This window comes from Leucoraja erinacea, chromosome 23, assembly GCF_028641065.1.
Source record: "Leucoraja erinacea ecotype New England chromosome 23, Leri_hhj_1, whole genome shotgun sequence".
In the NCBI taxonomy this organism is placed as follows: Eukaryota; Metazoa; Chordata; class Chondrichthyes; order Rajiformes; family Rajidae; genus Leucoraja; species Leucoraja erinaceus.
This window is the reverse complement of record NC_073399.1, coordinates 27,093,488-27,165,576: the sequence shown is the minus strand read 5'-3', so window position 1 is coordinate 27,165,576 and position 72,089 is coordinate 27,093,488. Positions and strand designations below refer to the sequence as shown.

General features: G+C 44.4%; 2 protein-coding genes across 4 annotated transcripts in view; both read right to left on the bottom strand.

Annotated features, from left to right (window-relative positions):
* kif19 (kinesin family member 19) overlaps window positions 1–22,981 on the bottom strand; it is a 129,810-nt gene extending 106,829 nt beyond the window's left edge. For both annotated transcript variants that reach the window (XM_055654155.1, XM_055654156.1), the window contains exons 1-2: window positions 22,739–22,981; window positions 17,440–17,520 (exon numbers count right to left, since the gene is read on the bottom strand). In XM_055654155.1, the coding sequence (XP_055510130.1) occupies window positions 17,440–17,520; window positions 22,739–22,777 (120 nt within the window). In that variant the 5' untranslated portion in view covers window positions 22,778–22,981. The remainder of the gene's footprint in view (window positions 1–17,439; window positions 17,521–22,738) is intronic.
* A 9,049-nt stretch (window positions 22,982–32,030) lies between these two features.
* Window positions 32,031–71,021, bottom strand: dnai2b (dynein, axonemal, intermediate chain 2b). Of its 2 annotated transcripts, none has more exons than XM_055654154.1 (14): window positions 70,864–71,021; window positions 68,489–68,676; window positions 66,138–66,299; window positions 63,452–63,576; window positions 58,229–58,371; window positions 55,313–55,426; window positions 53,565–53,704; window positions 50,077–50,199; window positions 48,418–48,641; window positions 37,889–38,024; window positions 37,515–37,661; window positions 34,782–35,003; window positions 32,748–32,792; window positions 32,031–32,245 (listed from the first exon to the last, which is right to left on the bottom strand). In XM_055654154.1, exons 2-14 carry the CDS (start codon window positions 68,672–68,674, stop codon window positions 32,231–32,233), a joined length of 1,782 nt encoding a protein of 593 aa, XP_055510129.1. In that variant the 5' UTR covers window positions 68,675–68,676; window positions 70,864–71,021; the 3' UTR covers window positions 32,031–32,230. The 2 variants fall into 2 exon arrangements, with proteins under 2 accessions (XP_055510129.1, XP_055510128.1); XM_055654153.1 differs by lacking the exon at window positions 70,864–71,021 and adding an exon at window positions 68,821–68,930.
* Window positions 71,022–72,089: the final 1,068 nt, after the last annotated feature.

Below are 72,089 nucleotides of genomic sequence, written 5' to 3'. Positions count from 1 at the left end.
GATTGAAGGCAGGCGGAAGTTTAGCAGCTTCCTGCACTACAGAGGATTAATAATCCCATGGTGTATCAGCAGAGTAGACTTCAGAGATAAAGCATGGAGACATACCTTTCAGCTCAACAAGTCCATGCTGACCAGTGATCACCCTGTACACTAGCACTATCCTACACACTAGGGACAAATTATAATTTACAGAAGACTTACAAACCCGTATGTCTTTGAGGTGTGGGAGGAAACCGGAGCACCTGGAGAAAACCCACACGGTCACATAGAGAACGTATAAATGCCATAGAGACAGCACCCATAGTCAGGATTGAATCCAGATCTCTGGCGCTGTTATGCCCCTGTCCCACTTAGGAAACCTGAATTCCGTGCGGTTCCCAGAGGTTGCAGGTAGTGGAAGCAGGTAGGGAGACTGATGAAAACCTCCGGGAACCGCACGGAAACCTTGGGTGGGGCGCAAAGTCTCTAGAGGTTTCCCTTCAGGTTTCCTAAGTGGGACAGGGGCATAAGGCAGCAACTCTACCGCTGCACCACTGTGCCGGTCGCCCAGAGTGTAAATAATCTCACTCCTCAGTCAGAGCACGACAGATATATCACCCATCACTCTACAAATGGCCAGTAAACAAAATCCTGCCTTGATTTTTTAGCACCAAATGAGTTATTAATGAAGGACAATGACGGTTGTTTCTGATGCCTGTTCTGAAACTATTTTTTTGCAGGTGCCAAAGCTGTTCAAGCTCATCATTCGCAGTGCTATGTCTACCTTCAAATCCGACCTTCAATGGCCATTTTAGTAATGCATGAGGCAGTGACAGCCAGTGGGTCAACGTGAGTGTTGGATGATCAGTCCAGGCGCCTCTCACATTGGCCAACCTCTCACTTTACACCGATCCAACAATACACAAGGCCAAGGGCGATGCTCTGTATTAGATTCACCAGTTGTCACTGCTACTGCTGCAGTGGGTTTGTTGTGAGTCTGAAGAAGGGTTCCGACCTGAAACATAACCAATTCCTTTTCTCCAGAGACCCGCTGAGTTACTCCAGCATATTGTGTCTATCTTCGGTGTAAACCAGCATAAACTGTTCCTTCCTACACAGGGGGTTCATTGACTGTGGATACTCAGCTGAATCGCGCACAAACGTCTTTCCAAAACCTTTGGTTACAATTGCATTTCCAAGTGAACTTAATAGAATTCAAAAAGTCCCATCTTTAACCTGGGCTCCTATCCGACTGCCCCGGCAGACCCATTGATCCAGTCAGCTCCAGAGTAAACCGTCCCAGCCTATCCAACCTCATCTTAATGCAAGTCCGCCAGGGGGGCAACCGCGATGACCCCACTGTCAGAACCGCGATGACCTCACCTGTCGCAGCTTTGGCAAGTTGATGCTGTGACCATCGGGAAGGAGCTTGGAAGACGTGACCTCCAGATTCAAGAACAGCTTCTTCCAGGCAACCTTCATGCTCTTGAAAACTGCACAATACAAACCTCAGCATCTGTGATCTTCTATGGACTGTGTCTTTTCCAGCACCATGGACTACTTTCTTGCACTAGTATTACAATTATTATTTTTTAAATTTTTTTGCATTATTTTATTTACTGCGTGCATTGCAGTTTTAGACCTGCTATGTTGCTGCAGGTAGGTATTTTATTGTTCCGGTGTCGGTACATATTACAATTAAACACCATCTCTAATGGATTATGTCTGACTTTGCCGACCGCGCCTTTGCGGTTGCAGCTCCTAGACTGTGGAACAGCATCCGCCTTCCCATCAGAACTGCCCCCTCCATCGACTCCTTTAAGTCAAGACTAAAAACTTATCTATACTCCTAAGCCTTTCCTGACGTCCACTGAGCGAGGGCTATATGTATTAATTATGTATGTAGTTTGTTTGTTTATACTATTCTTATAACAAATGTAAAGCACTTTGGCCAATGAGAGTTGTGTTTTAAATGTGCTATATAAATAAAATGTGACTTGACTTGCACAATACCACAGGACCCAGTTTTACTTCATTGGACAATAAATACACTGGGTATCAAGAAAACACTGTCCTTCATGATATACATTAATCATCTCCATAGTTTTTATCTTCGTTGGTTTGTCACAAAGTTAAGATATTAAAAGGATTGAAAATATTATTATACAGGCCTCCCCCATTTAATGAAGGTTATATATTCTCATTTAGTTTTGAGACTTCAAAGTCTAATTTATTTGCTGCTATTTCTGTTCTCTGCTGCCCAACATATATTCCAAGCAATTAATATTTCATGTAAACAGTGGGAAATTGGTCATTGCCCAGAGCAACTAAGCAACGACACATTGCTCATCTTTATCATTTGCTGCATGTTGACTTTATGGTCCTGTTAACACATTTTCATCACAGCAAACATTGATGCAAATCAAAACACTGGTGGTAACAGTTACAAACCAAGTTCTGGTCTGACATAATTGTCAGGAAGGTATCTTCAAGGAGACACAGAAATACATGAGGCATAAAGCATGGAGACCCAGAGCAAAGAATTAGGCCATTCAGCCCAACATGTCCATGCTGACCAAGCTCATCTACAGTTCCCTTTGCCAATGTTTGGTGCATATTCCTCCAAACCTTTTCTATCCATATACTTGTCCAAATGTCTTTTAAATGTTATGGAGTCAGAGTTGTACAGCATGAAACAGGTCCTTCAGCCCAACTTACCCATGCGGCCAAGATGCCCCATCTTTGCTCGTCTCACCTGCCTGCGTTTGGCCCATATCTCTCTGAACCTTTCCTATCAATGTACCTGTCCAAATGTCTTTTCAATGTTGTTACTGTACCTGCCTGTGTGGTAACTGCATTTACCGCATGTTGCACCTGGCAACATATTTCTGATTGGGAAAAGACTATCCTTTGTTTAATAGTAAGATTAAACGAGTACTTACCAGTACGAAGTTTGATCTGTATTTTATGAGGAGTTACGATGAGGGATTACGTGAAGAACCCACCCAGCGCGCAGGCGCGGCATACTTCCAAGCAGCGGTGTGGAATCACAGATAGACACTAGTTGAAGTAAAGATAGTAAAGACCAACGAGACATTAGTCCGAATTTGATCTATATAATGAGGGTGGGAGCGGAGGGCACGTAATCCCTCATCGTAACTCCTCATAAAATACAGATCAAACTTCGTACTGGTAAGTACTCGTTTAATCTTACTATTTTACTTCGGAGTCACGTGAGTGACTACGTGAAGACTTCAAAGGTCTGTGATTTCAAACCGTGTAACAGTTATATCACTCACTGCCGAAAGATCATCGAGGGAGGAAGTGGTAGCTAAAGACCAACAAGTTTGTTTAGTTATAAAAGAAATGTTTATTAACTATAACAAAAAATAGCTCCCATGGGCTTTAAATCATAACTTTGCGGTTTCTAAAATGGTATCCGCAAAGACGTCCTGTTCCATCAGCGGTTTCCTGTAAAATCGTTGGAATGTCGATTCCCTTGACCATCCCGCTGCTCTGAGGATGTGGTCTAGGGGAACCTGCATCCTATCCGCCGCTGAGGTGGACGCTGCCCTGGTTGAATGGGATTTAAAAACATTTGTGTTAATCCCTGCCATGCTGAGGACCTGTTTCAACCATCTGGATAATGTCTGGCTGGTAACCCGTCCAAAAGGCTTTCTGTGGCTAACCCATAAGGCTTTCTCTCTCCCTCTAAGCGTTTGGGTTGTGTCTAGATAATGATGAAGGTGGGTCACCACACACAGCCTAGGTTCTGGAGGGTAAGCCCGGAAGATCAACGGGGAGTTTGATGTACCTGGTCTACTTTGTTTTACCAACCCCGGCATGGTGAAAGTAATGGTATCTGGGGTGGTCACCATGTGGTCCAGATTTAGCTGATGGAGCGACTGAACCCTTTGAGCTGAGACAAGCGCCATGAGCATGAGGGTCTTATAAGTGGACTGTTCCAGGCTCAGGGATCCCACCGGAGGCCAACCTCGAAGGTGTGTCAGAACTACACTCACATCCCACATGTGAGTGTATCTAGGTGTAGGGGGTTTGGTATTAAAGATCCCCTTAAGGAGTCTGATGACCAGAGGGTGGGATCCCACACTATGCTGTTCTATCGGCATGAGGTATGCGGACAGTGCGCTCCGAGCCGTATTGATGGCACTGTAGCTCATCTTGAGGTCATGGTGCAGGTGGGCCAGGAACTCCAGCACATCCGAGATCGAAGCCGTCTTGTAGGATGTCCCTGCGTCCAGACAGTACTGTTCCCATTTCCTGATGAAGGTCAGGTACTGTTTCTTGGTGGAAACTCGCAGGGATGCCGACATGGTGGTGATTGTTCTGTCTGATAACCCCAATCCCCGGTAAGGCCTGTTCAAAATCTGGAAACCAGGAGTTTCAATTTTTGGTGGCATGGATGGCTAATGCCAGTTACCGGGTGAGTCAATAATTGGGGGTGGTGTTGAAGGACCATTGGTGTCTCTACCACCATGTCGTGGAACATTGGGAACCATGGTTGGGTAGGCCAGTCGGGCACGACCAGAATGCCAGAGGCTGAGTCTGCCTGAATTTTCTGGAGTACCCGACTGATGAGGCAGAAGGGGGGGAAAGCATAGAAAAAGAAATTTCCCCAATCCAGCGTGAAGGCATCTACCGCTGCTGCCTCTGGGTCTGGTTCCCAAGCCACATACATGGGTAGTTGGTGATTTAACCTAGACGCAAACAAATCTATATCTGGCGTACCATATTGCTTGACAATTTTAGCAAATAATTTTGGGTCCAACATCCATTCGATGTTGTCGTTGAATTTTCGTGACCTGGTGTCCGCCACTAAATTTAGCTTGCCTGGTAAATAGGCAGCTGATAGCCAAATATGTCTCTCGACACACCATTGCCAGATTATAGCAGTTAATTTGTCGCATGATACTGATTTAATGCCACCAATGTGCTGGATATAAGATACTGCCGTAGTGTTGTCGATCATAATTCTAACATGCACGTGCCGCATATCAGATGCATATGCTTTTAGCCCATAAAAGGCGGCGAGCATTTCCAAAAAGTTAATGCCCAGTGATTGTAGTAGCGATGCCTCTGAGTTAGTCCATCTGCCACCTGTGCTGTCTATGGAGTTAGTAGCTCCCCAGCCTAAAGCACTGGCATCCGTTGCAATGGTTATGTTAGGATTGGTTACGGCGATAGGACTGTGACTGTGCCAAATATTGTCAACCCACCACTGAAGTTCTGATTTGGCTTCAGCGGGTAAATCCATTTTGCGATCATAATGCCCCCTATGAAGGCGTAATGCATGAGTCCTTGCTCTTTGTAGATTTTGATAATGCAAGGGCCCATGTTGGGCAGCCGGAAATGCTGCTACTATAGAGCCAATAACTCTGGCTACATGCCGTATTCTAGGTTGCGGTGTAGCAGCATTAAATAGCTACAAGCTTCAATGAGTGAAACTGGTTTGTCTCTGTGGCATAGTGACAGTCATGTGAATCGTGTCAATAGTGAAGCCTAAGTAATCCATGTTAGTAGTAGGCTCCAATATTGATTTATCTGGGTGAAGGATAAAACCCAAAGTTTCAAGGAGTTGTTTAGTGGCTAACACTCCTGCGACAGCTTGTTCCCGTGTTCTTCCTAATATGAGAACATCGTCCAGATAGGCCACAACTAAATGTTTTAGTTCTCTCAATTTCTTCATGGCCACTTTAAGAATTTTCGTAAATAGTCTGGGAGCTGTCGTTAAACCATTGGGCAAAGCTCGGTACTGCCATAGCTGGCCCCTCCAGATAAATTTCAGATATTTAAAGTAATCTTTATGAATGGGTACCAAATAGTAAGCATCTTTGATATCTATGCTTGCCATGTAGTATCCCTTGGAGATCAGTTGTCTGGCAGTGACAAATGTCTCCATTTTGAAATGTTGATACTCAACAGACTGATTAAGTGACGTCAGATCAATAATAATGCGACATCCACCATCTTTTTTGGTTTTGAGAAAAATATTTGATACAAATTCTTGCGGCTCGTGTATGGTCATTTCTATGATGCCTTTAGCCACGAGCCGATCAAGTTCAGCTTGTCCTTCTACCTTCTCAACTGCCGAGGGAAGGAACACCCTTTGGGGCATGTGCTGAACTGGCGGTTCTACGCCTGGTTTGAACTCAATTTTGTATCCACTAATACTGTTGAGTATAAACTTATTGTTAGTAAGGGAGCACCAAACATGCTTGAAGAACCTCAAACGTCCCCCTGTTAATACTACACCCTTTGTCTGTGTATGTTGACAGGAACCAGACCCACCTACCTCCATGTTCACTTGTGGGGTCGTTTTCGGTGGGTCTGACCCAAGGTTGTCCGTGTTGGTGCTGCGGTGGGGCGGCGCATCTTCCCACGGCTCCACCCTGGGCCCCGCTCTAAAAAAGAGCTCTGGGGGTAGTGGGAGGCGGTCACCAGGCTTTCACCAGCTCGGTATCTGCTGGTGGCTGCCGAGGCGTGCGGCCAACTGGGTGTCTTCACCCTGCTCGGTCCTGGCCCTGCCCTCATGAGGCCTACTGGTTTTGCCGCCTCTTCCAACTCCTTCAGCCTTTTGGCCAGATCCGCACCAAATAGCAGCGCCTGTCGTTCGGGCGCTGGAGCTTTACAGAGGCCGGCATATGTTGGGTTGAGGGCAGGCCTGATGTTGTCCCGCCGTAGGTTATTTAGCTCATACGTGGTGCTGCACATCAGTGCGAGGGCATCCTGCTGGGGTATGGTCAGGTCTTCATCCCCAACGGACCGAGCAAAGGCGGTGACGGCTGCTGAGTGGAGCTTCAGGACTCGCTGCATTTTGACTTCCTGAGCCCTGATTTGCTGCCCCAGCTGGTTCCAGATCTGCCCATTGACCGTCTTGACCCTCAGCGCCTCGCAATTTTCTGGCGCTATGTAATTGTCAAGGGCCTGCTGGACAGCCTTGTCCTGCAGCGGGTTGTTGGACAGCCTGTTTATGGTGGCCGCCATTCTGGGTGGCAACACCATCCCAGTTGTTGGGGGCGCCGCATATCGGCCCACTACACCCAGTAGCTCTTCTTCCGGCACGCCCGGCATGCTGACGGTATCCTCCGCCTGCCCTTGGGATAGGCCAGCCCAGTCCTGGCCTCCCTTACTGCCCTCGAACATAGAGGGTACAGAAGGGTGTGGAGAGGAGGAGGCCAAAGCCCGTCCTCCTGGGAGATGCCGCATCTCCTCGTTTATCATGCGCTCGAGGAGCTGCCTCATGCAGCTGATCCGAGCGTCTCCCCTTTTCGGTGGGGGAGAGTGTTCCCGTTCCTCCGATTCATCGGAGGACACCGGCCGGTCGGTTTTATGTGTCGCCTTCCTCCCTGTGCGGGGCGTTGAAATCTGCAGCACTGGGGGCGGCTCGGTGTCGGGTGAGCGGGAGCGTTGAAAAGGCTCCTCCGCTGCGAGAGGCTGCCGTCCCGCTATGGACCCGTCCTCGGGTGGAGTTGGGCAGGCAGTCCTCCTGGCTGGTCGCTTGCGAGAGGCCATATTCTCTCTAGAGCGACTCTGTAACAAAAAAGGCACTTACCTGAGGTCTTGTCTTTATGCTGCAGCTGGAGAGCCTGGCTCCAGCTGCTGCCGCTGTTGCACTGCTGACGTAATGCCGCGCCTGCGCGCTGGGTGGGTTCTTCACGTAGTCACTCACGTGACTCCGAAGTAAAATTCATGTGGCACTGGCAGGAAGCCCTCGCGTATTTTAGGAAGTCAGTCCCTGCAGAATGGAAGCGTTTAAAAGTTTTGCAGAGAGGTAATGGAGAGGTAATAGACAGTCCATAGCGTCATTCACAGCCAGTGTTTTGCTGTCTCCTATGCCTGTGCATGGCAGTGTAGTGTGTCTGTATATGGTGGGGTTTGTGTGTACAGCGGGATGTGGCTGTATACAGGGTGGTGTGTGTGTGTGTATGGCGTGGTGTGGGTGGTGTGTGTGTACAGGGGTGTGTGTGTACAGGGTGGTGTGTGTGTGTGTGTACAGGGTGGTGTGTGTGTACAGCGGGGTCTGTGTGTACAGGGTGGTGTGTGTGTACAGCGGGGTCTGTGTGTACAGGGTGGTGTGTGTGTGTACAGGGTGGTGTGTGTGTGTACAGGGTGGTGTGTGTGTACAGGGGGGTGTATCCGTATATGCAAGGGTTCCCAACCTGGGGTATATTTTGCCTACCCAGGTGGTAAATTTGTTGTTTCCGGATTTGTACATTTTTTTTCTGATTGACTGACTGTGTTTGGTTTGGGTATACTGGTATCTGTTCATCATTAGTTGTTCATAAATAAGTGAAACAACATTGTTATGTGCTATTAAAGTTGCCAGGGGTAAATGGGACAAAAAAGGTTGGGACCCCCCGGTATACGGGGTTGGGGTGTGTACGGCGTGGTGCATCTGTTCTTGACGGGGTCTGTCTGTGATCTCACTGCCCCATCGCACAGTTTAGGGGTTCTCCCTAGCTTATTGAGCAAGGGCCTGTATGCAGAAAATATTTACGAGGATGTTACCAGGACCCAAGGACCTGAGCCATAGGGAGAGATCGGGCAGGCGAGGACTATTCTTTAGAGGGCAGCTGGCTGAGGAGTGATCTTATAGAGCGTATAAAATCATGAGGGAAATAGATAGGGTAAATGCACAGTCTTTTATCCAGAGTAGGGAAATCAAGAACTTCCACACTCCAAAGACACAAGTTTGTAGGATAATTGACTTTGGTAAAAATTGTAAATTGTCCCTCGTGTGCTGGCTGATCTCTGCTTGGCACGGACTCAGGGGGTCGAAGGGCCTGTTTCTGCGCAGTATCTCTAAAGTCTAAACTATATGGAAAAAGCTGCCAGGGGAGGTAGTTGAGGCAGGTACAGCAACAACATATCGGACATTTGCACAGGTACATTGTTGTGAAAAGTTTAGAGGGATATGGGGCAAACGCAGGCAAATGAGACCAGCTTAGATGGGCCAGCTTGGTCGGCATGGAGGAGTCGAGCATCCACGAGGCATGGTCTGCTTGTTTCGGAGCTGTCTGACTCCATGATACTTCATACATACCCCTGGCTATTTACCAGGTACACCTAACACGCTTCGCCCATGCCAATGGGCTCGCTGTTTTCAAGAAAGAGTTAGATAGAGCTCTTAGGGCTAACGGAATCAAGGGATATGGGGAGAAAGCAGAAACGGGTTACTGATTTTAAATGATCAGTCATTGATCATAGTGAATGGGGGTGCTGGCTTGATGGGCCAAATGGCCTACTCCTGCACCTAATTTCTACATCTATGTTACTATGTTCTTCTTTACAAATGTGGTGGCTTTGTTTGTGCCAATTTTATATTAAATTTTGTAATCTTTTTAATGATTTAGTTAAATGTGATTCTTAGTGGATTTTATTTTAATGTTTATTCATTTTTGCACCTCAAGTTTTTTTATGGCCAGTTTCTGTGTGTCTGCTGCTAGCGACAGGCCGTTGGCGCGGAAAGATTTCAGTCACTACAAAAATTTCGGAGCCCCACGCGATCTCGCGCACAACTACATACCCCTCCGCGTTTCTAAGTGGGACCGGCCCCGCGCAGCCATACGATGCCCGTGTGCCTCAACACAACCACGAGATTGCGTAATTTGCATGCCAAGGACACGTAAGTGGTACAGGCCCTTTACACAGTGTGATCCCACCAACATGCCTACAGAGATCGGCAGGCACAGTGCGTATTTGGGTCTGAACAAGGGTCTCGACCCGAAATGTCACACATTCCTTCTCTCCAGTGATGCTGCCTGTCCCGCTGTGTTACTCCAGCATTTTGTGTGTACCGAATATTTGGACAAAGTCTCTACAGGAACAACACACGTGGACTGTGCTCTGTAGATGAGGAGAGAAATAATAATTGCATAGCAGAAAAAATATGCAATGACTTGTTGAACTAATGTTGAACTAACAAGGGTGGCATGGTGGCGCAGCGGTAGAGTTGCTGCCTTACAAGCGCCAGAGACCCGGGTTCGATCCTATTTACGGGTGCTGTCTGTAAAGAGTTTGTATGTTCTCCCCGTGACCTGCGTAGGATTTCTCCGAGATCTTCGATTTCCTCCCACACTTCAAAACACATACAGGCTTGTAGGTTAATCAGCTTGGTATAAATGTAAATTGTTCGTAGGGTGTAGATTGTTCCTAGGGTTCCTGTTTTCGTGCTGTATCTCTAAGCTAAAACTAAACTAATTCTTTACCAACAGTTTGCTCAGCACATTCACTCAGAAACCAGGAAACATCTATTAATCTGACTGGGCTCCAGTGTAACTAAACCTGATGAGTAAACGCAACTGGGACTTCAGGTGACAAATCCTTCCCATTAATGCAGCCGAGGATTGATCTCACCTCTTTCCGGTTTTCTCCCACATCCCAAGGACATGCAGGCTTCCAGGTTAATTGGCTTCTGTAAATTATCCCTCATGTATAGGATAGAACTAGTGTACAGGGATCGCTGGTCGGCACGGACTCAGTGAGCCATGCTGCATCTCTAAGTAAACTAAATTGATAGCATTCGCTCAGAATCACACCTTTTGAAACCCAACTCATAAAAGCTGGTGTTCATAATCTGCAGCTCGACGTTTAACACCATCATCTCCTCCAAACTGGTTACCAAGCTCACGGAACTGGGTCTCTGCACATCCCTCTGCAACTGGATCCTCAGCTTCCTCGTCAACAGACCACTATCTGTACGAATTGGCAGCAACACTTCCTCCTCGATAACTATCAGCTCCCTGCTCTACTCAAGACTGTGTAGCCGAATACAGTCCCAACTCCATCAACAGTTCCAACTCCATCAACAGTTCCAACTCCATCAACAACACCATCGTTGTTGGACAAATTACAGATAGACAATAGACAATAGGTGCTGGAGTAGGCCATTGGCCCTACGAGCCAGCACCGCCATTCACTGTGATCATGGCTGGTCATCCACAGTCATTACCCCGTTCCTGCCTTCTCCCCATAATCCGCTATCTTTAAGAACTCTAGCTAAAGGGCCTGTCCCACGAGCATGTGACCTGCATGCAGCAAGCGCGACCTAAAGGGCTGGTCCCACCAGCATGCGCCTGCATGCGGCAAGCGCGACCAAACCAGAAGCAGGAGCCGCGCGGAGGTCGAATGAGTGACACGGTGTCGAGGCGGCTGCGGGTCGGCAGGCCGTTGCCGTGCGGAATTTTTAAACACGGTCAGTTTTTCGGAGCCCCGCACGATGTCGGGACCAGCCCCGCACAACTCCATACGGCTCCGGCGATCGAGGTGGGACCGGCCCCGCGAGGCCGTATGGCTCAAGCGACCACGTTAGGTCGCGCTTGCCGCATGCAGGCGCATGCTGGTGGGACTGGCCCTTTAGGTCGCGCTTGCAGCACGGAGTCGCATGCTCGTGGAACAGGCCCTTAACTCTCTCTTGAAAGCATCCAGAGAATTCCACAGATTCACAACCCAAGTTTTTCCTCATCTCCGCTCTAAATGCCTTACCCCTTATTCTTAAACTGTGGCCCCTGGTTCTGGACTCCCCAACATCGGGAACATTTTTCCTGCCTCTAGCGTGTCTAAACCCTTAATAATCTTATATGTTTCAAGAAGAATCCCTCTCATCCTTCTAAATTCCAGAGCATACAAGCCAGCCGCTCCATTCTATCACCATATGACAGTCCCGCCATCCCGTGAATTAACCTGGTGAACCTACCGTGCATTCCCTCAATAGCAAGAATGTCCTTCCTCAAATTTGGAGACCAAAACTGCACACAATACTCCAGGTGTGGTCTCACTAGGGCCCTGTACAACTGTAGCAGGACTTCTTTGCTCCTATACTCAACTCTTCTTGTTATGAAAGCCAATGTACCATTTGTTTTATTCACTGCCTGCTGTACCTGCATGTTTACTTTCAGTGACTGATGAACAAGGACCCCAGATCTTGTTGTACTTCCTCTTTTCCCATACTTGACACCATTCAGATAATCTGCCTTCCTGTTCTTGCCACCAAAGTAGATAACCTCACTTTATCCACATTAAACTGCATCTGCCAAGCATCTGCCCACTCACCCAACCTGTCCAAGTCACCCTGCATCCTCATAGCATCCACCTCACCGTTCATACTACCACCATCTGCAAATTTGCTAATGTTACTTTTAATCCCTTCATCTAAAACATTAATGTATATTGTAAATAGCTGCAGTCCCAGCGGTACCCCACTAGTCACTACCTGCCATTCTGAAAGGGACCCGTTAATCCCTACTCTTTGTTTCCCGTCTTCCAACCAATTTTCTATCCATGTCAGTACCCTATCCCCAACCATGTGCTTAATTTTGCCCACTAATCTCCTATGTGGGATCTTATCAAATGATTTCTGAAAGTCCAGGTACACTCCATCCACTGGCTCTCCCTTGTCCATGTTCCTAGTTACATCCTCAAAAAATTCCAGAAGATTAGACAAGCATGATTTCCCCTTTGTAAATCCATGCTGACTCGGACCGATCCTGTTACTGCTATCCAGATGACGATGAGTCAATGTATGGCAGGGAGATTGATCAACAGATCAAATTGTGCCAGATCAACAACCTTGATCTCAACGTCAGTAAGACCAAGGAACTGATTGTGGACTTTGGAAGAGGAAGGATGAAGAGTGTTGGAGAGAGTCAAAAACTTCAAACTCCTGGGGCGTGCATATCACTGAAGATCTATCCTGGACCCAGAACATTGATGCAATTATAAAGGAAGCCCATCAATGCCTCTACTTCCATAGAAGATTGCGGAGATTCGGTATGTTAATGAACAGTCTCTTGAACTTCCACAGGTGTACAGCAGAGAGCATATTGACTGGTTACATCACGGCCTGGTTGGATAACTCAAATGCCCAGCAACAAAGAAGATTGCAAAAAGTGGTGAGCTACCCAGTCTAGCACAGGCACTGACCTCCCCACCGTTGAACGGATCTACAAGAGTAACTGCCCCAAAAAGTCAGCCAGCATCATCAAGGACCCACATCCCCCCTGGCCACGCTCTCATTTTAAGAATAAGTGGTAAGCCATTTAGAACGGAGATGAGGAAACACTTTTTTCACACAGAAAGTTGTGAGTCTGTGGAATTCTCTGCCTCAGAGGGCAGTGGAGGCCGGTTCTCTGAATTTCAAGATAGAGCTAGATAGGATTCGTAAAGATAGCGGAGTCAGGGGATGTGGGGAGAAGGCAGGGACGGGGTACTGATTGGGGATGATCAGCCATGATCACATTGAATGGCGGTGCTGGCTCGAAGGGCCGAATGGCCGACTCCTGCACCTATTGTCTATTGTCCTGCCATCGGAAATAAATTATAGGAGCTTGAAACCTGTAACGTCCAGGCTCAGGAGCAGCTTCTTCCCTACAACTATCAGACTATTAAACATGACAACATCCAAATAGGCTCCGAACTATTTCGACTTGAGGGGAATTATTTTTGACTTTATAACATATAATTTTTTTGCTGACGTTTATAATGGGTTTTACAGGGTACTGTGTTTACATATCTGTTGTGCTGCTGCATGTGTGAATTTCATTGTTCTGTTTTGGTACATATGACAATAAAACACTCTTGACTCTTAATATAAATAAATGCCTCAAGTGGATGCCGTCCTGCAAGGTTGACTGACCGATGATATAAGGTGGAATATCACAGAAGATCATAAACAGACCTATGTCACGCATAATACTAATCACTAACGGCATTATCTGAGACGTGTGGAGAGAGCCAGCACCACATCACCTCACACACGCTCTTCCTGACATCAAACTCTACACAGGCAGAGGAGAGACTCAGTCCCAGCAAGGAAAGTTCCTCAGATACTGGACCCCCATTCACCCAGCTGCAAGACAAGTTATATCCAGCAGTTAGTTTAGATAGTTTAGTTTAGAGATACCGTGCAGAAACAGGCCTTCAGCTCACTGGGTCCGCACCGACCAGCGATCCCCGCACATCAACATTATCCTACACCCACTAAGGACAATTTTTACATTTACCGAGCCAATTAGCTGACAAACCTGTACGTCTTTGGAGTGTGGGAGGAGACCGAAGATCTCGAAGAAAACCCACGCAGTCACAGGGAGATCATACCAACTCTGCACAGACAGGACCCGTAGTCAGGATCGAACCCGGGTCTCCGGCACTGCATTCGCTGTAAGGCAGCAACTCCACCGCTGCCCCTGATCTCGGTGCAGGAACCACAGAAGTACTTGATGGTAGAGACTTCCCAGTAAACCACTGAAGAGGGGCAAAGGGAATCACCGCCCTGGTCAGGAGGTGGGCGCGGAGAGGAGGGAGGGAGGTGTCACGGGGGGGAGGGGGAGCAATCTCTTCTGATGCTGAGGGGCGAGATGCGGTGATTAGTTGGCCGTGGCGTGTTCAGTGGCAGCATGTTTGCTACAGAAGGCAGTGGAGGCCAATTCACTGGATGTTTTCAAGAGAGAGTTAGATATAGCTCTTAGGGCTAACGGAATCAAAGGGATTTGGGGCGAAAGCAGGAACGGGGTGCTGATTTTGGATGATCTGGCTCGAAGGACCTATTTTCTATGTTTGCGGTTGGGTGTGTGAACGTGGCGTGCCTGGACGTGGTGTGGCCGGTGGCAGCTTGTTTGTGGTGGTATGTCTGGTAGTGGAGCGTCAGGAGTGGGGGCAGGAGGGGGGTGAGGGCAGAACGATTGGAGGTTCAAAGCTACAAAGGACAGGATCCATGGAGAGGGAAAGGGAAGGAAATGTCCCAGTGCTGCTGAGGAAGATCTCATCATCAGACAGACACAATGGAAAGGGAAACAGTGAAACTAGACAAACTAAATTTGGAGAATATGTAGTCCGGCTCCTAAAATGTAGTCTGGTTCCTTCTGCAGTTGTACAGAGCCCTGGTGAGACCACACCTGGAGTATTGTGTGCAGTTTTGGTCCCCTAATTTGAGGAAGGAAATTCTTGCTATTGAGGGAGTGCAGCGTAGGTTTACAAGGTCAATTCCCGGGATGGCGGGACTGTCATATGCTGAGAGAATGGAGCTGTTGGGCTTGTACACTCTGGAGTTTAGAAGGATGAGGGGGATCTCATTGAAACATATAAAATTGTTAAGGGCTTGGACACGCTAGAGGCAGGAAACATGTTCCCGATGTTGGGGGAGTCCAGAAACAGGGGCCACAGTTTAAGAATAAGGAGTAAGGAGACAAGGAAACCCTTTTTCTCACAGAGAGTCGTGAGTCTGTGGAATTCTCTGCCTCAGAGGGTGGTGGAGGCAGGTTCTCTGGATGCTTTCAAGAGAGAGCTAGATAGGGCTCTTAAAAATAGCGGAGTCAGGGGATATGCGGAGAAGGCAGGAACGGGGTACTGATTGGGGATGATCAGCCACGATCACATTGAATGGCGGTGCTGGCTCGAACAGCCAAATTGCTTACTCCTGCACCTATTGTCTATTGTCTAAATCATCACATCTTTAACAAAAGGAAGAGTGTAGTTGACTTGCATGTATTCAATGGATGGGCATTGCCTAGAATGAAAAGTGCAGTCCACTTGAGGGGCATTTGTAAACACACAACAACAGTGATGGCAATGTTACTCTGCGTTCCATCACAGTGAGGACATTATGCAAATTACAGTGAGGAATATGGAGGAGTCACTGTGGTGGATGTTTATGTTATAATGTATTTTGTGTGTTCCGCTGCTTTTTATGTGTATGACTCACATGGCAAATGAAATTTCCCGTATGTTGCAAAACATACTTGGCTAATAAAGTATTATTGTGATTGTGACACCAGTCACACTCCGACGCAGCAAGACGGGACTCAGATATCTGAAGAATATGAAGAAGGGTCTCGACCCGAAACGTCACCCATTCCTTCTCTCCAGAGATGCTCCCTGTCCCTGTGAGTTACACCAGCGTTTTGTGTCTATCTCAGATATCACTGACTGATATCTCAGTCAATGCAAGACGCTTCTTGAACAGCATGGTTACTACGAGGAGACAAATGAGAATTGTTTGCAAAATGAAGTCTTACTTAAAAGGATGAAATGAGATCACCCTGTGTTGGTCTGACTCATGAAACCCCGCGTGAGTCTCACACTAATCTTTAACACAAATGTACACGGTGGGTTCGCGTAGCTCTGAGATCACAAGTAACCTCCTGCGGTTCATTTTGCGGCTAATATAAATCACGTTATACCTGGGGGAAATCTAATAAAGATGTGCTGGGTTCTGTGAAGAGTTATTGCAGAATTGTTTTCCAATAATTAATTGTGTCCAGAGTTCTTGCTTTGTGTGATTAAACGTGTGATTTATGCACCATCATTAATTACACATGAGGTCATGATTTTCCACGGCAGTTCCATTACTTACAAAGTCTGTGATTTAAGTTCAGCCACAGATTCTTATTAGTCACAGAATCAAAGACTCAGACCCTTAGGCACAACCCAAAAGATGGCCCATCTAAGCTCGTCCCATTTGTCCATATCTTTCCCAGCCTTACCTATCCATGTACCTGTCCAAATGTCATTTAAATGTTGTTATTGTACCTGCCTCAACTACTCCCCTTGGCAGCTTGTTCCATAAACCTACCACCCTCTGTGTGATAACATTGCACCTCAGGTTCCCATTAAATCTTTCCCCTCTCACCTTAAACCCATGCCCCCTAGCTCTTGATTCCCTTACCCTGAAAAAAAGACTGTGTGTTCACCGTTATCTATTGCCCTTGTGATTTTATACACCTCAACCTCCTGCGCTCCAGGGTGCAACGACCTAGGCTGCCCAACCTCTCCCGAGAGCTGGCAACATCCTTGTGAATCTTCTCTGCACTCTTTCCAGCTTAATGACATCTTTTTTCCACAAGGGCGACCAAAACTGAACAAGTTCAGCCATACCAGTCTTCCTCCATATATTTCTGTTCACATTCAATCTGTCATCATGTGCATGCAATTTGTCTTCTATGTCTATTTGAACACAGGTCCAAACACTGAATGTCCTGGCTACCTATAACAGATGAACATTATGATCATTATTTTAAAGTGAACAGCGTCTACTGTTGAGAATTTAACACAAGGTTATACTTGACGAGTCCGGTGAATTGGTCAGCCCTTGCTCAGACACCAGCTCCCTCCACCTCCAGAAGTAAGTAAGTGAAAGGCCATCATTGACAGCTTTTTGTGGCTACATTTTACAGTGTCAACTGTTCAAAGGGCAAAGGGCAAAATACTGTGGGACTAAAGGGCCTGTCCCACTTGGGCGTCATTTACATGTCACGACTGTGATGCGCGCATAGTGCGTATTACACGCGCATGGTGCGTGGCGACGCAGGCAGTAACGTGCGGTTGCGCACCGCGCCTCAGGATTTTGGGATTTACAAAATTTTTGCTCGCCATCTGCGTGACGCACAAATGACGTCCAAGTGGGACAGGCCCTTAACTGCCCTGAGTTGTCAGAAACGCCCTGACCTGCTTGTCGACTTTGTGAGCGATGATCGTGGCTCCTTCCTCCACCTCGGTGTCGTTTATGGGCCGGATGCGGAGAGCCACCTGCACAAAACACAAGGACAGTCTCCCGTTGATGGATGAATGCAAAACATGCAGAAAACCCCACCCACTGATCCCGGATACAAGCAGAGGTCATGACAGCCAGTCTGAGCGTCCACACAGTGCAAAGTGTTTCTGGGACACACAGGATCTGGAGAGTTGGAGCACTTCAACATTGTTCCGTTTATTCACAGGACCACACCTAAACAACACTGATCCCCTTTGTGGAGATACAGCCTGGAAACAGGTCCTTCAGCCCACTGAGTCCACATCGACCATAGATCACTCATTCACTCTAGTTCCATGTTATCCCATTTTCTCATTATCTCTCTACACATTAGGGACAATTAATCTACAAACCCGCACGTCTTTGGGATGTGGGAGGAAACCGTAGCACCCGGGGGAAACCCACGCGATCACAGGGAGAACGTGCAAACTCCACAGAGACAGCACCCAAGGTCACGATTGAACCTGGCTCTCTGGCGCTATGAGTTTACTCATTCTGTGCCACCCCAGTGTTGTCTTTTAATGGATTCAGTGGGGTTTTTTGGTCATGGTTCACACCATTCTCTCTAAATGGTTAAAAACTAGATTTTGAATTTTACAATTTTAATTTTTACACTTCAATTTTAAACAGTTTATTAAATTATTAGTTGACATATAAAATAGATCAAAGATGAGGAAGATATGTTGATAATTGTAGGTTAATTTTTAATTGATGTGCTTATTGGCACGTTTCTGGCTACAAAAGAATACCTGCTTGTGTTTATTTGGTTGGAAGCTGCACATATTAGTTGTGGTTCAGGTCTTTAAGGGATCACCTGAACAAATTAATTCCCCAATTAGGTACTTTGTCCTGGGGGGTAACCCATGAAATGAATCCCGTACATTCATGGTTAGGTCATAGGGTCATAGGAGACAGACTTGTCCTTGCCAATGAAGATGCCCCATCTAAGCTAGTCCCATTAGCCCTGCCTGGCCCAGAGGGAGGTAAATTCTGAAATACTCTATCCAGGGTGTGTAGACCATTGGGACTATTTAAGGCGGGGACTGCACTTGGCATTTTGCTTTGGGCCCCAGCATCTGTAGTTGAAAACATAAGTCCTTATGCACACGTTGGGTTGGCAGTGGGCGAATCACAATTTAGTTTTACCTCCTCTCCAAACTTCAATGTCAATTGTGATGGTCTCCCATGAGCAGTGAGCATATTAAGCCGCCACTTTCCCTCTTGGGGAGATGTGCCAAGGGCTTTGTATGCTCGTGGACCACTAGGAACCAAGTCAGCATGTAAACAAGCCAACTTAAACAAGCTTCTAGTAAACCAGTGCCCTTCCTCTCAGGTCAAGAACAGCCTCACTCAGTGTCCAACCAGGAACGTACCAGTGTCCTAAAGGTGACCTACAAAGGACCTTCTACGTACATACAAGTGTCCTACAGTACACTGACCAAGAGGGTGCCATGGTTTGTGGGGAAAGATGTGGATGAGAAGGGTTTGTAGGCACTTGTGTTCATTCTTACTTGGAGCCCACCCTAGCGTTTCCAGATCCTCTATTTGCCATGCCGTGTGCTCCCAGTATCCCTCCTCTCTCAGGTCAAAAACGGCCGTAAATTAAAATAATGGCTTTGTATATTTGGGCAAATAATGAGAATGTGAAACAGGGCGGTGTCGAGAAGCTGCACAATTGCAGGCGGAACAGTGGCTCCATTGTGCACACTTCCTCTTATCTTTGTTTTTCATACGAAATGGATACATGCAACGCGCATGATTCCAAGAAAGGGTGCCCCTCACTGTTGGTGAGACTGTCAGATCAAGTTTACTTGGCAACGCTCTGTGGTTTGTGAAATGATTGTGTGCTGATGATGGCTGGGATCAGGGAGGGGGTGCCATGCCAGATGAGTTCCTAATAGGCTTCATGCAGGCTGTGGCTGGATCACTCACTTCACCCAACAAGGGGCTGCTGTTCTATACTTTCCCCAGCTGAATACCAAAAAATAATTAATACTCTGATTACCAGTCTGTTGAGAAAGAGTCTGGTGGTTCTTCAAACAAACCTGACATCACTTCATAGCGAGCACAAGAGAGATCAGTCTCCACCTCAGATAGAGCCAACTTCATGGGGCCTATTCTGGCAAGGGCTACCACTGGTTTTGAAGGATGCCAGTGTAGGCAGAGACAGACTAGCATTATACCATGGGCTTTGTCGATCTGTTACTGTCGAGGGCATAGCTTTGAGGTGAGAGGGGCAAAGTTTAAAGGAGATGTGTGGAGCAAGTGATTTTTTCACACAGAAGGTGGTGAGTGCCTAGAACGTAATGCCAGGGGTGGTGGTGGAGGTATATATGACCTTGGTTTTTAAGAGGCTTTTAGAAAGGCACATGGATAGGCAGGGAATGGAGGGATCATGTGTAAAGCTAATTTACCTTGGCATCATGTTTGGCATGGACATTGTGGGCTGCAGGGCCAGTTCCTGTGTTGTACTGTCCTGTCCGTTGATTGGGCAAGGAACAACAAGACTTTCCAATTCTGAGAGTTGAGGCAGCATCTTTGGGAAAGGAATGGAGCAAAAGGAGGGAGTAAAGGAGCAGTGTAGTTGTCTGGTGCGTGATATGAAGTGAAGGCTTGAAGGTGGCTTCACAGTTGCTCAAGTTGAATCCCATTTGGAAGTAGCATGTCTCGGATCTGGGAAGTGGGGCGCTGGATGAACAAGGAGACTCACTCTCTACTGAAGCCCAGGTCTATGAGCGTCCATGAAGGGTGTCTGCACAAGGAGTCCAAGTATGATCTGCACGGGGCTGCCGGTGATGTGAGGGACCATTCCGGAACAAACTGGAAGCTCTATTCCAACAACCTGATGCCAGGCGACAGTGGCAGGTTACAAGAACACCATCGCGGGCTACAAGATCAAATCTGGACAATCTCTGGAAAACAAGCCGGCTCCATCCAATCTGCTCAATGCCCTTTTTCCCGTTATTGAACTGGCAAGTAAGCTTCACTGAGGCGCATCCTCACACTCCCCACTCCCCCCCCCCCCTCCCCCCCCCCCCCCCCCCCCCCCCCCTCCCCCCCTCCCCCACCGGCCAGTTCTGTCCCACATCCCTCAGAGATAGAGGTCAGACCTGCTCTCGTGAGGGTAAACTTCAGGAGAGAGACAACCTGCATGGGCTCTGAAATCATGCAGCAATTCACTGGCCCCTGTCCTCACCCACAGCTTCACCCTCTCAACTCAACAGTCTACTGACCCCATCAGCATCACGGAAACCTCCAGCACTGCTGTCCCCATGGACTGTCGTGTGACGTGACCTGCCTCAATGCTCACCGCCCAGTAGCTGGAACACGGAAGGAGCGGGAGAGCTTTGAAAGATCAGTGTCACCCATATCTGTGCCTGTCTCCCGGACAATCTGACCCGCTACAAGTTGTGTACAGATAGTCTACAGGGGTATCCTTTTCCCTTGCACTACATTCAGGTCTGGATTATCCCGACATTAAGAACACACATCATGTCAGGATGCCATTCATTGCCGACAGCTCAACCTTCAACACTGAATAAGCTCATCCCTAAATATCTCATCCTTGGCATTGGGACCTCCATCTGTAAGTGGCTTCTGGACTTCCTGACCAGCAGACCTCAGTCAGTTAGAGTTGGCTAGACCATTTCCTCCACCCTGGCCCTCCACATTAGTGTTTCTCAGGCTTGTGTGCTCAGTCCCTGCTCTACTCCCTGTACACCCACAGCTGTGCAGCCAAGTACAACACCAACTCCATCTTTAAGCCTGCCGATGACACCACTGTTGTCAGCCAGACTTACAACAGCAGTGGGACAAAGTACAGGATAGAGATGGAGAACCTAGTGTCATGGTGTCAGGAGGATAACCTAGCCCTTAATGTTAGCAAGATGAAAGAGTTGGTTGTTGACCTCAGGAAGCGAGAGGGATGAACACACCCCTACCCTCAGCAACAGGGCTGCTGTAGAGACGGTCACAGCTGCATGTTCCTAGGCAACCACGTCACCAGCAAACAAACCTGGTCCCTTCACACTGGTGCTGTGATCAAGAAAGTGCATCCGTGTGTACATTCTGTGGAGCCCGAGAAGATTCGGCATGTCCACAAGGATTCTCCCAAAAATCTCCGGATGCACTTCAGAAAGTATTCCAATGAGAATAAAGAGTAATTTGGATGCTTCCATGTTTCTAATGCAAAATACATTTTAGAAGGTATTCTGACGGGATGCATCTCAGCCTCGGTTTGACAATTGCACACCTCTTTCCCAACTGGACCTGGTCCTTCCGTCCACTCCATCTTCACGGTGCGGTGCATCAGGAAGGCTGGAAGTGTTGAGGAAGCTGCACCCTGGCCAATCCCTTTCTTCTCTGCTACCTCCTGGGAGAAGATACCGGAGCTTGAAACCCTGGATGTCTGGACTTCGGAACAACTTCTCAACCTCGTTCCCACTTCCTCCCTTGGGGGATACTGTCACCATCTCATACCCTTCACTTTACCTCAGTAGGTTTTGCATTCCATTCTTGCACTATTCTGCAGTCTTGCACATCATTGAGCAAGGAATCTCATTGGTGCATATGACAACAAACTAACCTGAATCTGTTTACAATTTAGAAACAGGATTTTCTATCTTGCAACAGTGGTTGACAGAACCTTGAAGGAAAAACGTTAAAAACATCTTACACATAACAGCCGCCTTTAGGGGTGGACACGATTGGAATATGAATCAAAATAGGTGAATATTTAAACTCGCTCGGTGCACCAAATGTCACAAATTCACGCTGAGCCTTAAGTAAAATAACATGAAAACCGCAAGCCATCCATCCTATTGTTTTGTAAATCGCCTGCCTGCAAACTCCAAGTAGCCCAGTGTTTTCAACTTTCTGCATGTTGTGGGGCTGAGCACCACTGTCACAGTAAATGCAGGGAACACAACTCGTACATCACAAAAAGACACAAAGTGCTGGAGGAACTTGACGGCTCGGGACAGCAGGCGACTCGTCCGTCCATTCCCTCCACGGATGCTGCCCGACCCGCTGAGTTCCTCCAGTACTTTGTGTCTTTTCTGCAAACCAGTGTCTACTAACAGTTCACCAGCCGCGCCAGGAACTGCAGGTGCAGGTTTACAGCAAAAAGACACGCAGTGCCTGGGTAACTCGGCGGATCGGGAAGCCCACGGAGTGACCCCCCCCCCCGAGCGCCGGCGCCGGACGCGAACTCACGGTCAGCTGCTGGTCCTTGCTCTCGCCTCCGTCCTTCATGTTGCCGGGGCAGCACCGCACCGCACTCAGCTCCCGCCGCCGCCCCCGGCAACCACAAACCCAGCGGGTAGACCCGTCCCGTCCCGCCCGGGGGCTGGAGGAGGCTGCCCGCCGCCCCGGGAGCCGCGCTGTCCCGCAGCCGGACACGCTCTGAGCCTCCGCTGCCGCTGCAGCCGCCGGTCCCGGGCTGTCTGTCTGTCTGTCCCTCACTCACTCTGTCCCTGTCCCTGTCCCGGTCAGTGGGGCTGCTCATCGGCGCCGCCTGGCGGCCACCCGCGGGGGAACAGAACAGAACAGGCCGGTGGGGAGAAATGAAGAGGGGAGAGAATGACGGGGAGAGGGGGAGTAAGACAGAGCTCTAGGGGCTAGTGGAGTCAAGGGACATGGGGAGAAGGCAGGCACGGGTTATTGATAGGGGACGACCAGCCATGACCACAATGAAACGCTGGCTCGAAGGGCCGAATGGCCTCCTCCTGCACCTATTTTCTATGTCTATGTTTCTATGGGAGGGGGGAGAAAGAGAAAGAGGGGAGAGAAGGGGGAGGGAGAGGATGTAGAGAACGAGAGTAGAGAGGGAGAGACGGGAGTGAGGGTTGGACTGAGGAGGGGATGAGGAGTGGGTCTCGCAGGGAGGAAGGGGACAGGGAGAGGGAGTGTCCAGACACAGAGGAGATTCCAGAGACTGGGACCTCGGTCTGTGACCAGGACGCTGACACCTGCAATACAGAAACACAAGAGGCTGCAGACCCTCATGTTTACTTCATCACAAAGTGCTGGAGGAACTCAGGGGGTCAGGCAGCATCTGTGGATGGAATGGACAGACGATGTTTCGGGTCGGGACCCATTCTTCAGACTGTTGGAGGGGGGAGGGATGAGGTGGGAGCAGGATAAATCATGGTGAATCATAACCGGATACATGGAACTGCAGTTCCTGGTTTACCAAAATAAAAGAGTGCTGGAAGAACCTCCACAGATGTTGCCTGGCCTGCCGAGTTCCTTCAGCACTTTGTCTTTTGCTCAAGATTCCAGCAGCTGCAGTTCCTTGTGTCCCTTCACCTGCATTGACCGATCACTTAGGAAGACTGGAGTAATGCAGCAGGTCAGGCAGCATCTGTGGAGAGAATGGACAGACAATGTTCCAGGTCACGGCATTTCCTCAGTTTAATTCCAGCATTGGCCCCTAGACAAAACAAGTGATGATTTGCAAATTTGCTATTTTGCAAGTCAATTAACCTGCAATCCCGTCTGTCTTTGGAGTGTGGGAGGAAACCGGAGCACCCGTAGAGAATCCACGTGGTCACAGGGAGAACGTGCAAACCCCACACAGACAGGCACCCCCGCCCCGTGGTCACAATCCAACCCAGGTCTCTGGCGCTGTAAAGGACCTGTCCCACTTGGGCGACCTAATCCGCGAGTTCTGGCGAGTTTTCCCTCAACTCATACTCGCAGCATGGTTGACATGAGGTCCTAGGAGGTTTCCGTAATTCTCCTTCTTGCTCAAGAGTGGTCTCCACGTACTCGAGGCCTCAGCTAGGTCGCGGCGTTTTTTTCAATATGTTAAAAAATGCCCACGAGTAAAAAAAGGTCACGATGGTCGTAGTAGTTCGTAGTAGGTCGGAAAGTTAGTCGTAGGTAATCGACGGGTAGTCGAAGGTAGTCTTCATCATAGTCGAAGGGAGGTCGAAAGAGATCGAAGGAGGTCATCTTTACTCTCCATTATTCAATGTCCAATTTTCCCAAAGTTAGTCGTAGTTAGTCATTGCTGGTCTTAAACATAGTCGAAGGAGGTCTTCAATGTCATTTTTTTAAAACTCTTCTAAACTCGCCAATTAGGTCGCCCAAGTGGGACAGCCCCTTAAGGCAGCAAATCTACAGCTGTGCCACCGTGCCGGCTAACTGCATTAAACTGGCCTCTATCTCAGTAATAATGATCTACAAAACTCTGTGTTTTGTTGTACTATGGGGTTTGGGTTTGCATTATTATTTTGACCATGTATTACTGGTTATTCATTCATTGTATTATTAATTATTACATACTTATCTGTGTTTATTGAGTTAATGGGCCTGTTAAACTGCAACAAATAAGAATGAAATTGTTCCATTGTAAGTACATATGACAATTAAACTCTTTACACTCTTGATAAACCCACCAAGAACCTATCACTTGCCCCCACACACGCAGTACAATGTTCAGTGGCCAATGAAACAGCAGCACTGGGAAGTAAGCAGGCAAACTCCACACTGACAGCACTAGAGGTCAGTATTGGACATGCCTCTATTAACAGCCCCGAGGTTTTGTCCTAATCTTCTGGAGATTGAGCATGGTGTAAAAATATAAAACAGACAATCAACTCCTTTTCTCATGAAAGTTATCCGGAAGATGAAATCTAATCTCATCACTGTAGCTAAGCTTGATTATCATCACAGTGGCAGAGGACTTGTTGGCAGAGCCTAAAACTAGTGCACCAATGATAGACACAAAGTGCTGGAGTAACTCAGTGGGTCAGGCAGCATCTCTGGAGAAAAGTCTCGACCTGAAATGTCACATATCTCCAGAGATGCTGCTTTAATTTTTAATTGAATGTGTATCAGCACCTTTCCCATCTACACAGGACCTGTTTACAACTGCTGCATATATGTACTAAGTCCTGATGCATAGTGAGAATCACAGCCGGAGCATTTAGCCATGGGTGATTCAAAGACCACGAGGAAAATTGAAGTCAGTCAGAATTAGGGGATCCCTTCACTTCTCTTATTATTATAGAAACAAGGAACTGCAGACAGTGCTTTATACCAAAGATAGACTTTGGAAAGATTTGGTGGAAATTGACAAATATAATGTCCCTATTTAAAAACAGAGGGGGGCAGAAATGACCAGTTGGTCACTAGGTAAATGCTGGAGCAGGATATTTAGAAAATTAAAATCAAGGCAGTGTCGCTGTGGGTTTTTCACCATTGGGCTGTAGGCTTCCCAAGAGGAACACAAGGTGCTGTTTGTCCAGACTGTCGTGGTCTTGGTATCCATTCATTCATTTCCATTTCTCATATACGCTGCACTATTATTACATCTAAGACAGACACAACATGCTGGAGTAACTCAGCGGGATAGGCAGCATCTCTGGAGAAAATGCATAGGTGACGTTTCGAGTCGGAACCCTTCTGCAGACTTGACCCGACCGGAAACGTCACCCGTGCTTTTTTCTCCAGAGATGTTGCCTGACCCGCTGAGTTACTCCAGTACCATGTGCCTGTCAAGGGGAATTATTTTTGTTTGATGGAGCCAAATCCTCTCCGTGCCCAGATATTGCTCGAGGAACCCCTCAGGGCAGTGTCCTCGGCTCTGTTACACTCAGCTGCCTCATCAGCGGCATTCCCTGAAGTCACAAGTCAGAAATAGAATGTTGTGTTTTGTTTCCATAGCCTTGTCCAATTACCTGGACGTGAATGCATGCCAGAATATTCCTCCACCATGTTTTGGTCCTCAGCCAGCGTTTATCTGCTTCAAACGGTTTATTGTTCCTTTAATGATGAATGGCTTTTCATTCCCCTGCCAGGCTGGCGTGGTGGTGAGGCTGTAGTGGATAATGCGCTGCGGAATGGGTCTGATACAGGACATCCCCAGAGGACAACGAGTTCCATTTATAAACACCCATGAGCTGATTTTGTCCATAAGTCAGGTAATACACACAAAAAAATCACTCGATTTACAACACAGACCTCTAGTGCATTAGAATGAATGACATCAAAAGCACACTAGACAGATAAGAAAGGGCGCAAAAGAGGTTTGTCAGATGTTTTCTGGGCTTGCAGGCTTGGTTGGGGAGAGGTTAGATAAGCTTGGACTCTTTGCATTGGAGAGTGGAAGGCTGAGGGGTGACATTATTGAGATACAAGATCATGAGGTCCATGGATAAAGCGAATACTCACAGTCTTTATCTCAGGGTCGAGGATTCTAAAATTAGAGGGCGTAGGTTTAGGGTGAATGCAGAGAGATTTAAGAGAGACCTCAGGCAGAATTTTACACTCAGAAGATAGTCCGTATCTGGAATGAGCTGCCAAATTAAGGGACAGAAGTTTAGGGGTAACATGAGGGGGAACTTCTTTACTCAGAGAGTGGTAGCGGTGTGGAATGAGCTTCCAGTGGAAGTGGTGGAGGCAGGTTCGTTGGTATCATTTAAAAATAAATTGGATAGGCATATGGATGAAAAGGGAATGGAGGTTTATGGTATGAGTGCAGGCAGGTGGGACTAAGGGAAAAAAAGTTGTTCGGCACGGACTTGTAGGGCCGAGATGGCCTATTTCCGTGCTGTAATTGTTATATGGTTATATGGTTCAAATGAAACTATTGGAAGTGGATACAATTACAACCTTTAAAATACATTTGGACAAATATATGGACAGGATGAGTTTAGAGGGCTATGAGCCAAATGCAGGTAAATGAGACGAGCCCAATATGCCAACATGATCAGCATGGACAAGGTGCCCAAAGGGCCTGTTTCCACGTTGTACGGCTCAATGTTCCTCCACGACTCTCTGAATGCATGTACAAATGTCCGACTTTTGAATTGAATAACTTTGTGCGAGCTTGCTCCTGTGTATAGCTGTCCATTAGTCGGGCATTCCTAACCCAGGGGTAGATAACTGCACCAAGAACTGCAGATGTTGGAATTTTAAGCAAAATAGTAGGTTTTGGAGGACTCAGGCAGCATCTGTGGAGGAAATGGACGGGCGACCTTCAGGGTGAAGGGTCGGAACACTTCAGTCTGAAGAAGGGTCCTGATTTGAAATATCATCTGTCCAGTTGCTTGACCCATCATGTACCTCCAGCACTTGCATAGCTTTTGTGTATGTCAGTTGAAAATAATAAAGAATGGCTGGTGATCAAATTATAAATGTTGAGATTATCAAGAGAAAGTTAAAACTGAATTCGATATAATAACTGAACTAAGTCATAGAAAGCTGAACAACATTGCAGTTTTCACTTCATTAATTATGTCCGTAGAACATAGAACACAAGAGTACAGCAATAGGAACAGGCCCTTCGGCCCACAATGTTTGTGCCGAATCCTAGACTATCTCTTTTCTGCCTGCGTGTTATCCATGTCGGAATGGAATGGAATGCTTTATGGTCACATGTGATAAGGCACAGTGAAGTTCTTTGCTTGCATACACAAGGTATACCATATCCTTCCATTCCCTGCATATCCATGTGGTTATCCAACAGTCTCTCAAATGCCACTAATGTATATCCAGGCACCCATCATCGTCTGTGTAAAAAAACTTGTTCCGCACATCTTCTTTAAACTTTGCCCCTCTCATGCCCTCTGGTGTTTGATTTTCCACCCTAGGAAATAGGTTCTGACTGTCTACCCTATCCAAGCCCGAAATCTGCCTCTTTTTCCAGGAAAAATGTACTGTACTGAAACGCCAAAGAACCATCTCACTCCTGCACCCTCCCAGGAGTCACACACCATCCAATATTCATAGCAATCTTCATGGAAAATAATTCTGTTGATTATTTTTTTAAAAATTTTTATTTTTTAATTTTATTTTTATTAGCAGTACAGTAAATCACATTAATACATCGCATATATCTTATTACATTATGTTGTACCATTTCATTTTTTGAGCTTTAAAAAAGATAGAAATAAAAGAAGTAAGGAAAGTAAGCAAGAATCGTGAAGGTGCAGGAAAGTGTTGGGAAAAGAGAGCCCTTAGGGAAGGAATTAGAGAAGGAAGTAAAGAAAAGAAATAAGACCCTAGAAAGAAAAGAAAAAAAAAGAAGAAAGAAAAATCAATCGCTCTATTGTAACACAAAACTCCGCAAAAAAGGATATACCAACCGTGTTTTTATTAAAAATGTATTTTAAACCCCCCGTTTCCAGGTCTTGGTAGCCTTTATGTTATAACTTATTATTGCACCTTATGCTTGTAATAGTTCCATAAATGCAGACCACGTCTTTTGGAAGTGATCTGCTTTACCTGCTAGGAGGAGTCTCATCTCTTCCAAGTGTAGTGTTTCGAACATGTTTGAAATCCACATTTTTGTTGTTGGTATTGGAGCATTTTTCCAAAATTTAAGTATAAGCTTTTTTCCGATTATTAGCCCATAATTAAGTAAATTCTTTTGAAACATATTTAATTCTGGGTTACCTTCCGATATTCCAAAAATGATCCATTCTACTTTAGGTAGTAGTTTTGTTTTAAATAATTTTGTGAAGATTTCAAATATTTCGTTCCAGAATTTTTGGATTTTTATACAGAAAACAAAAGAGTGCGCTATGTTAGCTTCTTGTAACTGACATTTATCACAAATGGGTGAGACATTTGGGAAAAGTTTATTTATTTTAGTTTTTGAATAATATAGTCTATGTAATGTTTTATATTGGATTAGAGTATGTCGTACGTTGATCGAGCATTTATGCACATATAATAAGTGTTTATCCCAGCTCTCTTATGAAATTTTCAAAAAATTCAGTTGATTATGCAAAGCATATTTATTGTTTTAATTAAAGATTTGAATAATATTCTTCCCAGAATAAGTTCCCAGAATTAGTAAATGCCAGTTTGGAAGGGATCTAGAAATCAGTTCACGTATCTATCTATGGGTTCTAGCAATGTGAATGAATGAATGATAGGGAAGCTAGGTACAGTAAAAAGCTTTGTTTTTCATACAACCGAGGCAGTACACAATTGCTGCCACGTGTTGGAGCCGACAAATTTTAAAAAATAACCGAACAGTCCTATCTCCTACCAGCTGCCGTTTGTGGTGGCAACCTCCCCCCCCCCCCCCCCCCCCCCCCCCCACTTCCCCCTTTGTTCTCCCCACCCCCCCCCCCCCTGGGCCCCCCGTTCTTGCCCCCCCACAAAGTTCCTCCATTGTTCTGGCCCCCCCCCCACCCCCCCTGTTGTTCTCTGCAAGCTGGGTCCTCCCCCCATGTTCTCGGCGCCCCCCCCCCCCCCCACACTGGGTCCCCTGTTGTTCATGCCCCCTACCTTCCCCATGCTGGGTCCCCCTTTGTTCTCGGCGATCCACCTCGCTCATGGTCCCTCCTCGATCTCAGTGATCTCAGTGGCGCCGTTTCTGTCGGCGCTGGTGGCTCGGGGCCAATTCTGAGACTGTGGCCGGCGGGCGAGTGGAACCGAGCAGGCAGATCCTCCATCGTCGGCCTGTGGTGGGCAAGTCCTCATCCGACTCTGAATAACTAGCCTCAATGTGCATGGCCTCTTTTAACAGATAGTTTGCTGACAGAAATATTATTCAACAGTGTTAGTTGACAACTAGAGTGGATTTTTTTTAATACCCAGAGTACCCAAGCTTCTGCACAAGTCATTTGTTATTTTTAGTTCACAGAGATTTGGCCGCTATTTATATGGGGTTTTTTTATTGGCAACAAATGTTCATTCATCAAGAAGGAGGTCAGAGAACTTGCAGACTGGCCCTGTGCAAATACAGCTCACGTGTCAACATCTTTGAATTAAAATACTCGGACTTTATTCCTGGGAACAACCTGGCTGAGAGCTGATCCTATAGAGGTCGGTAAAATCATGAGGGTAATAGATAGGGTTTATCCCCAAGGGTGGTGGAATCAAAAACTCACGGGCATGGTTTAGTGTGAGAGAGGAAAGATTTAATTGAAATCTGAGGGACTTTTTCCACACAGGGGGCAGTGTGTATATGGAGGTAGTTGAGGCAGGTACAACATTTAAAAGAGAGTTGGACAGGCACATGGATAGGGAAGCCTTAGAAGGATATGTGCCAATAGGCCAAGTTCAGGAAGATGCCTTGGTTGGCATGGACAACTTGGGCCGAAGGGCCTGCATCTGTGCTGTACGACTAATATTACCAGCCATTCCAGTCTTCTATTACATATTTGTCGTTATTCTTTTGTTTTCTATTGGATGTTGGAATGATACAGAACAGAAAGATTCTAACCAAGACTTGCAACTAAACAAAAACTACCGCTCCTTGAATCTCTGTAATTTTGATTTTCAGTGATGCTGTGGGTCAGAAAGATATGTGCATATATTCAAAGATGAAAAGCTATTGAGATGTCTGCTAGTTAGAATTCTACAGATCAATTTGCATTCAACCCATTTGATTCACAATGGCAAGCAGGTGATTCAAATCTTGATGCCAAACAGGTGAAGTCAGGTGGATTTTAAAATGGATGTAGAGTTAGAGTTGTACAGAAGGCCCAATGCCTTCACGACGACCAAGGTACCCCATCTGAGCTAGACCATGTCCCTCTAAATCAGTGGTTCCCAACCTTTTTTTGGCCATGCCCCACCTAATCACCTCTAAAATCCTGATGCCCCCCCCTTGCTTTCCCTTTAGAGAAAACTGAGGAAATAGATATTATAAGGGTAACTTAGCAAAAGCTCTTTGAATCGCATTTCTAAATCCAATTCAATAAATAAGGTTCTCCCATGACCTCGCGCGCTTCGTGCGACGTGCATGAAGAGCGATGGTGCGGTGATTATGTAATAACTACACAATAAAGACTTTTTTACCCCAAAAAAATGATTTACTCAAAATAACATCTGAAACATAAACTACATATGTTTACCTGAAGGAAAATCCAAAAAAATAAAAATCGAAAATTTGGACCCAGACCTCCTCAGTCACGCTCAATTGCCCCCCTTAAAAAATCAAATTGCCCCCTTTGGGGCGTACGTCAAGAATATTAGGAAACTTGTTTGGCAACTGAATTCACATTGCTCTTAAATCTTTTACAATACAGGAAAAATATATCCTGTAAAATACAGAGTGAATGCCTTTATTGTACCCGCAAATAATCTGCAGAGAACAATATGGGAGCGTGGAAGATTCTGAGAGGTGAACTTATAGGTTTACAAGATAATATTTAGGGATAAGTGAATATCCAGTTGTGAGATTCCTAGGCTGGAGGATAACAAAAAACAGATCTACTAGATTTAAGACTGATAGGGGGGAGCTTTATTTTCAGATCAAAAGCGACATCCATTAAAAAAAAGATCTGAGATTTGCCAGTAAAAGATATAGAAAGATACAGGTACCAGAGTTTACAAACTCCATTTGGGCAGATAGGAAAGTTAAACCTTTGGGTGAGTGCCTGTTTCCATGATGTGCAAGCTATCGCTGTCTTGGGTGAGAGCTTAGGCACGAGACTTTACAGTTTTAGTCAAGAATATTAGGAAACTTGTTTGGCAACTGAATTCACATTGCTGCTTCACTACATTTTACAATGACAGAAAAATAGAGGCTGTAAAATACAGAGTGAATCCTTTATTTAAAAATAACTGCACAAACAATATTTTGAATACATTCTCATAATATGAAAATAGGTACATATAATATTTAGGGAGCAAAACTAATATCCAAGTTGTGAGATTGTGGTCGCTGGTGTTCCAGTAACAAGGAAACACATCTACTGCAGACGACTGGTACTGTGAACCGCTTGCATTTTCAGATCAAAAGTCATCCATCTAAAAAAAAGACAATGGCTTTTAGAACTTGTCAGAAATGTGCAGGTACCAGACAACAAACTCCAGTGGCATCTCTGAAATAAACCTTTGGAACACCATCTAAACAAGCAATTTACAACTTCACTTTGTTTTGAAAGCCACGTTTTAATACTAATGTTAATCACCAGTCTTTTTTGTTGACAATTGGAAGTGTGGCAAGAGGCACACAGGAGGATTTCACAATTCAGCTGTGCCTCAAAGTGAGGATGAAATTGAAACCTGGTTTTCAAAACTCAGACACACGTTATGTCGTTCCCAGCATCTGATTAGTTTGGCTATGTCTCACCTCATCATGAACGCTAATCATTTGATAGATTTGACTCCTGTTATGGTTGTGACACTGTGCTTCCCAATGTATATTCAAGGTCTTATGCCAATGCCTAAAGAATTATTAACCCAATAATCTGTGAAAATTTGTCATGATCTGATTAGTTTGGAATTTGATTAGTTTGGCTATTCTCACCTCATCATCATCCTCATCTTCATCCTCATCTTCAGACCACGAATCCTGCAAGGATGAAACAACCTGGTTTCAAAACTCAGACACACGTTATGTAGTCCCAGCATCGACTCCCACATGTATATTCAAGGTCTTATGCCAATAAAGAAAGATACCTTGATAGACACTAAAAGCTGGAGTAATTCAGCAGGTCAGGCAGCATCTCCGGAGAAAAGGAATAGGTGATGGTTCGGGTCAAGACGCTTCTTCCGACCATCTCAACCCAAAACGTCACCTATTCCTTTTCTCCAGAGATGCCGCCTGACCTGCTGAGTTACTTCAGCATTCTGTGTCTATCTTCGGTGTAAACCAGCATCTGCAGTTCCTCCCTACTCATTCCCTCTATTCCTTCCATTTTATAGACACTCATCTGTTTAAATATCTTTACATAGTTTGTTCTCGTATTTCATCTTTTGCCCTTTCTCAACTTTTGATCATCCTTTGCTGTTCCTAACTTTCTCTTAACACTCAGGATCATGACTCTCCCTGGCATTGTAACCTTCAATATTTTACACACCCCTTCCCCGCTACACAAGAAAGATACTTTGCCTGATTTCCTCCCCATTTTACCTCCCCGTCCTGTTCCCAGCAAGGGTGTGTGGTCAGGCACTCCAGGGTCCCTCTGCTCCTCTGCAGTTTTCAGTAGCATACCATTCTCAGTGAGTTATCTTACTCGCCTTGCTCCCAAACAAATGACTGACCTCACACTTGTTGGAATTGAATTCTAGTTGCACAAAACATCTCTGCCTCTCGGCTCACCCACTCTTGCATCATTCTCAACACTTATGTCAGTTCAGATCAACTACCGGAAATGTTGATCTCTGACGTGTATCTCTAGGAGTTGTGCTTGGCCGTGATATATGTCAGAGCTTGGAAACAGTCCTTCTGGTCACTGTCCATGCTGACCATCACGCACCCGCATACATTAATCCCATTTTAATCTCCCAACATTCCCATCAACTCTACGAGATGCAAATGCTCGCCTGCATACTTGAGATAATTTACAGTAGCCAATTTATTTAACATTCTGCACACCACTGGGAATTTAGGAAGAAACCGGAGCATGCAATCACAGGTAATGAAACAAACTCCACGTAGACAGCACCAGAGGTCAGGAGTTAAGCCAAGCCACTGGAGCTTTGAGGCTGCTACTCTTCCAGTTGTGTCACATTGTCACACCGTCCTGGCCAATGTGCTGGTTGAGAGAGGTTTAAAATCGGCAGCATCTGTAGAAGGAGACTGGTCCTGACCCCAAAACGTCATCTGTTCATTCCTTCCACAGATGCTGCCTGTTCCGCTGAGTTCCTCCATCACTTTGCTTTTTGTTTCTAGAGGTGATCCCGATTAGTGAGCATTTGAATGTTTGGAATAACAAAATCAGTGGGAACATTCATCAAGCAGCAGCCTTCACAGCTTTTACATGTAAGTTTATAAAAGAATCAGTATTATAATTTCCAAATTTCCAAAAATATTTATGTATTTACGATGTATTGTAAAGTGGAGGGGAGGTTGGTTTGTGTGATGGTCTGAGGCAACACAGCCCAATGCACAAACCAACCTCCCTTCCATTGACTCCTTTCACGCTGCCTCCGAAAGGCCACCAGCGTAATCACGGGCCAGTCTCACCTCAGTCACTCCATATTCTCCCCCCTCCCATCAGGCAAGAGGTACAGAAGTGTGACACGCACACCTCCAGATTCAGGGATAGTTTCTTCCCAGCTGAACCATCCTATCACCAACTATGAAGGCAGTCCTGACCTCCCATCTACCTTTTTGGAGACCTTCGGACTATCTTTAATTGGACTTTGTTGGACTTTATCTTAATCTAAATGTTATTTCCTTTATTCTATATCTGTATACTGTGGATAGCTTAATTGTAATCATGTATAGTCTTTCCACTGATTGGATAGCACGTAACTAAAAAGCTTCCACTGTACTTCGGGTCACGTGATAATAAACTAAATTAAATTTAAAAATGGAAACATCTTCTGTTCTTACCTTGCTGTCATCCATTTTTTCCAATTCAAACCTGTCTTTTTCTTGTTCAATAGTTTCGAAGAACATTTTCTCAGCGTTGGCGATTTTGTATTCGATGGTGTCCTCCTCATCCTCTGCTTGGTCCACCACCTTCTCCTGCTCAGACTTAGCCCGTTCCTTCGCCCGCATCTCACGCTGGCGCGATTCGAGAATCTTCTCCCGCTTTGTCTCCCGCTCAAACATCTAAAATGTCAACAAAATATTTTTAATGAAGAAATCCTTCACAATCAATTATTCTATTTTAATATTAAAATGTTACCGTTCCTCAGTATGTTACTCCTCAGTACTCAGTGAAAATGATTTGTCTATCTGTGAGCACAATGTGCACATAAAACTAGTCTTCTGAAACATAGATTTTAACACAGAATTGACAAGATTTTATACTATTTCAATTCCATATCACATCTCCAAACTCATGACTCATGACTCAACATTTCTGATCTGGGAATGCTTTACTAGAAACATAATATTTTTGAAAGTAAACCTCACATCGGACTGTTTTTCTATAAATTACCACATTATTATTTTGTTTTACTATGGCCTGATAATCTGTGAAAAGGCCTTGTAACCCCGACATCCTAGAACAGTGGTTCCCAACCTTTTTTTGGCCATGCCCCCACCTAATCACCTCTAAAATCCTGATGCCCCCCCCCCCCCCCCCCCATGTGGTGATATATAATTCTTATCATTTAAAAAGTGAACTCCGTTTCAGCTGAAGAAGCTTAAAACGGCAATACCTTGGTTGTAATAACTACACAATAAAGACCTTTTTTACCCCAAAAAAACTATTTACTCAAAATAACATCTGAAACATAAACTACATATGTTTACCTGATGGAAAATCCTAAAAAATGAAAATCGAAAATTTGGACCCAGACCTCAGTCGCGCTCAATTGCCCCCCTTAAAAATCAAATTGCACCCCTGTGGGGCGTACGCCCCACGTTGGGAACCACTGTCCTAGAATGAAGTGATCTTAAGTTGCTGATGTGCAGGGTTACATTATGCTGATAGTTATCTAATTGGGGATAATCTCTAGTTTGCACTCTCCTAATTCAGTAAGATGATACTACGAAGAGAATGACATTGGGTTAACTTCTTATTTTATAGACATATCTATTAAAATAATTCATGTCTTCTGTAAAACTTCTTGGCTGGTACAGCCACAATATAAATCACAGAACTGCCGAGTCTCGTAACATTTTGAAGATTCCATTGGAAATGTTTAAATGTATATATTAAACTGCAGCAGCACAGGGCCAAGATTAGATTGAATAAAACAACACATCAAGAGTTCATGCTTTTGACATTCTATAGAAAGCAAACTAACTAGTGTGAGAGTAATGCCCCTGTCCCATTTAGGAAACCTGAACGGAAACCTCTGGAGACTTTGCGCCCCACCCAAGGTTTCCGTGCGGTTCCCAGAGGTTGCAGGTAGTGGAAGCAGGTAGGGAGACTGACAAAAACCTCCGGAAACCGCACGGAAACCTTGGGTGAGGCACAAAGTCTCCAGAGGTTTCCGTTCAGGTTTCCTAAGTGGGACAGGGGCATAAGCTAACCTTGCAGACATAAACACTAGCGCCAGACCGGTGAGGAAATATTTGCAGTTTTACCCAGAAACAGAAGGAGAGATAATTAAAGCTGTAAAGTACTTACATTTTGAAAATTGCTGTGTTTTACACTTTAATGGCAAGAGCTAATGACACTGATGACACCGTTTCTACAAAACCTACTCTAATGTAGAGTTCCATTAGCAGAACATAGTGCTGGGGGAACTAAGTGGGTCAGGCTTGCTGTGTTCCTGCAGCACTGTGTTTTGCTCGAGATTGCTGGTAGAGCTGTTTCCTCCCACATCCCAAAGACGTGTAGGTTAATTGACATCTGTAAATTGCTCCTGCTGTGTACTGAGTAGATGACACAGTGGGATAACATAGAATTAGTTAGTATGAAGGGGTGATCGATGGTCAGCATGCACTCTGTGGACCAAAGGACCTGTTTCCATGCTATATCTCTAAACTCATTAAGGAATAGTTTGCACATCTTTCCTCTGATGTAATATTTGTCAGATGTAAAAGCAAATGATTTGAAAACATTCTCCAGCTTTTTGTGTTCTGGGGTGGACTGAACTAAAATGATGCAGAACATTCTAACTATACTTGGCTCCATCATTTAATTAATGGAAAAGAATAGAATTTACTTGATTGTGAACTAGAGTCAGAGAACCCCATAGCCCTATGGCTCATCGTCCATGCTACACAATGGGCTGGTTGCATAGTCCTTCAACCCTTTCTACCTAATAGATTTAAATTTGGATAGATCATTCAGACAAGTCAAAATAGGTTTTGAAAAGCTCAGATAGAACTGGTAACCAAGATGCTCATGGCTTGGTATTTCACACAACTGCAACAAGCAAAACTTCAAGTAAACAGCAAGTGTTGCTGCACTTATTTCATGCGACACTGTTACCCACAGTTTCTCCCATGGTTAGAATTTTGAAGAAAGCTCTTCTGTGTGGCAGACCCAAAAAGCTGGAGTAACTCAGCGGGACAGGCAGCATCTCTGGAGGGAAGGAATGGGTGACGTTTCAGGTCAAGACCCTTCTTTATCCTCCCTCTTCTGCATGGCAGCTTTATACTGAAATAATTCTTAATTGCAGGCAGACTAGAAATGGATATCATGCTGACGAGAACACTTACGGCATTTGCAACTGTTCTTTCTTGCTTCAGGTAAGCATAAAAGCTGGATGAAAACTCGAGCAAGGTTGTTGTACCCTCCTGAGAACCACAGGCAAGGAATTGTCCGTTGTCTTGGATACGCAAACTGTGCAGAGGGTCATCGCACACCTGATTGGATGGAGAGAGGTGGGGATTGGGGGGAAATAGACGGGATTAATGAAATGTATATAGGGAAAATGTCAAGATTTGGCAATGTGAATACAAAATATTTGACAAAATGATTCGCAAAATAGATTGTCTCTTTAAACATGTTGAAAATTCTGTTGCAGTCGCCTGTAGTCTCTCAAAAAATCCCCTAAGTGGGACAGGCCCATAATGTTGAGGAATACGAGTACCTTAACGCTGAGTGTAGCCTCGCTGTGCTTAAATGATAAATCCCAGGCATCAACAGTACCATCCATTTTGCTTGTGAAGAAGACAGTTGGCCTTATGGGGCTCCAACATCCGTCTGTCAGGTTACACATATGATATCTGAAACAAAAATCAGCAGATGGAATATGATCAGTTCTTGTTAAAGAAGCCTTTTCCATAACAACAAAAATCCGCAACCTTTCTCCTCAATTCCACTGAATTTCCTCTGGAATGGCTGTAATTAGAACAGCACCTGACCTCTGTATCTTGGCCTTCGCTAGCAACCTCCGGGGGCTTTGTTTGTGTTGGACCATCTTGCTACCCCACTCCATCTTCTCCCCTCTCCCATCAGGCAAGAGGTACAGAAGTGTGACAACATACAGCAGTGTGACAATATACTGAGATATACAGATTACTGTCAGATATAATGATAGTGCTGTGAAGAGGCAATGGAAGTGACCAGTGCCAATGAATGGAAATGGAGACCAAAGGCAGACTGGACAAACAGCATCTTGTGTTCCTCTTGAGAAGCCTACATCCCATCAGTGAAAATCTCATGGTGACACTGCCTGATTTTAATTTTCTAAATACCCTGTGACTTCCTGGTGGGTTCCAGCATTTTCCTAATGACAAACTGGTACATTGTCTCCTGGTTTCTGTCTCCCACTGTTTTGGAACAGGGGGGGTTATATTTGTCAATCTCCACCAACTGGGACCTTTCCAAAATCTATAGCATCTTGAAAATAGCAAAATTAATGAATCTGCTTAAAGAACCTTGATGACAAAATATTATACCTGATGCGTAGTTTCATCAGGTACTGCATTAATATGATTCACCAAGTAGAAGTCAAATCTATGTTTCTGAATACAGCAGTCAATGCCATTCAGCTTTTAACAATGAAAGCAACTGAGTGGCATTTTTTAAGGTGAGAGGGGAAAGATTTAGCAGGAACCTGAGGAGCAACTTTTTCACACAGTGGGTATATGGACTGAGCTGCCAGAGGAGTTAGTTGAGGCAGGTACTATAACAACATTTAGGAGACACCTGGACAGGTACATGGATAAGAACAGTTCGGAGAGATATGGGGCAAACGTGGGCAAATGGAACTAATGTGGATGGGCATGTTAGTCAGCATGGGTGAGTTGGTCTGAAGAACCTGTCTCCATGCTGTGTGACTCTGACTCTGTGTACAAATTCCTGGTTAAGATTCAAGATAATTCTCCATTGGGGAATTGAGAGGAATAGCTCACGGCTATTATACCAGACACTCCGCAAATAACCAGAAAACCCTGATAGGATAGAAACAAATATATTATGGATATAAAACGTGCTGGAGGAACTCAAAGGGGTCAGACAGCATCTGTGGAGAGGATGGACAGATGATGTTTCAGGTCAAGACCATTCTTCAGACTGGAGGAATGGATGGCTGAGTTACTTCAGCACTTTGTGTTTCGTTAAGGATTCCAGCATCTGCAGTTCCTTGTGCCCCCATATTATATATCTATATTCTGCAAAAAAATATATATTCTTCCAGTGCTGAAATAAAGCATTTGAAATTAAGATGTGATAAAAAAAAAAAAACACATTTGGTCAGTGGACTAATAATATTACACCACTACACTTTAGAGATACTGCGCGGAAATAGGCCCTTAATAGGCGCTGTAAGGCAGCAACTCTGCGCCACTTTGCCAACCCCATAATCTAGTTAAAAATGCTGTCCAACAGATAGGGCATTTTATAGTCAACCATATTAACATTGGCTATTTCAACACATTTCTTAACTGCAGAACATGGATAATGAACATATCAGGCCTGTTTATGTCCAATGTAAAATTGTCCAATTCCTCTGAGTTTAAGGACTTTTGTAAATCCTGTGAAAGATAAAGTCCCATTCTCTCAGTTTAGTCACAAAAGCCTGAAATAGGTGGATTTTGTTCATTACCCGAGTCAAACAATAAATGCACTACAGTTGCAAATGTTGGTTATCGAGACGGTATCTTAATCCCACTCACTTCTGAAAACAACTTAGCAGAAGTCTCAAAGCTAGGCAATCTATTGTGTGAAAGCAACACGACGGTCTTTTCTGTTGATGTAACAGAATATCAGTGGGATACAGGTCAAAATGACCAAGCATACACACAGAGTACATCCATATAGCATTACCGTGGCCTTGTCTTCTCAATGGTGCAGCTCAAAATTCATACCAATTTATACTGAACTCAATGCCAGTTACATAGAAATGTAACGTAGACCTCACAAAAGCAGCCAATCTCCGGTTAATGGTCAAATACATACACTGTGCCACTAAACAGTTGTTAACACTTATTTTCAATATGAAGAAAGGTAAATGCAATAGAGCTGACAGGGAACTTGAATGTCAGTGTTCTCGCCTCTAATAAGCAAGTTCGGTATTCTGACTGCGCATGTCCAGGTCAAAGGTCACGATGCATAAACATTGCTCGAAAGCAGTGGAGCTGTGTACAAAGAGACCTTTCTTTCTTCTGTTTTTTCCAACTGATTCTTTCTGCTTTCAAACTATGAATTAGTTGTATATATTGTTCCTTTGTTAAAAGCTTAGATTATTTTGTCATATTTATTGCTTTATGCTTTGGTGAGTGAGCGAGATCGTGCTTGTCTGTGGTCGGGATCGGGCCTCCGGCGCCGTTGAGTTGCTGCTGGGCCGTCCCCGTCCCCATCCCCTTCTGGGTGTCCCGTCCCTGCCGGGGGCGGCCGGAGGTGTCGGGCCGGGCTTGCAGCCTGCGCGGGGAGGAGGTGCTGGCTCCGGCTCCAGGGAGAGGTGGGCCATTCCCCGGTGGGCCGGGGACTGTCGGCTGTGCCTCTCTCCTTGTTCAGTGGCTGTCGGTTGGCCCCCTCGGTGCTGGCGGGGGACGAGCGCCGGTCATCGGCAGGGATGCACACGGGGTGCTGCGGTGGCTCGGCGGGTCAGGCGGAGTTGAGCTGGGGTTGCCGCTTCTTCCGCGCTGGCTGTTGGTCTGGGGCTGCTGGTGTCGTCAGTCCGGGGTCGCCCCAGACGTCTCCAGGTGGGGATGGCACACTCCGTTGGGGGGGTCCAATGATGGTTCGGCAGCGCTTGTGGCACTGGGGACCCAGGTTCGATCCTGGCTGTGAATGAGGCGCGGGTCTACGTGCGCGCTCTCCCCTGTCTCCCACTCCCATCTTCCCCTCTCTCTCGCTGTTACACCCCACTCTCCCGCTACCTGTTCCTTTGGGGTATGAAGAGTTGACCATTTGTGGGAGTCTCTCTGGAATCGAGAATTTCATTGCTCATTCGTATTTATAGATGAGGCTGAAGAATTCCATTGCCTTGAAATTAGCAGTGAAATTTGACTCAGAAACTGTCATTGTTGTGTTCCAGTACATTAAAGGGTCAGTCACACTGACGCAACTTTACAGCGACTGTCATCTACCTTCAAGCTCGGGGGCTGTCGCCTGAAAAACCTCGAGCCGGATCCTACCGTCAGTGATGAAACCGCGAGCCGGATCGACCGTCTCTCACACACACACACACACACACACACACACACACACACACACACACACACACACACACACACACACACACACACACACACACGCACACACACACACACACACACACACACACACACACACACACACACACACACACACACACACACACACACACACACACACTGCAAAGGTGGGGGCCAGGGAAAGCGGGGGAGCGCTGTCTGAAATTCACACGTGCGATGAACAGGAAGGTAAAAGACGGCTGGCACAGTGATGGTAAGTCATTTTGAGAGCGCGGAGATGAGGGGAGGAGAAAGAAGGGGAGAGAGGGGGAGAGAAGGGGGAGAGTAGGGGGGAGAAGGGGACAGAAGGAGAGGAGACACTTTTAAGAAGCCAGACAACGTTTAATAAAGTTTAGCGGGCATTTAACATTACCAGTCGGTTTACTTACCTTTTTTTTCTCAATGAGTTTTACGGTCGACTACCTTCGATTACCGAGGATAGCTGCTGACCTACTATGACCTACCTCGACTAACCCTACGAGTAAAAAAATATTGATTTTTTTTCCATGGCAACCTTTTTTTTACTGTTTTGGGACAAATGACAAAACACTTGTGACTCTTGACTTACAGTATGTTACAGCAGCTAATCCCCTTGTTCATGATTCTCCCATAATTTACACCCCTTTGGGACCGTGTATATTTGAATAAGGTCACCTCTCATTGCTCTAAATTATTCCATTCGCCAAAACTTCAAATCACCCTTTGGTTTTGCTTTCAATAATAAGTATATATATCTTTATTTGTGGAATATCTTGGCCGTTACTGAGATCCACATTCTTTGCAAATTGAAATTTTACAGCACAGTGAACAATCTGAACATGCTGTTCAATACTATGGTAACTTTTATTTGGTGAGACATTGTTCCATAAAAGGCAGGGTTTGAAAGCTGTAAACGGACACCATGGGAATGGAAGCAAACAGCAGGGGCGTGGCAATTAATATGTTGGCGAGTGTATTCTGTGGCGTCTCAATATTCATCCCTGTTCTGAGCATGAAGGGGTGTTACTTTTGTATGATGACATAACTCATCAGATGCAATATAGTTGCTCTATTTTTGCACCCTTTGTAGGAAAATAACTTAAATGTCAATTGTGTTGAAATTTGAAATCTTATAATTTACCTTGAACTGCTATGAACACAAAGGTTTCCATGACCACTATCATGCTTATACATTCAACGTCCAACTGAATACCACTGAGTTCCAACAACATTGAGGCTTAGGCAATTGAATTGTAAACAAAAGCAAATATTTTGGATTTAACTTTCCAAACCCAGTAAATATACCAATTGACTAAAGTTGCACATACAAATCTGATATATTACACTATAAAAAATGGTTAAGAAAACGATTTAATATACATCTGAATGTAATATGAAAATATCCATTAAGGGCCTGTCCCACATAGGCATTTTTTTAGGTGACTCCAGGTGACTAGGCTGTGCCCGATGGTCGTCGGGGGGTCGCCTGTATGGTCGTGAATAGTGTCCTCAGTCACCCAAAGAATCGCAGCGTTTTTCTAGTCGCCGTTGTATTTTGAAATGTTCAAAACTTTTTCGGCGACAGTCAGCGACAGTTGGCTTGAAGCCAATGAGCGTAGCTCGACTTCTCCTGACGTAGGTACAGGTGCACAACCTTTTATCCGAAAGCCTTGGGACCAGACACTTTTCGTAATTCAGAATTTGCCGGCCTTCGGAATGGAAATTTTTTAGCGTAGATTTTAATGGCTGGCTCAGTGGTAGAGTGCTCGGCTCATATCCGCAAGGTCGCGAGTTTGCGCCTTGATCCCGGCAGTTACTCGGTCGCGAGTTTGAGTCTTCAATGTAGTTTTTTCTTGCAGAATAAATGTTTGTATGAAATGCAGTGTAGGAGAGGTGTACTGACTGTGTAGGCAGAACTTTGGAAGTGATTGCCCACCAGTCTAAAAAGCCGCTGTGTCTCCCTGTCCCTGGGATAGCAGGGGGCGATCAAACAGCACAATACCCCCCTCCCCCTCCAACTCCATCGGGGAGAATCCTCTCGCCGATGGGCCGCTACGGCGACAAGTGGCAGTTTGCCCACAGCCCGAGCTGTGCCACCCCAAGAACAAGACGTACCTTGCACACCATCAGCTTCTGCCCCTACGTGTTCCTCTGGAGTTGGAGCGGGGCTGGGCTGGAGTTGCTGCTGGCTGTGGGTCTCTGGGATCTCCGTGCTTGCAGTGGGCCTGGGGGTCGGTGTCCCGTTGGTCCTGACGTCTCCGGCCACCCCCCTGGACTGGAGCTGAGACTGGGAACTGTACCACCCTTGCCCCCTCCCTCTGCAACTGCTTACAACCCCACTCTCCTGCAAGGGCGATACAGTTCCCGGAGGATAGCAGGTGGCTGGAGACGTCAGGACCAACAGGAACCCGCTCCCCGATGGGCCCCTACGACGCCCCGAGCTGCACCCCGTCATCCGCAACCCAGGTTCCTCAGTAGTTGGAGCGGGGCTGGGCTGGGCTGCTCTTGGCTGTGGGTGTCTGGGTTCTCCATGCTTGCGGTGGGCTTGGTGGTCGACGTCCAATTGGTCCTGACGTCTCCGGTGACTGCACTGACCTGCTGCCATCGCCGACGTGAAGACAGTGCAAAGCCCCCACGCCGGTGCAATGAGCGGGGAGCTGGAGAGTGGAGGGAAGGGGTCACACACATGGCCGGGAAGCAGAGGGGTGTATGTGGGGTGAAACTGAAGGGAGCGACAATCTGCTGCTGCCTGCACACTGAGTTAAAAAGTTCCCACGCAAGACTCACGATACACTGTGTATCGTGTCTACCGTGGGAACTTTTTAACTCAGCGGGCAGGTAGCAGCATATTGTCAATTATTAACCCTCCCGCGCAATATACCCTCACCTCTTTTATGAATGGGGATTTAGTTCCCCTCACTTCGAGGACCGACCGGAGGTTCCGCTGTCACCTCCGCGGGCCGCCCTCGGTGAACGTCCTGTCTCCCTGTCCCTGGGATAGTAGGGGGCGATCAAACAGCACAATACCCCCCTCCCCCTCCAACTCCAGAGGAATCCGCTCCCCGATGGGCCGCTACGGCGACAAGTGGCAGTTCGCCCACAGCCCGAGCTGCGCGACCCCAAGAACAAGACGTCCCTTGCACACCATCAGCTTCTGCCCATATGGGGAGCGTGTTCCTCTGGAGTTGTAACGGGGCTGGGCTGGAGTTGCTGATCTGGGATCTCCGTGCTTGCAGTGGGCCTGGGGGTCGGTGGCCCGATGAGGGGGCGCAGCTCGGGGAACGGCTTCTGGTGGTCCTGACGTCTCCGGCCAGTTTGCAGTTTTCCTCTGGAGTTGGAACGGGGCTGGGCTGCTGCTGGCTGTGGGTCTCTGGGATCTCCGTGCTTGCAGTGGGCCTGGGGGTCGGTGCCCCGTTGGTCCTGACGTCTCCGGTGACTGGCACTGTGCTGCTAGCATCGCCGACGTGAAGACAGTGCAAAGCCCCCGCGCCGGTGCAATGAGCGGGGAGCTGGAGAGGGGAGGGAAGGGGTCACACACATGGCCGGGAAGCAGAGGGGTGTAGGTGGGGTGAAACTGAAGGGAGCGACAATCTGCTGCTGCCTGCACGCTGAGTTAAAAAGTTCCCATGCAAGACTCACGATACACTGTGTATCATGAGTCTACCGTGGGAACTTTTTAACTTGGCGGGCAGGTAGCAGCATGTTGTCAATTATTAACCCTCCCGCGCAACATACCCTCACCTTCTCTTTTATGAATGGGGATTTAGTTCCCCTTTCTTCGAGGACCGACCGGAGGTTCCGCTGTCACCTCTGCGGGCCGCCCTCGGTGAACGTTTTCAAGGACCTTTCTTCAAGGACCGAAAAAATGTCCGCTATTTGGAGGTTTTTGTTATTTGGATCTTCGGATAAAAGGTTGTGCACCTGTACTGTCATAGGTTGTTGCCAGGATGACGTAGGTTGTCACCAGGTGACATAGGTTGTCGCCAGTGCAGCCTTTGATGAATTCCATTGGCTACTACGTACGCCAACCTACGTCAACCGGCGACAGGTACCGGCGACTGAATTGTCTTAAGTTGGCTTCAGTGTCGCCGACAGGGTCGTACCTTGTCGTCGCTTGTCGTGGGTGGACGTAGGTTGTCGTAGGTGTGGTCGTACGTAGACGTCCGAATGGGTCGGTGGTTGTCGATAGCTTGCCGCAGCTTGATGTCAACTAGGTGGTAGGTTGTTGCAGACATAGTCGTAGGGGGGGTCCAGTCACCGTTTTTTCGGTGACCTTCTACGACTATGACAGTCGCCGAAAAAATCACCAAAGTGGGACAGGCCCATTAGTAGACTGTTGTATTCTTGCTGCTTCATAATCTTTCCTTAAAACCGCCGTAGAACTAAACAGCACAGAAACAGGTAATTCAGCCCACCTTGTCCATGCCAACATTCTGGGCTAGTCCCATTTGCCTGCATTCGGTACATATCCAGCTAAACCCTTTTTATCCGTAGATCTGTCCAAATGTCTATTGAAATTCACATATTTTTATATAAATCTATCTTGCTCCCTCAGCCTCCTTTGCTCCAGGAAAAATAGACCCACCCTGTCCAACTCCACTAGTCATTTGCAAACTTACTAATCATGTCAGCTACAATCTCATCCAGATCATTCATATATATGACAAACAACTAAAGAGCCAGCACCAATCCCTGTGGCAAATCCCTCTTAAATAAACAACCTTCACTGCACACCCTGCCTCTTACTATCCAGGCAACTTTGTACTCAACTTGCTAGCTCACCTTGGATCCCATGCGCTCTCACCTTCCAGGCCAGCCCACCGTGTCCACACCGGCAACGTCTGCAGCCTAGCTCTCATCAATTCTCAATCACCTCTTCAAATAACTCAATCAAATTTGTCAGACATGATTTCTCATGCAACCCATCCTAACTATATAACTGAAGAAGGGTTTCAACTTTTCTCAGGCTTATCCCCACAGCATCTCTTAAATAAAAGCACATTTGCTGTCCTATAGTCCTGGTCCCTTGTGATGAAAGCTATTTCTGCTCCAAAGGGCAGTCCGAGCAGTTCACTAGCAATATGAAATAGTTAGGTTTTCCACAGCAACGGATTTGTAGGCTGAAATTAAAATAAAGAAAACTCCAAACTTTCCAGTCCCAACCCGAAACATCACCAATCCATGTTCTCCAGACATACTGCCTGACTCACTGTGTTACTCCAACATGTTGGGTCTTTTTTTGCATTTGCATTTGCATCAGCATTTGCAGCTCCTTGTTTGTACACACTTTTCTCACTCAATTCTTTGTTTTCATCTCAGTCAGTGAGACACTTGGCATATCCACCCACAACACAACAGACTGGAAGATCGAAATACCAGCAAATTAATTACAAAACATATATTCTTAGTAAATTAGAAAATCTTCAATTGAAACTCCACAATCAAAAATCATTACCAAATATTTAAAATTCCAAAAGTAATATCATCATTTTATGTCAAGTGGGTTATTTGCTCAACTGAAAAATATCCTAAATATTATATTAAGTGCCACAATTAAACATCATAGATCAAGACTGATTATGTGGAATGTTACAAGTGGAAGACTAGACTCTAGCATGGAGTGGCGCGGCTTTAATAAACTATTAATTTCTAAATAAAAATTCAATTATACCTCAAAGATCTCCCGTGTGAATCTCCCATCCCTGCATCATTATAGAGGAAGGTGAAAGCTAAGTATTTGTTGCTGAGGAGGATCTTTTATTGCTGTACTTGCATAGATACGAGCAGCTTTTAATTTCATTGTACATGTATAGTGACAATAAATGGCATATATATATCTATAATAAAATGATGTAAAACTATCCCAAACACTGTATCACAAGCAAGCTGTAACTTTGCTGAATGATCAGCAGAGAACGCAACAAAATAATGTAAACACAGCCTATACCGTTAACCAAGGACTCACTCAGTTTTCTACTATGGTTACATAGGAAATCGCACATCTTCTTTATCCAAGATCGGAGTTTTCAGAGACTTGCAAGATGTAAGATGGCACCAGAATATTGGCGGCACCTCTCTGCATGCAGTTCCAGAAGAGGATACACTGTATTGTACTCATGCATGGTATGATTTGACTGTATAGCATGCAGAACAAGCTTTTCACTGCATATCTGTAATTGTGCCAATAAATAAACTAAACTATGACAATGATTAAATAAGAGAATAAACCTTGAAACCCTGAGAGGTTAAATAACGCACAACAAAAGGCACTAAAGTTTTAAACATTTCCAATATCAGTAGATCCTTTTGTATAGATGAGGGATTCGTGGCTCAGTGCGAAATTCACATGAGCCACAGCTCGACAGATTCATTCAGATTTCACATTTACTATTGACCTTGGAACAGCAAGTACATCACTAATATTATTTTAAAATTCATATTATACATTATGAAAATAACAATGTATTTGTGACACAGTCATGGAGTCATTCTGCACAGAAATAGGTTGTGCAGTCCAACTTGTCCTTGATAACCAAGGCGCCCCATTTACACCAGTCCCCACCTGCCTGTGTTTGGCCTATATCCCCCTCGACACCTTTCCTATCCATGTACTTGTCCAAATGTGTATTTTAAATGTTGTTACAGTTCCTGCCTCAACTACCTCATCTGACAGCTCGTTCCATTTACCCACCATCCTCTGAGTGAAAGAGTTGCCCCTCTAGTTCCTATTAAATCTTTCCCCTCACATTAAATCTATGGTTTTGATTTCCCTAACCTGGACTGGGTAAGTACTTTGCATTTACCATATCTATCTTAGATTGCATTTACCATATCATAGATATCTACCATATCTATGATTTTATACACCTCTAAAAGATCACCCCTCTGCCTCCTGCACCTCCCAGGTGTAAATGCCATTGAGAAGGGTGTATTTTTAATTTATATTTTACTTTTATTCCATAATAAGCATTTTACTTACTTAGTCCAGATGATGGAGGATTCCCTGATATCCTCAGACCAGATTCTGGCCGTCCAGTCCCCAATGGTCAGGAAGTTCTTTGTGTAGAAAGGATTTCTCTGCACTGCATAGACAGGACCATGATGACCAGTGAAGGAGGCCACTATCTTCTCGGCGGGCGATTTTCCCTTTCGATTCCCCAATATCACCGCACCTTGTTCAGTCCCCACCATAAACTTGGTTGGCTACATGCACAAAGCACAATTACAGAAAACAATTCAGAGACCATTAAGTATGTGATTTTAATTAATGTTGAAGATTCAAAATACATAAAAATACAATAATCATACAGCAGGATTTTGAATATTGGTTTCCACCAATACAGATTATTTCGTTGAGCAGAACAGCAAAATGGAAATAATCAAATTCAATTACAAATTAATTGTAAACCATGTGCTTTTGTTTATTAGCTGAGTTTCACTCTCTTGCAAATTGCGTTATAACTTTTAACCATTGAAAATATCGAAACGATTTCCCACGTGCAAATGCTCCATGTTAGCAAACCAAAGAGTTCCTCAAATCAAACCATTCCCCATTTCAGATAAATGTTTTCATTCAATGTCAGACTGAACAATATGACCAAATAGTTTTAACTATCTTTCTCCCAGTCAGATTTAAGAAAACGATACATAATAAATTAGAGCATAAATCAGACAGTTCTGATATTCCTCCATCACACCAAAATATCTGCTTAAACTGTGTTTGAAATAGAGAGTATTTCCAAAAGCTAAAACAGAATGTGCATTTCCCCATCTATCTCCTGCCTTGCAAAGTTGATATTTTGATTGTTTGTATTTGTTCATTTCTCCCACACAATCGCTTCAGTCAATCATGTCCACAGCTTGAAAAGAGGACAAATAATTGGAGACACAAAGAACTGCAGAAGTGGGAATCTTGAACAAAAGAACAAATGCCAGAAGAAGTCAGCATGTCAGGCATCATATGTGGAGGAAATGAACAAGTGACATCACATCATCTCCAGACTTAGGGTTGGAGGGAAAAAGGATGTTATATTCTTTTCTTTTCTGAGTCCTCCAGTGTTAAACATCATTCCCCAGGTAGGCAAAACAAGCTGTTAAAGCAAGCCTGCTAAAGTAGCATCACAAAAGCAATTCATGATGTCTGTCCAGGAACCCAGTCACTTTCTTTCCCTATGCTACCTTCTCAAAGCTTTAGGTTTTATTTCAGTATTCCAAATTTTCACTCAGAATGACCACCATATTTCCTTCATTGCTATATAAATATATATATGTCTTGCTATAAATACAGTACGTTCCAGTAGTGGGAGAGTCTAGGACCAGAGGGCACAGCCTCAGTATAAAAGGATGGACCTTCATAATGGGAATAAGCAGGAATGTCTTTAGCCAGAGGGTGGTGAATCTGTGGAATTCGTTGCCACAGATGGCTGTGGAGGTCGTCATTGGGAATTTTTAAAGCAGAGATCGATCGGTTCTTGACTAGTAGGGGGAATCAAGGGTTAAGGAAGAAGGCAGGAGAATGGGGTTGAGAGAAAAATAGATCAGCCATGATTGAATGGTGGAATAGATTTGATGGGCTGAATCGCCTAATTCTGTTCCGATGTCTTATGTCAAAATATCTATGCGGTAAGTTACTAATTACCATTGTGGTTTCAAACTCCAGAGAGACGCCTCCATACGCAATATCTGGATTATCTTTTTTTGTCACATCCAGGATGAGTCTTTCCACTGGTTCGGTCATTTTACGGATATCCCACCACAGTACCTAAAGGCATAAACCGTACTGTAACAAAAAGGTTCTTTCCATTGGCAGGTTTAAATAGTAGGTTTAAATATCAGTCATGATTTGAGAACTACATTTTGTCACAATAGCTATCTTGTAGCGAGAAGATCACTATCATCCTGGTGCCAAAGTAAAGCAAGGTAGCAAGGTATGATTTCTTATTGACTTACGTCCAGTGGCTCTCATGTTGTGGATGGAAAAGCTGGTGATGGCACACATTACCTCCAGCCTCCCAGCCAGCCTTGATCCACCGCTTACCATCTTAACAGGTCCATAGCAGATGCCATCTCCCTGGCCCTAAACTGATCTCTGGACCAGCTACACATCAAGGACTCCTACATTATACTCCTATTAATTTACTACAGCTCCATCTTCAACACCATAGTCACATCCAAACTCATCTCAAAACTCCTGGACCTAGGAATGCATATCCATCTCTGCAACTAGATCCTTGATTATCTGATCCACAGACCACAATCAGTAAGGATAGGTGACTAAGGATCCTCTACGATTATTCTCAACATTATTAGTTTAGTAAAGGTACATTTTAGCTCCCGACTAGGCTACCCACACACTCATGACTATGCAGCTAAATTATGTTCAAATTCCATTTACAAGTGAGAGCAACTGAGAGCAAGCACCATGGTGGACCGGGTCTCGGACAATGACTAGACAGAGTACAAAAAGGAGATAAAGAACTTTGTAACATGGTGTCACAACAACCTCTCGACAATGTCAGCAAGGCAAAGGTGCTTGTTATTGATTTCAGGAAGAAAGTGCAGTACATGGCCTGAACAACATTAATGGTGCTGAAGTAGAAATGATTGAGAGTTTCAAGTTCTTAGGTGTAAATATCACCAACAATTTATCCTGGACCAACTACACTGAAGCTAAGAAAGCAATCCAATGCATCTACTCCAGAGGACTGAGGAGATTCAACACATCTCCAACAACTTTTACCAACTTCTGCAGGTGCACCGAAGATAGCATCATGTCGGTATGCAACACAGCTTGGTTTGGCAACAGCTCTGTTCATGACTAAGAAATTTCCGAGAGTTATAGATGTGCCCAGTGCATCACACAGACCAGACTCCTCACCTTTGACTCCATCTACTCTTCACACTGCCTTGGGAAGAGTAGATGGACAATCAAGGAGCTTTTGGTCCCCAGTCATTCCCTCTTCTCCCTGCCTCCATCGGGCAGGAGGCACAAAAGCTTTACAGCAAGATTCAGGAACATCTTCTTCCCCCGATGTTATCAGACTACTGAATGGTCCTCCCATAAGCTAGAGTGCAGTCTCGATCTCCCAACCTACCTCACTGCAGACCTTGGTCTTTTTCTAATTGTAATTGTAATGCTATAACTAGCAATGTTACAAAATTTTTAGAGTAAAAAATTCAAGTCTGCAATTTATCCCATCAGATAAAGCATAACAAGAAGTTTAATTTGACACCTAATTCACTTTCATATCTTCAGTATTAAAAAAATATGGCCATTTTCATACTCGGAAATTAGCATCTTGCATCTAGCATTAGACCCTATTGCTTTTCCATTGACTTCTTACAAAAGCTGTGATCGAGGACAGTCAAAAGCCCATAACTTTCTTAATAATTAAGAGAACTGAATGGAATTTTCAGTTATTATAGATTGAAGCATTCTGAAACAAATATGAAATAATCTTACTTGGATGACCTGAAATTAAAGCATATAATTAGTTAGTTACCCAATTGTAGCAGATTAAAAAATTCAATTACTAGATCTAAACATCTATCCATTTCTTAAGAAAAGATTAACATTTTTAAATAGCCTAAGTGTCCAAATAACATTCACACAAGAATTCACAATATAGCATGATTTTTAAATCTCATTGTCATGAATTTATAGGCCAAATGGAAGGAATTCAGTGTTTAATTCCTGTAAATTAATGGCCATTTTAATCATCTTGCGAGTGAGATTTTGTGGAACGCGATCGTTTGGAACATTGCGGTTGCGGTGAATTTAAACCCCATATTGGCAGGGAAAACACTGCCGGTTCGTATGGGGCCAAAATCACCGTTTTGCAACGTAAAATGTGGATTAAGGTCATCCTAAGAAGCACGTTTATATGTAAAATAAACGGCTTTCCTTTCGCTGTCCCGTACCTGAAATCCGTCCCCGTTGTCGCCGTTCACGGCATTAGAAGTGGCTTTTTAGTTTAGCGCTGAAATGGCCCAACGATTTTAAAAAAATAATTTCACAGAATGGCAGTCGGAAAAAATCTTCAGCGTTAACTAGCTCCCTGAGAAAATATAATCCAGGACAGGCGGTAGAAAACCGCATTTTAACTGCCCCCCCCCAAAGGCGCCAAAGTCGTGCACACGGCCAGTGACAGAACTGCAGCGCCGCTGAAGGTAAGTTTTGTAACATACCCACTATAACACTGTAACATTATATTCTGCATTCGTGATATTTTTCTCTTTGCACTGCCTGTAGTACTTGTGAATGGCTTAATTGTGCACATGTATGATATTATTTGACTAGATAGCACGCAAACAAATTTTGGCACCAGATCTCGTTACACGTGACAATAATAGTAAACCAAATAAAATGTGCATTTAAAGCGAGACATTGCACAGATAGACCTCAATCCGAATTGTTCCCAGCTGATGAAGCACTTTTTATTTTTGTAGAGCGCAGAAGCAGGCCCCTCACCCCACTGAGTCTGTACTGACCAATGATCACCTCATACACTAGCACTATCCTACAAACTAGGGACAATTTACAATTTTACCAAGGCCAATTAATCTACAAATCTGTGCACGTTCGGACTGTGCGGAGGAGACAGGAATACCCAGAGAAGACCCACACGGGGAGAACGTACAAACTCTGTACCAACAGCACCCGCAGTCAGGATCGAACCAAGGTCTCTGGCACAATAAGGCAGCAACTCTACCGCTGTGCCATCATGCCCCCCCCCCCAAAATGTACTTTCTATTCTAACGGACAGAAAGATGCCAGCCAGTCTATATACATCAATGGGATAAAGAAGTGATCGCTGTTTTGGATGGTGTAAGTCACAGGATAAATGTTGACCAGGACACATCTGGACAGATGTGGAGTTGGGCTTCTCCATTTCTAATTGCACCTGCAACTTTCATATTTGGCTGAGAGGTCACGTGATTTCTGCCATGAAGGTAGACAGGCTAGTGAAGAAGGCATTTTGGCGTGCTGGCCTTCATCAGTCAGAGAACTGAGTATAGAAGTCAGGACGTTATGTTAAAGTTGTACAGACATTAGTGAGGCCGCACTTGGAGTATTGTGTCCAGTTCTGGTCACTTGCTACAGGAAACATGTTATTAAGGACTTACCTGTCCATCGGTAGAAGTAGAAAAGCAATCTGTTCCTGTTTTAGACTGTAACCAAATTATTTTATATACTGGATCTCGATGTCCAAGTTCAATTGCTGGCATTTCGACTGCTTGGCCTCCCTTTCGTGTATCCCAGTACCCTACAGAATGGAAATAAGAGTCTTTGCAACAGAACTAACAATTTCATGTTGGGGTGAGCTCATTGATATTTTTATTTTGGTTTTGTGAAGAAACCTTCCACTTGATCAATTATTCTCATTTTGTATAAAAATGTTAAAGTTCCTCAATATTTTACCCTGCCCTGCTCAGTACTCAGTGACAATGATTTGTTTGTCTGTGAAAACAGTGCACATACAACTAGTACTCTGAAACATAAATGATAAAACAGAATTGACAAGCCATTTTGTACAATTTCAATTCCATGTGACTCATGTACTATTTCCATTCCAAATGACTCATGACTCAACATTTCTGATCTCCGTAGAAACAAGGAACTACAGATGATGGTTTACAAAACAAGACACAAAGTGCTGGAGTACCTCAGCGTGGATAGGTGACTTTTCAGGTCGAGACTTCTTCAAATTTGGAGTCTAAAGAAGGGTCCCAACATGAAACATCACCCACTCACCTTCTCCAGCACTGCGTTTGTTTTTGCACTCTGACTGATTTACTCTAAATATAATTTTTTTGAAAAATAAGTTCTCACATCAGACTGTTTTTCATGTTATCACTTATGGCTTAGTTTTACAATCGCCGCTGTGTAATCTCTACATTCCTAAATGGAGTGATCTTAAACTGTTGATGCGCATAGTACATTATGTTAATGGTTATATAATTAGGGACAAACTATAGTTTGCAATCTCCAAAGTTGCTACTATGAAGAGAATGACTTTGAGTCAAATCACTTTAGAATTCTTATCTTATTTAGATCTACAAAAGGAATAGGGACAGAGGTAGCCCATACATTTCTCAAACATTGTACTTTGTTCTATCTGTACTTTCGCTGCAGTTGTAACACTATAAACTATGCTTTGTTGATTTGCACTTTTGCACTACTCATGTCTGATATGGTTTGCCTGGATAGCGCGCAAAACCAAACGTAATCACTTTATCTCAGTACACATGACAATAACATACCAATACCTGTTTGACTATTCAGTATGATTACAGCTAAATGTTGCTGTTGATTCCGCTAACCTACCTGACCCCTACATTCCTTGACCAATCCCAGATTTCTGGATTCCAAAGATTCAATGAGTGAAGAAATTTATTCTCATCTCATTATTTTACCTCATGAGTATAATTCCCAGCTTCAGTTCTAGGCTTCTGAGTTAGGGAAACAGAAATTCACCAACAATTGAACCCTCCGAATACTTTTAAAGTTTCAATGAGATAATTTTTTATTCTTCCAAACTCTGGATTGGTTCCTACCATATCTTGGCTTACTTTGATCATTGCATTCTTAGCAATTATGTCTGTATATTCCTGGTCACCTTTGGCTACTTCTATTCCTTTTTTTATAACTCTAACTACAAATATTTAAACGCAAGTGTATACACAGATACTTGACCCGGCCATTCCATTATGTCACACTATTCCCAAGCACAATCAATGCAAATTGGCTCAAATTATTTTGAATTTCTAGATGTGAACAGAAACTTAATTTGTAAAATTGACAAATCACTTAATTTATAACAAATTGTTGAAATATCAATATTGGAGGTTTGCAGCAGAACTCATGTACTAACCAATCTGCCCACTGTAACAGCCTCCAGCCAGAATGTGTGAATCTTTGGGGTTATACTCCAGACAAATAAGAGGACTCGCTGGTTTTAATGCTAGGTCGTGCTTATTTGGATTTTCTGTGGAAGAAAAAGATTAATATTAGAATTGATCATAGAACTATAATGCGACATTCCCTTTATTTGATGAGAGCACATGGTCATACATTTTTCAGGTAAATTGCAGAATTTTACATAAGTACGTGTAGGATGGCACAATGGTATTGTTGGTAGAGCTGATGCCTCACAGCGCCAGAGACCGGGGTTCAATCCTGACCTCAAATGCTGTCTGTGTGGGGTTCGCATGTTCTCATCGTGACCACGCGGGTTTCCTCCGGGTGCTCTGGTTTCCTTCCACATCCCAAAGACGTGTGGGTGTGCAGGTTAATTGGCCTCTGTAAATAGTCGCTATTGTGTAGAGAGTAGATGTGGGATAACATAGAACTAATGTGAATGGTTGTTTGATGGTCTGCATGGACTCGGTGGGCCGAAGGGCCTGTTTCCATACTGAATCTCTAAACTAAACAACATGTTTTATTCAGATTTATTTTCAAGGAGTAAATGTCTGGATATCTGCATGCAGTATGAAACAAAAAATAATATGTGCATCACATTAAGCTATACTTACATATACATTAAAGAAAAATTACAGAACAGCAAAGATAAATCCCTGGGAGCAAGTTTCCTGCTTTTCACAATGTCCGTATTCGGAAACTAAAATAGGCAAACAGATAGAAATGGTATAGGTATATCAGTCTGAAAAAGGGTCCTGACCTAGAATGCAAGGGTTGGCACGGTGGTGCAGTGGCAGAGTTGCTGCCTTACAGCGTCAGAGACCTGGGTTTGATCCTGACTACAGGTGTTGTTTGTACAGAGTTTGCACATTCTCCCTGCAACCGCGTAGATTTTCTCCAGGTGCTCCAGTTTCCTTTCACACTCCAAGGACATGCAGGTTTGTAGGTAAATTGGCACTGATTAAAAATTGCAAATTGGCCCTAGTATGTAGGATAGTGCTGGTCGGCGCAGACTCGGTGGGTCGAAGGGCCTGTTTCCGTGGCTGTATCTTTAAACTAAACTGAAACTAATCTGTCCATTACTTTCATTGATGTTGCCTGACCTATTGAGTTCATCCAACTCTTTGTTGTAGGTATATCAATGATACACAAATGCCACAATTCTTGTGTGCAGGGTGGCAAGTTGTGGACCATATTTTTTTTTATACCTTGCTATATATTTATATATTCTAAATGTGACTTTTATTTTGGCAATTCCACTTTATGCAATTAATAACTTTCTAGGCACAAGAGGCATCAAGAGTATAGGAGAGTGAAATATTGAAATATAGGGTAAGCCACAATCATATTGAAATTTGAAGCAGCTCAAGGACTGGATTACCTTCCCCTCTTTCTATTTCTTCATGCCATATTGGAATTTTATACACAAAGTCAATCAATAACAGACTGCCAAGCAAGTGAATCAATGAAAAGGCAACATATATGACAGGTCAGACACAAGGAGCTGGAAAGTCCTGCAAGTTTAAGTGAACAATTGAATTCTCCAATTTTAGATAACAACCTAAAAGGACAAGTTGCGAATAGCGTTTTACAGACTAACTGTTGTCAGCGATGTGATCAGCTGAAACATGCCCTGTGAGCAACTCATTCAGTTCAGTTCAGTTTAGTTTATTGTCACGTGTGAAAAGCTTTTGTTGCGTGCTAACCAGTCAGCAGAAAGACAATACATGATTACAAACAGGCCAAATACAGTGTATAGATACATGGCATCTATGTCTATGATACATGGTATCTATAAACTCAGGTAAATTTTGCAACTTAACCACATGAATGCTTCAACTAGTTAGCACGAAACATTTCTGATATAAAACCGACCAAGTATACGGCTGAATGGAGCTTGGTTTGGGGTGCATTTATCTCTACTTCCCAATATTAGCAAAACTAACAACAGACTAGCAGCTCCTACTCACTCAAGCTTCATTTTATACGATTCACTGAAACAGTCTTCTTAGAATTCCTTTTTCATTCAACATTTCTGCCCGGCTATCTTGTCCAATTCGTTTATTTTAGATTGGAATTACTTCTTCAAAGTTGACATGCCCCAGATTGGGGTGTTTGTTTCCCTACAATAACCACAGATGTTTTTCTTTCAAACAGGAGACTGGATAGATAAGTTTTTAATAAAAGTCTGAAGAAGTGTCCCGACTGGAAACATCACTTATCCATGTATTCCAGGGATGCTGCCTGACCCGCTGAGTTACTCCAGCACTTTGTGCCATTTTTTATTAAAGCTTTTTTAATTAATACAAAGTTGTAGCTAAATTACTGTAGATATACCTGAGATTTGTATTCCTAATCCCAGAGATTTCCATTGCGTGTGGATTTAGTTCACATCTTACAAACGTGAACCATTTGTGGCTTTTTGATTTAAGGATTATAATACACATGTAAACATCTGACAAGTTTGCATGTGTTGCAAGTGCTAGAATGCAGTCCTGACCTCCCACCTACCTGACTGAAGACCTCTGAACTACATTTAATCGGACTTTATCGGACTTCATTGTTATATCTCGCCCTAAATGTTGTGCTCTTTGTCTGTGTGCTGGGGAAGACTTGATTGTATTCAGTCTTTTCTTTGACTGGACAGCACGCAAACAAACTTTTCACTGTACCTTGGTACGCGTGACCACAATAAACTGAACTAGACTATGTGTTTAAGAGAACCCTCTGCCACAGGTGCTCTCTCAGTTTTTATATTGTGAAATGGATATATTGCTGTAAAGTTTAAAAGTTTTTCAATGAGATTGTATTCCATAAAAAGAATTACACCAATGACAGTTCCACTTCACATGAATGGCAATTGAGTTACCTATGTCCCAGATGTACGATTCAGTATTGGTATCAATGGAAACTTTTTGAAACTCCAAGCAGCAGTAGGAAATTGCCAGTTTCCTCCCTTGATCTGGGTGCCACGAGAGGTGAGATACCGTCCGTTTAATGGCGTTAGGATCACTAACGAGAAACAATAAAGGTGAAAGAATTAATTATACAAATTCTTGAACAAAATCTATTTCAGTACCAGTTTGTTTGCGGGCTAATCCACGTGAAAATCATAATTCTCTGAATTAAATGTTGCAAAAATAATAAACACAACTAGTCATAAACATGTTTATCTGTTGAATTTCTGCACATTAATTCATTTTCCCACAACTTATTTACCACCAAAAATACTTACAGCCTGAATTTTTGCCTCTTTTTTTGTCCTTGGAGTTATAAAATTGTCATCTATAACATGGATATTCGTACTTGTGGAGCTAAAATTATGCCGAAAGCGTTTAGTGAAAATGTGTGTTCACTGACCATAAGGCAGATGTGTGCGGAAGAAGCAGTTTAGGACATTAATTAACTTCTGTGAAGGACCTGACAACTGTGTTACAATTCTAGAGCTCTGCTTTTTAGCAGACAATGTATTTTAACTTCACATCATTGAGATTGTTTGGCATTATGAAAGAATGCCTCACTATTAGGATCTTGGAGGTCCAAGTCCGTAACTCCCTGAAATTGGCAACACAAGTTGATAGAGTGATGAAGAAGGCAAATGCTATTGTTGCTTTCATTGGTCAGGACATTAGTTCAAGAGTCAGGAAGTCATGATGCAGGTTTATAGGACATTGGATAGGCCCCATTTGCAGTATTGTGTGCAGTTCTGGTCACCCCATTACAGGAAGGATGTGGAGGCTTTTGAGAGGGTGCAGTAGAGGTTTACCAGAATGATAGACACAAAGTGCTGGTGTAACTCAGCGGGTCAGGCAGCACCTCCGGAGAAAAAGGATGTGCGACATTTCGGGTTGGGACCCATCTTTGGATACTTCTTCATTTACTAGACTTTTTCCTATACCAGAATGAACCCTGGATTAGGGGATATTAGCTACAGGGAGTGGTCGGACAGACTTGGGTTGTTTTCTCTGAAATGCTGGAGGTTGTAGGGGGACCTGATAAAAGTATATAAAATGATAATATAATCATCAACTTTTAGCACTTTGCGCCAAGGGTGGTACAGTGGCGCAGTGGGCAGAGCCGCTGCATCACAGCAGCAAAGACCTGGGTTCGATCCTGATCTTGGGTGCTGCTTGCAAAAAAATTGTTCCCAGCCTCAAGTGTATTGGTAATCATTCCCCACAGAACAGCATAGCAGGAAAACAAGTGTGTTTAAGATGTGGGGCAAGTGACGGCTTCTCAATGAGCAGCATCTGCCCGGGGTGATGCAGAAGACATTTCCCACGTGGATCTCAGTGAGTAACAGTGAGTTTGATATTTGCACTCAGTAAGAATCTTCCATTACTGTCCCAAAGATAATTCCAGATTAGCTAAGAACCCCATTGCCAGAAATCTTCAAATCAACCACAATAGTGACAAAAGGATGCAAAGTGCTGGAGTAACTCAGCGGGTCAGGCAGCATCTCTAAAGAACATGGATGGATGACGTTTTGGGTGAAAACCTTTCTTAAGACTCCTGAAGAAAGGTCTCGACCCCAAATATCATCTATCCATGTTCTCCAGAGATGCTGCTTTACCAGCTGAGTTACTTCAGCACTTTGCGTCCTTTTCTGTATTAACTAGCATCTGCAGTTCCTTGTTTCCATACAATCATGACATTTCCTTTCGGCCTGGAGCTGGAGAATGGCACAACATGCAGTTTGCTATCCACTATTATCCCACGCAGTCATCTAACCAAAGTCATCTCACCTATATTACGTGTCTTTTTTCATCCTTCAAAGTGAGCATGTAACATCTTTAGTGCAGACTGCCATGCATTACACTATGGGCAATGCATTTGAACTCTGTTCTGTTTCGGAATGAAATGGATTCCACCCTCTCGGCCCAGTGATGTATAAAACCAGGCGATAAATTACAACATTGGCCGTGACATCCTTGCGGCAGTCATTATACCTTCACTTACTTGAACCACCGGGCAAACAGAGAGGGTTTAAACTAGATTGACAGGGGAGTGGGATCTCGTGCAGGACAGAGGCACGTGAGAGGCTAGAAGTTGGCATGGAGGGTAGTATGGGTAAGGTAAGTGGACAGAATACACAAGTAAAAGGCAGAGAGCAAGGAAGGAGGGCTGGGTTAAACTGCACGTATTTTAATGCAACGGGGCTGACGGGCAAGGCAGATGAGCTTAGGGCATGGATAGGTACGAGCGACTGGGACGTTGTAGCCATGACTGAAACCTGGTTAAGGGAGAGGCACGACTGGCAGCTCAATGGTCCGGGGTAGAGGAGCTTCAGGAGAGACAGGTGTGAGGGAAAAAGAGGAGGGGGGGTTGCATTATTGGTTAAGGAGGATGTCATGGCTGTGTTCAGAGGTGCAGATGTGACATTATGGATGGTTCGTCTAGTGAGGCTATATGGTTCTTGGTTATTGGTTTCTTGGTTTCTTGGTCCTCCAAAATATTCCAAATGGAATTTAAACTGGATGGGTGGAGCTGAGGAACAAAACAGGGATGATCACCTTGTTGGGGGTGTACTACAGATCCCCAAATAGTCAATGGAAATTAGAAGAACAAATGTGCCAGGAGATTGCAGACAGCTGCAGGTCAAATAAGATATTATAGTAGGGGATTTTAACTTCCAATATAGACTCGGAAAATCATAGCGTGAAGTGTTTAGATGGGGTGCAATTCCTCAAAAGTGTTCAGGATGGTTTTTTTAAGCAGTATGTGGAGGCCCCCACACTTGAGAGGGCAACACTGGATCTGGTATTGGGAAATTGGGAAGGGCAAGTTAATGAAGTGTGTGTGGAGGAACCTTGTGGGACCAATGACCACAGTTTGATTAGGTTTAAGATAGTTATGGATAGGGACGGAGAGAGTCCATGTGTTAAAATGTTCAACTGGGGGTGTCCAGCTTTGAGGGTATGAGAGAAGGTATTGCTCAAGTTGACTGGAGCAGGTTATGAGAGGGGAAGGGAACATCGGCCAAGTGGGATGTTTATAAAAGTGTACCGAAGAAGGCTCAGGATGTGTACGTCCCCATTAGAGTGAAAGACAAAGCAGGCAAACGTAAGGAAGCTTGGTTGACGAGGGAAATTGAGACGTTAGTCAAAAACAAGAAGGATGCATGGGACATGTATAGGCAGCTGGGATCAAGTGCATCCATGGAGGAGTTGCGGGAACTAAGGAGTAAACTAAAAAAAGGAAATCAAAAGAGCAAAAGGGGGCCAGGAGATAGCTCTGGCAGGTAGTAGTAAGGACAATCGCAAAAGATTTTATAAAAAACATAAAGGGGAAAAGGGTAACTAGAGAGAGAGTGGGACCTCACAGGAATCATGGTGGTCACCTCTGTGTGGAGCCACAGGAGAAGGGCAAGGTCCAAAATGAGTATATCTCCTCTGTATTTACTGAGGAGAAAGACAGTAGGACGGAGGAAATTGGAGCAGTCACTGGAAGTGTCTTGAGAGCAGTCAGGGTTACTGTCGAAGATGTACTGAAGTACTGTCATGGTTGAAGGTAGACAAATCTCTAGGACTTGATCTGATATATCCAAGGACGTTGTGGGAAACTAGAGAGGAAATTGCGTGAGCCCTGGTTGAAATTTATGTCGTCCTTAAATACAGGAGAGGTGCTGGAAGACTGGAGGGTGGCAAATGTTGTGCCTCTTTTCAAGAAGGGCTGCAGGGAATATGCTGGGAACTATAGGCCGTTGAGCTTAACATCTGTAGTTGGTAAGTTACTGGAGAGTATTCTGAGGGATAAGATATACAGGCATTTGGATGGGCAGGGCTGATTAAGGATAGTCAGCATGGTTTTGAACGTGTCTCACAAATCTGATTGATTTTTTTGAAGATGTGACCAAAAAGGTTAAAGAGGGCAGAGTTGTAGATGTTGTGTACATGGACTTTAGTAAGGTGTTCGACAACGTTCCCCTTCGTAGGCTGCTCTGGAAGGTTAGATCGCATGGGACCCAAGGAGACATAGCTGAATAGATAGCAAATTGGCTCCATGGAAGGAACCAGAGGGGAATGGTGGAAGGTTGCTTCACAGATTGGATACCTGTGACTAGTGGTGTGCCTCAGGGTTCGGTGCTGGGACCGTTACTGTTTGTCATCTACATCAATGATTTGGATGAGAACATACAGGGCAAGATACAAAAGTTAGAGGTTTTGCAGATAATGAAGATGGTTGTGAAAGATTACAGCAGAATCTGGATCGATTGGCCAGGTAGGCGAAGGAATATTTGATATAATTTAATACAGAGCAGTGTGAGGTGGATAAGGTGGTCAAAAAGGCTTTTGGCACTTTGGCCTTCATCATTCAGAGTATTGAGTAGAGAGGTTGGGAGGTCATGTTACAGTTGTATAAGACGTTGGTGAGACCGCATTTAGAATATTGTGTTCAGTTCTGGGCACCATGTTATAGGGAAGATATTGTCAAGCTTGAAAGGGTGCAAAAAGGATTTATGAGGATGTTGCAAGGACTAGAGGGCGTGAGCTAATGGGAGAGGTTGAGTAGGCTGGGTCTCTATTCCATGGAGTGCAGGAGGATGAGGGGAGATCTTATAGAGGTATACAAAATCATGAGAGGAATAGATCGGGTAGAGTCTTTTGCCAAGCTGCCAGAGGAGGTAGTTGAGGCTGGGACTATCCCATCGTTTAAGAAACAGTTAGACAGGTACAAGGATAGGACAGGTTTGGAGGGACCAAGCGCAGGCAAGTGGGACTAGTGTAGCTGGGACATTGTTGGTGGTGTGGTCGAGTTGGGCCGAAGGACCTGTTTCCACACTGTATCACTCTATGACTCTACTGGGCAACAAGGGACATCCACTGATGATACAACTGTCCGCTCGTGTGCGTAAATGCCCAGTCAGTAAATAATGAAACAATGAAATTCCAATGTCACGCTGTGACAGTCGATGATTACATCGTGGTTGAATAAAAGCCTTGATTTTTTTCCTTTAGATTCAGAATATCAGAGTTATGGATAAGCTCCATGAATCCTTTTTGAAAATGTACTTTAATTTCTCAGAAACTTGCGTATTGGCGAAAATAATACAATGAGAGGTCTGCGGAATTCTGCTGAAAGAAAGCAATACCTGAAAACATTTATGGTTTTTGCGTTAGGGGGCTCATCAATTATTCCTATAGATTCCTCATTATCTTCAAAGTACTCTTCATAAATATTGATCGCATTGTTTTGTTTAATACAGTGCTCCATTAACTGCAAAACAAGAAGGAATACAGAGCTGGGCAATATTTGACGTACCTCACATTTAATTCTTGGACAACTAATACTGAAGGTAATACTCAAACCCCCACTTACCTTTTCAAAGGTTAAGGGACAGGACTGCCAGCCATTAGTCTATAACCAAGCACTTCTATTGGATATATTATGACTGCCTGTTTAAAGTTTCAAAAACCGTCTCTGTGGTCTTAATTAAAACATTCAGCTGGCAGCCAACAGTGATGTCAAAAACAATCGAATGGATTGTTCATAAAAATGGACAGGTGACATCTTCAGATTTATCATTTTCTTCAGAGAGATGCTGCCTGCTGAGTTACTCCAACAATTCGGTTTAAACCAGCATCTGCAGTAGCAGGAATTCTTCATCTTCATGTAATAGAATAATGTAAAAGCAAATAGCTTTCTCTAATTGCCCTTGAGACAATAGTGTTGAGGCCCCTTGAAATTTGGCAATTCTGCTGGTGAAGGTACTCTCCTACGGCTGTTAGCTAGGGATTTCCAGGATTTAAACCCAGCAATAATTCAGAGGCAATGTATACAGAATAGTGGAAGGCTTGGATAGAGTGGATGTGGAGAGGATGTTTCCACTGGTGGGAGAGTCTAGGACTAGAGGTCAGACTCAGAATTAAAGGATGTTCTTCTGGAAAGGAGATAAGGAGAAATGTCTCTAGTCAGAGGTTAGTGAATCTGTCAAATTCTTTGCCACAGAAGGTTGTGGAGGCCAAGTCAGTGCATATTTTTAAGGCACAGATAGATAGATTCGTGATTAGTACAGGTGTCAGGGGTTATGATGAGAAGGGGGTTAGGAGAGAGCGATAGATAGAGATAAATAAATCCCTCCTCTTCTCCTTCCTAAAGAAACATCATTTAATTCTGAGGCTATGACCTCTGGTCCTAGACTCTCCCACTAGTGGAAACATTCTCTCCACATCCATTTTATCCAGGCCTTTCACTATTCGGCAAGTTTCAATGAGGTCCCCCTTCATTCTTCTAAACTGCAGCGAGTAGAGGCCCAGTGCTGTCAAACGTTCATTATATGTTAACCCACTCATTCCTGCGATCATTCTTGTAAACCTCCTCTGGACCCTCTCCAGAGCCAGCACATCCTTCCTCTGATATGGGGCCCAAAGTCAGCACATTCATCCAAGCAACTGCAAATAGTATAAGAACCCAGGGGATAGAAGCAGGATTAGGCCACTCGGCCCAGTGTCAGCCCCATCATTTACTACGATCATGGCTGATTTTTTTCCTCAATGCTCCTTGCTTGCATTCCTAATATCTCTTGGTCCCCTTAACATCTAAATGTCTACTGATCTCTTTCCTCAATGTCCTGATTAGCTGAGCTTGGACTGCCCTCTTGTGGAGATAAGTTCAAATATTCACAACCAGCAAAATGAAAATCCTGAAGATGGATACAAAATGCTGGAGTAACTCAGCGGGACAACAGCATCCATGGATAGAAGGAATGGGTGGCATTTCGGGGAAAGACCCTTCTTTTGGCTGACTGACTGGAAAAAACACCTCCTCTCATGTTGACACCGCGACCCTGCACCCACCTCCCCCACCCCCCCACTAGTACCCCAGTCAATGGAAACAATTATGGTACAGTTCTATGAAATCACCATTCATTGCTTTAAACTCGAGGGGACAGGTAGCCATAACCCTTTGTGTGGTCTTTTCTCATATGTTAAACCAGTCGCCCCAGAAATCAAAGGTACACAAAAATGCTGGAGAAACTCAGCGGGTGCAGCAGCATTTATGGAGTGAAGGAAATAGGTAACGTTTCAAGCCAAAACCCTTCTTCAGACTGATAGGGGGTGGCGGGGAGAAGGAAGGAAAAATGAGGAGGAGGAGCCCGAGGGCTGGGGGATGGGAGGAGACAGCCCGAGGGCTGAGGAAGGGGAGGAGACAGCAAGGGCTAACAGACCCCAGAAATCAATATGGTGAACCTTCTTTGCACCCCATTAATTGCCAGCGCATCCCTCCTGAGGTTGGCAGAGCACACTGGGACACAATATTCCAGATGCAATTCCATCAGGACTCCATATTACTGGAATGGGCGGTCCCTAGTAGAATCTGAAGCAAGTTCCCAACACAAAACATCTGTTTATATTCTCCACAGATGTTGCCTGACCTGTAGAGTCACATCAGCAGTTTTTGTTTGTAAACCAACATCTGCAGTTACTTGTTTCTACAAGCGGTCTCTATTCTTGTTGTCAACTTACCGGTTATAGTCTAACTAGTCCTAAGTAGGACAACTAGTTTGCCAACTGTACAATTAATTGTCCAAGTAATTATCATAATTGTTGATTGCTCTCTTCCAATATCTTTGCAAGAAAGAATTTAAAGGCTACACGTAAAAGAACAATCTCAAAAATGAGCCACATTGTGTTACAAAATATTGAGCACATAAACTGGTTATAGGAGCCAATTAGTGTGCTGGCTCTGTGGTAGTAATATTACAACAGTGTTAAATTATTCACAGAGCAAAGAAAGGTCTATTTTGCATTTGATGTCTCTTCTTTTGCATCACTTACACTGCCCAGCTGCATGAGTGTGAAGATATAATTTTCATCCTTTTCCACTTTCTTGCGGAAACGCATTGTATGTTCAAGATCATTTGGGTTTATATCTTTTGGCCAGCCGCCCTCCAAGTGGTTAACCCCACGTATTTCTGTTGAAATATGCTCGGTGTTTACCTTAAAACCGACAGAAAAATAGACTTAAGAGCGTTAGTCAAAAGCATCAAATCGTTTAATTTGTAAAAGCATAACTCCAGGAATTGATAGTTTTCTGGTGCTCTCACAAAGACCTCGTCCGTATCTTCAACATAATCTTGTGGCGGAGGACATAATCTCACAAAACCGTAAGCCACTCTTTGGCTTCTTTACTTTTAAGATGTTGGAAAAACAAAGTTCAATGCAAGGTATTGTTGAAGTAATTAGAGAGACAATATTGGAACAAGCAATAAATGCTGCCACCAAATTATGTATTGGCGTTTCAGGAAATTGGATATAAAAACAAAAAATAGTTGAGGCAAGAGAAGAGATAACAGGTCTCTGACAAAAGAAACTGAAGTAGATTGGTGGAGATTGACAGATATTCATCATTAGTAAGGATGTTAGGGGGTTATGGGGCGAAGGCAGGAGAATGGGGTTGAGCGGGAAAGATAGATCAGCAATGAGTGAATGGCAGAGGAGACTTGATGGGCGGAATGGCCTAATTCTGCTCCTAGAACTTATGACCTCTCTCCTCTTTTATGGGCCTTAATTTACGAAAAAGCCTTTGCTTATCCTGTCCTAATCTCTTTTTTCCAAATTCATCATTTAGTTTTTTTCCTCAGAACTTCAAAACACCTCGAGAATATATATTTGTTGAGGTATAAATTACAAATGATTGATTTATATTATGCCTTCTGCAAGAAAATGGTTGTGCCTCAAAGGCAATTTAAAGTAGTTAACTGTAAAAAAAAAGCCAAAATTGATTGATTGAAAGAGCATGCAAAATAGGAACTTTGGCCCACATATTACACGCTGACCATAAATCAAAATATTTTACTGCTTGTCTCCTAATCTCCATAAATTATCTGATCAGCCCACGGTGTAGTCACTGGATCGGTATGTTAATATCAGAAATTTTGGGTACTTGGGAAAATGGAGGATGCCTGTTTAAAAGATCTGTAAAACCTGTTTGACATCTTTTGAAAAAAGCTGCAGGACCATGCAACATGGATGGTTCCAGAAAGTCTGTGGCCTGGGAAGAAGTTGAATAGAGGTTGCTGTCCAGATAGCCTGCAGGTTGTTAATATGTATGAGATTATGCAGAAGGAGCATGCTTGGAATTGGTTGGGGAAATGTTGGGTTACAATTATGTTGCAGAGTCTTCCCGCTGCTGATTGCAATTGGTCCAAGAGAGGTGGCCTCACCAAATATATTTCTTTACTGAGTGATAACGTTCTTTACTTAACTGAAGTGTTTCCTCCTAAGTGCTTTGTGTTGAACCTATGTTATGTGCTATTGTATGATTGGGTTAGGGAACTGTCATTCAATGTACTTTGCAGCCCGTATCGGTAATTGGCTTGTAGGGGTTTCCCCCCTCCCCCCCCCCCATGTATTTTCGCGCCAAGGGTCTGTAAGGGTATAAAAGAGTGGGGAGCACATTGGGGTGTGCCGATCTTCTGGTGTTTGCTCTATTTACATGAGGCTGTTGGGCTCGAATAAGTAGAAACAAGGATCAGTCCCAGGGTATTGGTATAGGTATCGTGTACAATAAAAGAGAGTTGGATTTCCAGTGCTTGTATTCGGTGTTTGACTGAACCAGACTAGGGGGGTGGGGGGGTAAGTTTAGACCAAAATTACAGGTACAGTCTTGTGCTTGCTCCACATTCTCAAATCACTCTGCATTTTCATTTTCATTTTGCATTTTCATTTATTCGCTGGTTGCTGAATGTGAACAGCAAGCTAGTAACAAATGGAAACGCACACCTCCAGATTCAGAGACATTCTCTTCCCAGCTGTTATCAAGGAACTTAACCATCCTATCAACAACTAGAGAGCAGTCCTGACCTTCTGTCTACCTCATCAAGATCCTTGGACTATCTTTAATGGGACTTTACCTTGTACTAAACATTATTCCCTTTATCCTGTATCTACACACTGTGGACGGCTTGATTGTAATAATATAGTCTTTCCGCTGGCAGGGTATTAGTCAACAAAAAAGCTTTTCACTGTACCTTGAGTACACTTGATAATAAACTAAATGAAACTAAAATGAGAATGTGGAGTAATTGGTGACTCATCTTTAGCCTGCCCCTGGCAGTTTTCATAGTGAAATATCAGGGATGCTACACGGACTTAACAGTTAGAGATGCCACAACATTCAATCCTACCTCATGTTCCGACATGTCATATGAAAATTGGACAGTCACATCGACTGGATTTTTCTCTATGAAGTGATCTGCTAACGCTGGATCTGGAATAATGTCAACGTGCAGTTCTGCAGGCCGATCAGAAAAGTTGCATTGCCGACCAAATTCACTACGCATTTTAGTGTAGACATACACTATTTCCATCATGGCTAAAATAAAAATCAGGGTAATATGTTACTTCACCAATTTATTAATGTTGTAGTGTTACTGTGTGATATGCAATAACATGTTATACCTTATGCATGCATTACAAGACCAAGTTTAAAAGTATAACACCAATAAACTGCACCAACCTCTGCAGATACACTGTAGAAAATATCCTGACTGGTTGCATTGTGGCCTGGTACTGCACAGGAGCACATGGCTGCAGAGAGTGGTGGACTCAGCCTGGTCCATCACGGCACAGCTCTCCCCACCATCAAAAGCATCGACATGAGGCACTGCTTCAAGAAGGTGGCATCTACCATCAAGAATCTCCACCTTGATCCTACCTCGACAACAGAACACTGAGAATATCATGGACCTCTTGCTCCATCAGGATGTGTTTTCGAATTGCATTTTGCACTGTTATTCTGTTCATGGCATTTCTTTTCTTTTCACTGTTTGGTTTATGTAGAATTGATATTCTGTGTGTTGTCTGAGTCTACAGTGCCCTCCATAATGTTTTGGGCAAAGACCCATCATTTATTTGCCTCTGTACTCCACAATTTGAGATTTGTAATAGGAAAAAAAATCATTATGGAGGGCACTGTATGTGCCTGTGATGATGCTGTAAGCAAGATTTTCATTGTACCTGTATCTCGCTGTACTTGTGCATGTGACAACCTGACTTGAGATGTAAAGGTTGAATATACAGCATGTTATCAATTACAGGTTGCCACCGGCTGTACAACTCTCAAACTATGCCTTAAGCCTTTCTCTTCATCAAATACTGTAGAAAACACGTCAGGACATGTTTACAGATGTGAAAGATTAGTCTTTCAATGGAAAGAGTCTCAATTTCTTCATTTGACAAACAAAATATTTAATTTCTTGTGGCAAGTGTCAGAATGGAATTTGGCCTTGTGTGAGTTTTTTTTAGTGTGTCTTTCTATATATGTTTTTCAATGCATCTCAATATTGTGTCCATTAAGGCTGCACTCCACTGAGTTTATTATATTGGTGCCAACACGTATCACAACCCTACCTCAGCAACTATAACCCACTATGGACTTCAGCTTAGCATCATTATGGATGGTTACCTTGTGTTACTGGTAATTACTTTATTGTATTATTGATTATATTTGTATATCATTATATTAATGGGCCTGTTAAGATACAGCAGGTAGGAATTTCATTGTACCGTAGCCCATACATAAGGCAATTAAACACTCTTGATAGTTTAGCCCACCTTTGTATCAACATCTAAAATATTCGATGGTGTGAAAGATTTAAAAAACTTAAAATGACTCAAGTACAAAATCGTCTTCATAACTGGTAATTTTGGCCCTTGATCTGAGGGTCAGTGGTGAGGCGAAAGTTGCAAAATCATTTCCAACAAAATTTGATGAAGTACAAGCCACAGAATACTTGTTTTGTTTTATATAAATCAATAAAACGGATGATGTACAGACTATTTCCCTTTAAAGTGTAGGAGGGTGAGAGGTGACCACATTGGGATGTACAAGATCATGACGGGAATGGATACAATGAATGTTTCAGTCTTTTCCCCCCAAGGTGGAGGATTCTAAACTATAGGGCTGTGATTGGCAGATGAACAGATAAATGGAAGAATGGGTGTGCATCTTGCAACCAACCATCTGCCGACCAACCACTTCCCCCTCATCTTTATCCACTTGTCACTTGCCTGGCTTTGTCTTGCCTTCAGCTTTCCCCCTCCCACAATCAGTCTGAGGAAGGGTCCAGGCCCGAAACGTCGCTTATCCATTCATATTCCCAGAACCGCTGCCTGACCCCGCTTAGTTACTCCAGCACTTTGTGTCTTTCTTTGTCCACCAGCATCTGCAATTCCTTGTGTCTACATTTTACCACCTTGGTTAGCATGGACTGGGTGGGCCGAAGGGCCTGCTTCCCTGCTGGACAGCTCTTTGGCAATGAACAGATGTCTAAGGCCAGTACAGCCTGGGGTATCTGGCCGATCGGACACCCCCAAGGGAAAGCTTCCCAAGGGCCGGGGGGGGGGGGGGGGGGGGGGGAGGCTCCTGACCCCGGTCCCTTACGGTCAGCGGAGGAGCTCAGGCCCCCTCCACCCCCCTGGTCCCCGCTCCCGGTGTCGGGCCCAGACCGCCGGTGCCCCACTGCTCCTCCCCCGCCCTCAAGTCCTCTGTCTCCCGTACCGGCGAGTGGCTGCCGCCAGTGGCCCGGCTGCCCTGGCTGCCTTGGCTCGGTGTTTCGTGGTACTTGCGATCGGCCACCGCCGGTGCCTTGTTCCCGTCCCTGGTGTCTCGCTGCTCCCGGTCTCTGCGGTCCGCCGCCGTCACCGGAAGTTTACCGTCTCCTAGCAACAGCAACCTGGTGGAGATTGGTCACGTGGGTACAGAGCAGTACAGTGAAGTACAGATACTAGAGGAGGAGCAGTATCTTTGGTAGTGAGACACAGAGCATGGAGCGGTACAGTGAGTCACAGAGCAGCACAGTGAGATGAGCATGGACCACGAAACAGGCAATGAGGCACAGAGCATGGACTGCAGAGCACTACAGTGAGGTACAGAGCATGGACTGCAGAGCACTACAGTGAGGTACAGAGCATAGATCCTAGAGCAGGACAATGAGGTGCAGAGCATAGACACTTGAGCAGTAGTGAGGCATAGACCATAGAGCGGCAAAGTGGTTGCATTGAACACAGGACAACAGTACAGCGAGGCCCAGGGGCTGAAATTAACACAGGTCAGGGAGCAGTACTGAACAGTAAAGCATAAGAATAGGCTCTTCGGCCCTGTGTCCAGGTCAAACATGATGCCAAGCTAAACTAATCTCCTCTGCCTGGACATGATCCATATCTATGTGCCTGACTAAAAGCTTCTTAAACACCACTATTATATCTGCCCCCTTTTAAACTTTGGCCCACTCATCTTAAAGCTATGCCCTTCAATATTTAGTCTTTTTCAATCAATCTGCAATACAGCTACAAATCTCCAATATCTAAATTTGTTTAGTTTTGACTGCCAGTGGATAACAAAGAGATTATAAGAGATAACCGCCATGTGCTTTCTGTAGATTGAGTGCAACTTAAAGTGAATCTAAATTCACAAAAACAGACCATTTCAATGATGCAAATTTCAAACAAAACTTGTCAATTTAACAATATCTTTATTGACAATTCATAACTTATCTTGTCATTTTCATTCAGAAAGTCAGACTTTGCAGAGATTGATAAAATATCCCAATGCAATACTTTAAGAACAATGTTGACCTAACTAAATACATTTACAAAAAAAAATGCTAATTAAAATCTGTGAAATGAAGATACATAATTTAAATGAGATTAACACATCTTGTTTACATGTTGCTTAACAGTGGCAATAGCCATTGAAATTCATCAACAATTTTGCATTTTAAAACA

Excerpts from the sequence above, each read along its gene's own strand:
- dnai2b (XM_055654153.1), bottom strand. The coding sequence starts at position 68,923 with ATGGACCAGGCTGAGTCCACCACTCTCTGCAGCCATGTGCTCCTGTGC. Across the intron at positions 68,677-68,820 it reads TCTACAGTGTATCTGCAGAG|CCATGATGGAAATAGTGTAT; the intron begins GTTGGTGCAGTT and ends TTTTTATTTTAG. Across the intron at positions 55,427-58,228 it reads ATCGTACATCTGGGACATAG|AAAATCCAAATAAGCACGAC; the intron begins GTAACTCAATTG and ends TTTCTTCCACAG.